General features: G+C 43.4%; 1 protein-coding gene across 1 annotated transcript; it reads right to left on the bottom strand.

The window, feature by feature from the left end:
* Window positions 1-34,633: 34,633 nt before the first annotated feature.
* Window positions 34,634-57,874, bottom strand: LOC140208966 (uncharacterized). The gene is made up of 4 exons (XM_072277613.1): window positions 57,825-57,874; window positions 53,207-53,301; window positions 36,562-36,683; window positions 34,634-34,854 (listed from the first exon to the last, which is right to left on the bottom strand). Exons 1-4 carry the CDS (start codon window positions 57,841-57,843, stop codon window positions 34,821-34,823), a joined length of 270 nt encoding a protein of 89 aa, XP_072133714.1. The 5' UTR covers window positions 57,844-57,874; the 3' UTR covers window positions 34,634-34,820.
* Between the last annotated feature and the right edge of the window lie 14,215 nt (window positions 57,875-72,089).

Genomic DNA, 72,089 nt, shown 5'->3' with positions numbered 1-72,089 from the left:
ATAACACAAAGGTTGGGGGTGTTGTGGATAGTGTGGAGGGCTGTCAGAGGTCACAGTAGGACATTGATAGGATGCAAAACTGGGCTGAGAAGTGGCAGATGGAGTTCAACCCAAATAAGTGTGAGGTGGTTCATTTTGGTAGGTCAAATATGATGACAGAATACAGTATTAATGGTAAAATTCTTGGCAGTGTGGAGGACCAGAGGGATCTTGGGGTTTGAGTTCATAGGACACTCAAAGCTGTTGCGCAGGTAGACTCTGTGGTTAAGAAGGCGTATGGTGTATTGGCCTTCATCAAACATGAGATTGAGTTTAGGAGCTGAGAGGTAATGTTGCAGTTATATAGGACCCTGGTCAGACCCCGCTGCTCAGTTCTGGTCGCCTCACTGCAGGAAGGATGTGGACACCATAGAAAGGGTGCAGAGGAGATTTACAAGGATGTTGCCTGGATTGGGGAGCATGCCTTATGCGAATAGGTTGTGTGAACTCGGCCTTTTCTCCTTGGAGCAGTGGTGGATGAAAGGTGACCTGATAGAGGTGTATAAGATGATCGATCGTATGGATAGTCAGAGGTTTTTTCCCAGGGCTGAAATGACTAGCGTGAAATGACACAGTTTTAAGGTGCTTGGAAGCAGGTACAGAGGAGATATGAGGGGTAAGTTTTTTTACGCAGGGAGTGGTGAGTGCGTGGAATGGGCTGCCAGAGATGGCGGTGGAGGTGGATATGATAGGGTTTTTTAAGAGTCTCCTGAACAGGTACATGGAGCTCAGAAAAATAGAGGGCTATGAGTAACCCCAGGTAATTTCTAAGTTAAGGACATGTTCGGCACAGCTTTGTGGGCCAAAGGGCCTGTATTGTGCTGTAGGTTTTCTATGTTTCTATGTGGAACTGATAAGCAAGGCTTTGGGCCTACTCCAGGCTGCTCCGGAGTTTGGATCTGAGGACTCAATTTTTGGTTTCGAATGCTGTTATCCACTTCAATTGTTTGCATGATTTTTATTCTTTTCCTCTTGTGCAGAGGGTTGGTCTTTTATTTTTATACTTATTCTTTTTCTTTAATTGGGTTCTTTCAGGTTTCTGGCTCTGTGGCTACCTGTGAGCAAACAAATCTCAAGGTTGTATAATTTACACATTGTCTGATAATAAATGAACCTTGAATATACATTTCTTAAACATTTTAAAAAAAGATACATCTTATGGTGTTCATATAGTTTCAGTTGATAAATAGCTGCCCTCCTTCATACAATCCAACCCTGGAAATAGACCTCGGCCACCTGCTGATTGCCTCTCAGCGGTGGGTGCAGCCAACCATTCCCAAATCTCCATAGTCTGCCTACCACACCCAACATTTTCCTGCTATCTCATATGGTTGCTGACTCCTGACTCGGGCATCCACATGCCAGTCCCTCTGCACATTGCTCAGTGATGTAGCTGCAGTCTGTGTAACCTCTCCCACCCCTTTTCAGACCAGAAACAGACAGAGTCCGCGGGAGAGAAAGTCGAAGTGTGAATGAGGCACTGACAACACAATGTGGTGCAAATTTATTATTGCAGGTTCATTCAAATCATTTGGTCTTTTTCCTGCTCGTCTGACTTTACTTCAATTTATGTGGTTGGATTTTTCAAAGTGAAATGATGAAACAATGGCTAGCTCCCAAAAGAATGTCCTGGTATAATGGTCTAATGTTGTAATGATAACAACATCTAACTATGTGGTTAAAATTGACTCCCAAAGGCCTTCAGTAACTTACAAAATGCCTCCCACTGCTATTTTTTTCCAAGGGAGTTTCAGTTGTCAACAACGTATTTTGCAAGAATTAATGGAGTTCCTTGTGACTTCAGCATTTCAGCCATAATCGCATTAAGCACCACGGCAGACCCGTGCCAATTTCTTCAAACGGATACCACAGACACTAACAACCAAGTACTTACGTAATTGCCTAGAAATGGTATTGCATATTAGTATTTAGTTTTAGCGTAACGTACTGCTGCAGGTACTCAGTGGTTGAAGTGTCTTCCGCAGGAGGAAGGAAATTGTGAATGTTTTCTGCTGAAACATTGCATCAGGGCTAAGAGTTGGAGAGGTGAAGTGGCAGTCCAGGGAAGGGGAGTGGCAAGACAAGAGTCTAAGGTGATTGGTAGACTGAGGAGGGGTGTAAAATGACAGGCAGGTGATACTAGATAGGAGGGGAGCAGGGTGGAGTTGGGATGAAATGGCAGGTGAATAACAGATGGAGGGGGAGGACAAAATATTGACAGGCAGGTGCTGCAAAGAACAAGCTGAGGGAGGGGAGGGATTTGAAAAGACTGGAGGCAGCTGCTGGAGGGGAGATAATCAAGAACACAAAGGGCTGCCAATGCCAGATTCTGATAAAAAGATGAGATTGGGAATTAGGGGAGAGGGAAATGGCAGTTGGAAGCAGAACTGTGGAAGAGAGTGTAGAGAACCTGTACATGAATTTTGTGTATAGTGGATGGATGGATGGATCCAGGAGGGAGAGGGCAGAAAAAGGGGACAAAAACGGGAAAAATCTGGAGGTTTGGAAGTGGGGAACAACCCATCAGAGGGGTGGGTTATGTAAAATTGGAAGAATCAAGGTTCACACAAGCTGCTTTTTACAGAGCATGTACGTTCAGTCCACAATTGCCATCCCAAGTTCCCAGCTGCATGCCATTCCCATTCTGCTTTGCAATCCCATACTGACCTAAACATCCTAGGCCACCTTCTACTGCCAGGGTGAGGCCCAACTCAACCCAAGCCTGGGGGTCCTTGGACCACTTGCTTAATGGTAGGAACCCATAGCATCAAAAAGCTTGGGAACGCCTGATCTAGAAAATTCAAATTCCATTGCAATTCCTTGAGTCTTTTGTTTTAGAGTATTATGAAATATTCTAGTAAATCTACTGTGAAAGTAACAATAATCGTTACTGGATTAGGAACAGAGAACAGAAGGTACGGCACAGGAAGAGGCTCTTTGGACTGTGTGCCAAACTAATTAAGCTAATGACAACTAATCACTTGTGCCTGTATATGGTCCTATCCCTTCATCCTCTGCATATTCAACTGCCTATGTAAGAGCCTTTCTAATACCTCTATTGTATTTGCTTCCATCTCCTGGCAGTGCATTACCACCTCTCTCTGTCCCCAGACATCACATCTGAACTTCATCCGTCTTTTAATGGCGGTTGGCAGTCCAGCTTAAAGGTGCATTACTGCCACCAACTGGACTGTGCTTTCCTAATGTCATCCTGCAAACACAAGTCATTAAATGCTCCAAGAACTTATTGCACTGCACCAGGAGGATGTCCTGTAATTCCTTGCCAGCCCAAGAACAGCAGCAATGACAGGAGTGCTCTCTCTTCCTCTCCAGCCTATGGAACTCCCAGACTGCGTTCCAATGTGCAAACTGCAACTACTTCCGGAATCACAGTGCACACCCCAATGTGGCTCTCCAAAGCTAGCAACGGGACTCCAAATCCTTTAAGTGGTTAAGAAAATGGTGGGGGGGGGGGGGGGAGAGGTTGGGAAATCGTAGGGACAATATTCCAGCATTGATTGATAAGGGCAAAATGATTGTCACTGAAATAGGGAAATTCATACTGAAGATAATCCAAGTGAAGAGGGAAAAGGCTCTAAGTGAATACCCTTTTGCTTTGGAAGCCAGCATTAGCCAAAAACCCATGTCATTCACTCCTTCTCCGCTGCTCACTTTAAACAACACGTCACACCATCCTTGATGCCCATTTTAAACCAACTGAGAGTGTTGCTTTCAGTTACTGCATCTCTCCCTTCATCTCGACCTTCTGGATCCAAAACTGGTCTCCTCTTCCACCTCTGAACTTCCCCCACCACCCCCACTTTCATCTTAAATGCATGCCCTCTAGTAATAGCTGTTTCAACCTTAGGTAAAAGGTACCAGTTGTCTGTTTATGTCTCCCATAATCTTACAACTTTCTTTCCTGTCTCCCCTCAGCTCTGCCATACCAGAGAAAACAACTCAAGTTTTTCTAAACTCTCCTGAAAACACATGTTCTCTGAACAAGGCAGCATCCTGGTAAACCTTTTCTGAATCCTCTTCATTACATCTTTCCTAGAATGGGGTGGCCAGAATTGAAAGCAAAACTCCAGATGTGCCCTAACCAGAGTTTCATAACTTTTGAATAGATTGCATTCCTCCAGATATTTGAGTTTTGATCACACTCGTGATTTTGACCCGACTGCATGGAATGCCATTATGCCACAACCAAGGCTTCACGTGGAGCACTGCTCAGGACTTGGGCATGTTAGCCCAGACTTGCCAGTTACTGGACTCCTCAGGTTCCTTGTGTGGGTCAGCACATGCCTGAAAATTAGACATTTAATGCATTTTCATATATTATATATGTGTGTGTATAATATATATATATATTCATTTATACTTTATGATTATAATGATGCTGTAGATTATTCAGCGTATTGAACCTACGCTGGCTCCCACAGGAGCAAATATAGAGCCATTGAAAAGTACAGCACAGAAACAGGCCCTATGGCCCATCTAGTGCATGCTAAACCATTTAAACTGCCTCCTCCCATCAACCTGCACCAGAACCAAAGCCCTCCATTCCCCTACAATCCATGTACCTATCCAAACTTCTCTTAACCATTGAAATTGAGCTCACATGTAACACATAATTTAAATGGTTATGTCCTTTAACTATAGAAATAACACTCATCACAAAAGTGGCCCAAACCCTTCTGTTTCATTTCACCTCAGTGCAGAAGTGAAGAATTTATGGCATTATTCACATAATTATCCATGTGATAAAAATATACGATGTCTACCTCTAGCTATAATAGACCTTTTGATTACATCTACCAGCACTGTTGTTCACTGATAGTTCAGTGAGAAGAATGGAGTGCAGGTGGAAGAAGGGAAATTGGTTCGCTCTTTAAGGAGGAAGTGTGTGGCGCATGGTCAAGTGGTTAGGGCATTGGACTAGCGATCTGAAGGTTGTGGGTTTGAGCCTCGGCCGAGGCAGCATGTGTGTCCTTCAGCGAGGCACCTAACCACACACTGCTCCAGTCACACCTAGCTCAGAATGAGTACTGGCAAAATGCTGGGGGTTAACCTCACGATAGACTGGCATCCTATCCGTGGGGGGGGGGGGTCTCGTACCCTCAGTTGATTCACACCACGGAAACTGGCATAAGCACCGGTCTAATGAGTCACAAGGTTCGTGACAGACTTTAACTTAAGGAGGAAGTGGAACTCAAAGCTATAGAATGCAGAGTTGTAAACTGTTCTGAAGTTTGAACAAAGATATGCCGTTTTTATACAGAAATTGACTAGCTGGATATAGCTATTGATCCAAAAGTAACTGTGCACTTCTAAATCCCATCATTTGCATATTTAAGTACCAATCATCATACATAATCAGGCGTTAAATGTATTTATTTTTATTTGGCAATACAGTGTGGAGTAGGTCCTTCTGGCCCTTCGAGCTATTTAACCCTAGCCTAAAGACGGGACAATTTACAACGACCAATTTATCTACCGAGTATGTCTTTGGACTGTGGGAGGAAACCTGAGCCGAGAAAAACCCAGGCAGTCCACTAGGAGGTCATACAGAATGTCCAAAATGCTCTGAGCTGTAATAGTGTTGTGCTAACTGCTACGTTAAATTGAAGTGTTAAGGGCCAATAATACTTGAGAATTACTAATAAAACTGTCCAAAAGTCAGTGTAGTCCTGGAATCCTTCTTTTGCATCTTTATCTAGGAATGCTTGGTGACCTCGATTCCCAGGTTTGAACAGAAAGCCTGTACTGACTTTTAAGGGTTGTGCTCAGCCTTGACATACGCACGAGGTCTGAACACTGTCTCTGTTAGATTACTATTTTGACTCCTGCCTTACTGAACTTCCACACCCAGCTCTCAAAGGTTTTGTTCAGCTTATGTAGTGAAGAGAGTGGAAAAATCAAGACAGTCAACATCATGTCAACATTTAGCTATGAATAGATCTTAAAATGTAAAAAACATGATAGAGTCAGTGAAAGACCACATCCAATAGGATGGACAACAACCAATGTGCAAATATAAACACAGCAAACTGTGCAAATACAAAAAGTAAGAGGGGGGAAAAAGAAATAATAACTTGACAGAGGTGTACAAGATGATAAGAGGCACATATCAAGTAGATAGACAGTGACTGCATCATCACCATCTGGTTTGGGATGGGGCTACTGCATAGGATTGAAATAAGCTGCAGAGAGTTGTAAACTTAGTCAGCTCCATCATGGGCACTGGCCTCTGTAGTATCCAGGACATCTTCAAGCAGCAATGCCTCAAAAAGGCAGCATCCATCATTAAGGACCCCCATCGCCTAGGTCAGCTCTCGTTCTTATTGCTACCACCAGGTACAGAACCCTAAGACACACTCAATGATTCAAGAATAGTTCCTTCCCCTCTGCCATCCAATTTCTGAATGGACATTGAACCCATGAACACTACCTCACAACTTTTTTATTTCTATTTTTGCACTACTTAGTTAATTTAACTATTATATGTATGTGTGTGTATGTGTATGTATATATATATATACACACACACACATAAATATACACTTCCTATAATTCATAGTTTTTAATCTATCATGTATTGCTTTGTACTGCTGCTGCAAAGACAACAAATTTCACGACATTTGCCTGTGATATTAAACCTGATTTTGATTCAGAATCTGACTTTTTCCTAGGGTGGAAATGTCTAATATCAGGGGGCATAATTTTATATGATGATTATGGTGATTAGAGGAAAGTATAAGGGGTATGTCAGATGTAAGTTCTTTACATATAGTTAGTGCATGGAATGCCCTACCAGAGGTGGTGGGAGAGGAAAATATATTGGGGGCACTTAAGAATCTCTCAGATAGGATGATAGAAAAATGGAAGTCTATGTAGGAGGGAAGGGTTATTTTGAACTTAGAGGAGGATAAACTTTGCGGGTGAAGGGCCTGTACTATGTGGTAGTGTTCTATGTTCTTAATACAATGGGGCAGAAGCTGTTGGAGCCTGGAGATACATGCTTTCAGGCATTTACATTTTGGTCCATCTAACTTCCTCAGATAACATAATGATATCAATTCTGTATGCTTGCTTCTTTTTCCACCTCTGTCCTGGCTATTGTCTTAGGTTACTAGCAACATTAGTAGCTTGCAATTGAGCTTCCAATTTTGTACTATGCTTACTAAACTAGAAGGCTTTTGATAAGCTGTGGTATTAAAGATTATTGTGGAAAATAGAAGCACATAGTGGTAGGAAATAATAAATTCCTGAGATAGAGGATTGGCTGGCTAAACAAAACTTGATATAATTGGGTGTCTTTCTGATTGGCAAGATTTAATGAGTAGTATGCCCTGAGAAATGGCTTCAGTCTTTTGTAATTTATATAAATGATTTGGAAAAAGGCAGTAAAAACAAGGTTGTTAAATTTGCTACTGACATAAAGATAGGCAGAAAACAAAGTCATGAAGAGGACACTAGGAGATTATAAAGACTTGCTATTCCTTTGCCTACTCGCGGGTTAGGTGATGTATATAACAAATGGATATTAACGTGGGGATAAAGCGAAATTGTCCACATTGACAGAAAAACACCAGATTAATTTTGGCTCACTTACAATAAAAGTACTGAGGGATACCATAGTGCGACTATCTACTCAAAGATTAAGGTTACTACTTTCTAACCTTATAATAAAAAAGACAATGAAAAATGAATAACCAATTAAATTCAACAAGCTAATTAGCTTGATTAAGGCTGAAAAAATTTCTAAATGGTGAGTGATTGCTGAGTTCTGAGATCGGGGTCTTCATGCAGGATTTGAAGAAGTTGCTATGTACGTACAGCAAGTGTTTTGGCAAGTTTACTAAGCACTTGTTTATTAGCAGGGGAATTGATCTCAAAGGAAATAAGGTTATGCTTCAATTATATAGTGAACTGCTGAGACTATAACTGGAGCTCTGTGTATAGTACTGTTCTTATTTAAGAAACAATGTTAATGTGCTGGAAGTAGTTTAGAAATATTTTAAAAGGTCAACACCTGGAATAGGCAAGTTGTCTTATGAGGAAATGTGGGCAAGGTTAGGCTTGTGCCTGCTGGAGCTTAGAAGGGTGAGAGAAGACTTACTTGAAACATATAGATCTTGATTGGCCTCAGCAGTGGATTTGGTGAGGATGTTTCCTTGTGGGAATATCCAGAATTAGGCGATTGTTGTTTAAAAATGAGAGTCACCTGCTGCATATTAAACACATCAAATACTGCAGGTTTTACCCTGTTGTTGAGTTGCTGGATAGCAATGGAGCTGGGGCTTGTTGTGTACCGTGTTGTCACCTGGACCTGATGCACACTGTTATATGGAGGCGGTGCATGGTTCAATAAACAGTGCAAATGATTGTTTTGTGATTGCAAGACTCTGTTGGACATTGGTAATGTAGAATACTGCAAGTCCAGTTCATTTTCTTATTGAACTAATGTTCGAGGAACCTCCTACATAGAAATTGCATTGTATATTACAAATCACTATACTTCAAAAATATTTCATTGATTAAAGCATTTTGGGATACTCCAAGGTCATTAAATGAATGTTATAGAAATAAGTCTATTATCTATAAATTAATTCCTGATCAATAGCTCTAAATGTTAGTACTTTGTAATTTGTCTCTGAAATTCAGTTCCATTGATGCAATTGACTCAATGGATCCGAACTTCAGAGACAATATACCACATATTCTGTGCTTGATGCTGCCAACTGGGGATGAATTTCTTCTTTTGGTTCAAATGTGTATGATTCCCAAGAGCAGCCCTGTGTAAAGATCAGCACTGCTTTGATAAAGTTACTGAGAAGCAGGGAAAAGCACTTTAAAAAAAATTAAGCAGCCTCCATGACAGCCAGAGAAAATGCTATCACGGAGATCAGGGAAATGTGGGGGCCGTAGGCAGTGGGGACACTTTTACAGATTAAACTCAATGTGTGCATAGCCACATTCCCTTCCCTCTGATGCAACTGGTCATGTGCCATCAGTAGCCTCCAAGGCACAAGTTCATAAACCTGCATAGTTTGCATATATATCAGTCTGTGATTAGCTGCAGCCAGTACTGACAGACAAACATTTCTCCCTAACATAATCACAGCAATGAAAGGTCAGGCAGTTATATGCTGACAGCAAAACATCAATATCCTCTAGGAGGTCCTTTAATTTGTATCCTCCAGTCAATTTTGTGGCTGGGTTTGCTCCTCCTTTCACTAGGAATGAGCAATTACACACTAGTATCCAATTACAATCAATAAGGCAGAGGAGCTCATCCAGTGTAAATGACATCAGGACAACTTTCTCATGTTAAGGTGAAAATTGCCTGGAGTGGCAGGTCCAGTGTTTTGATGAACAGGACTTCCGAAGGGTACCGACATATCAGCCAGCCCCAAATGGCTTTTAAGTGCATTTTGCAATTATAAGAGCATTATGCTCTGCAATTTTGAGGGTCCACACTTCAACAGGCTGGAAAATGTTTTAGTACTCCAAATGCAGTTTACCATGGTTAATTTGGTATTAAATAAATAGAAATGGATAACCATGATCATCCACTGGCAAAGCCAAATCCACTGCATCCAAGATAGTGCTACTCATTTCCTTTAGTTAAGCACAGCTTTAGAGAAATTTCTCCAGAGGATTAGGTCAGCAGTCAGGTATCATCTGCTTATCTGCAATAATATGCAAAAGCGTACCTGCACAAGTAACAGTCCGGCAATTGTTTCCTTTCCAGCTTTGGCAAAAGTCAATACAAATTGACACTTTTTTATAGAAAATATAAAGAATTCATAACATTTGGGTTCAGTTTATGCTCCATTCTGTCCTACTTTATTCTACCTTTTATTTCTTTCTTCTGAAGTAATGTCTACTGTTACTTCCCCTGATGAAAAGCTACAAACCTCTCCTTCCCTCATAAGGCAACTTCACAGTTGTAGGTACTATTTCGTAAACCACCTCCAAACTGTTTTCAATGCATTAATGTACTTCCATATACATAGAGATGAATTCTGTACTCTGTACTTCAGGTGTGATTACCCCAGTCTGTATATACCCTCTCTATTGTTACATTCAATTCGCTTTGCAGTAAATATTCTGCTAACTCTCCGAATTAATTGCTATATCCATGTACTTAACTTTTGGTGAATCATGAACAAGGATTCCCAGATCTGTCTGTATTGAAGGGCACTCACAATTTATATAATTTTTCAATTTACGATAATCAGTTGTTGAATTTAAATTTTAATTCTAAGATTCCATTACATCCTAAAAATAATAATCAATCTTTGAACAGGTAGTAATAGGAATGTCACAATATACCTCAGTACCTATTTATTTGCAAGGGAAAAATTAGGTAAGGTTTCTGCATGTAATGATGACCCAATAACTAATTAAAACAAAGAGAATAATACTCTAAATGCTGAGAATCTGAAATCTAAAAAAAAAATTCATTGTTCATTTGACATGCAACTATCTGGGTGGGCGGGAAAGGCACAGTTTATCATTACAAGTGTCTTCATTAAATTATTCTAGTCCACCAAGTACATGCTGTCTGTAGAGAAATCCAGTCTCATTCTCCCATTCTAACAGTTACTGCAAGTTTATTTCATTTAAGGGCTCGTCAAATTTTCCTTTGAAATTGCTGATCACCTCTGCTTCCATTTTCATAGTTAGCAAGCTCTAGGCAATTTCCATTTGTGGGTTAAGATACATTCTTCCTCTCCTCTCGACTGCCTCTCCTGGAATCCTTAAATCTTCATCCTTAACTCTAGAAACATCAGCTAAAAGGAACTACTTCTCTCGTCTACCTTACTTAAACCTGTCATATCTCTATCAAATGAAAGCATAAAATAGTACAGATGCTGGAAATGTAATAGAAAAACAAAATGCTGGACACACTCAGGCCAGGTTCTGATGAAGGGTCTCACCAATAACTGCTTCATTTTCCACAGATGCTGCCTGGTGTGCTAAATGTGTTTCCAGCACTTTAGTTTTCTTTCAGTCCTGTCAAATCCTATCAAATTTCCATTCAACCTTTCTTGCATCAAGAAGAACAAGTCTGATTCTCCAACCTGATCTTTTATCTATGTAAGTATCTCTATTTGTGAAGCCTTAAGTCCCACATGATTTGTTAACTATTTTCTCAAAATATCTTGCCACTTTCAAAGTTTCTTGAACCTCTAAAGTTTCTTCATTTCTGAACATATTTTAGGCCTATGTCATTATCTATATTGCCACTCTATGTCGCTTCTGAAAAAAATAAAATTATCACCATCTCATCCTACCAGACTATCTACAACTTGTTGAAGTCTATGACTATCATTCTTAAACATTCACATTTCCAAGTCTGATGATCAGCAATTTTTAAAATTTTATCCTGCTTTCAAATATCTAAGTCATATGAAGTAGTGGTCTAATCCTAGGGAAACAAATCTTCTAGTCAGAAAAAACATAACCATTTAGCACATCTCATTATTTTCTATCCTTAAGGCATGATTTTATGCAAGCTGACAGTGAGCATCAGTTCTGTCAAGTAGTCTTTTAAATACCCTCTGTAAAAAATAAACTTCTTCAAATCACCTCTAAGCCTCTTACTCCTCATCTTAAACAACTGGCTACTGGTCCTAGAGTTTCTTTCTATCTGCCTGTACACACCCCTCTTAAATTTGTATTTCCCTCAGCCTTCACTGCACCAAGGAAAACAAACTCAACCTATCCAGCAACACACATCAAATTTGCTGGTGAATGCAGCAGGCCAGGCAGCATCTCTAGGAAGAGATACAGTCGACGTTTCAGGCCGAGACCCTTCGTCAGGACTAACTGAAGGAAGAGCTAGTAAGAGATTTGAAAGTGGGAGGAGGAGGGTAGACTATCCAGTCTCTCCATATAACTGAAATGCTCCAGACCAGGCAATATCCTGGTGAATCTCATCTCTGCCTTCTCCAGTGTTACTATATACTTCCTATAGTTTGGCCACCAAAAAAATTAATTTTAGTTGTGGCTTAAATCGGTATTTTATAAAAAATGTACGAAGATTTCCCTGCTTTTATACTCTATCCTGGATAACAAAGACAAGCACTGGCTTCTTCATCATCCTACCTACCCGTGCTGCTATCTTCAGGGATCTGTAGACTTGTACACTGAAGTGCTTTTGCTCCTCAATACTCCCTATGGTATATGTTCAATCCCCAAAGTGCATCACCTGACACTTATGAGGATTAAGTTCCATCTGCCATTGTCCTGCCCATTTCACCAGCTGACTAATATCACTCTGTACTTTTAAACCACATTCCTCACTTTTAACACCACCAGATTTTGTATGATATACGAATGTACTGATTCGTACATTCATATCTAAGTTGGTATTGCATGAAACAAACAGCAAGGGTTCATCGCTGATCCCTGTGGTACACTTCTGTCACAGGCTTCTGATGACAAAAACAACTCTCCACTATCACCCTCTATCTATTATTAACAAGCCAATTTTGAATCAGAATCAGAATTAGGTTTATTATCACCGGCATGTGTCGTGAAATTTGTTGGTCAATTTGTTTTAGATTCCATAGGCTTTACCCTTTTAGTCCAGTTTCCTTATCAAAGGCTACATTGAAGTCCACATAATGCACACAGACTTCCCTCATCAATATATTTAGTTAACTCTTCAAAAAAAAGAGGTAGAAGGCTTTTGCGTCTACCATGACTAAATCCGTGCTGACACTCCCTGATCAATCCCTGCCCTTCTAACTGTAGATTAATCCTATTCTCCAGAACTTTTTCCCCAATAATTTCTCTGTTCCTGGCAATGGTCTAATTGACCTGTGATAATCTGGTACATCTCTGATGTCCTTCTTGAATAAAGGTACCACATTTGCTGTCCCAGTGATCTTACACCTCAGCTATGGTCAGTAAAGCTTCAAATGTCTCCACCAGGGCCACAGTAATCTCTCTTGCCTAATAACTCCTTTATAACATTAACATGCTCTAGAATTTCACTTTCCCAAATAGATCCCAGCTACAACGCCTTTACCTTTGTGAAAACAGATGGAAAGTATTAATTTAAGGTTTCATTCAATTTCTCTGGCTTCATGCACAGGTTTCCCCTTTGGTTGAAAATAGGCCCCACTCTTTCAGTGACTACCTGCTTGCTCTTAATGTACGTATAAGATGCCTTCTGATTTTCTATAATCTGAATTACCAGTGATATTTTGAACTCCCTTTTCCCCTTTCTTAATTTTTTTTTTACGTAGATGCCACCCATGCCAGACATTTTCTCTTCTGCTCCCTCCCATCTTGCAAAAGATACAAAAACCAGAAAGCACGTACGATCCAGGACAGTCTCTATCATGCTGTTAGAAGACTATTGAATGATCCCCCAGTATAAGATGGACCCTTGAACCCAGAATCTACGTGTTATTGTCTTGCAACTTATTGTCTGAAAGTTATTGTTCTTCTTCTCAACGCACAGACATGATGAAATGATCTGTCTGCAAAACCAAGTTTTTCTCTGTACCTCAGTACATGTGAATAATACGAAATTCCCCCTCCTTCTCTCCCCAATACTTTCTATACTGCCGAAAAGCTTCCCGCTTTTCAGTACTCCATAGCTACTATAACCCTCAACGTCCCTTGGCATCCAGGGTTCCCTGGACTTGCAATCCTTACCAATTATCCTTGTGAAAATGCACTGGCCCTGAACTCTTATTATTTCACTCCCACAACTTCCCCACTTCCTAAATGTAGATTTACCTGCAAGTAGCCAAATCCACTCTATCTTCGCCTGGTCCCGTCTAAAGATATTGAAATTGGCTTTGCCCTAGTTCAGAACTAAATTTCTGAACTATCCTTTAACTCTTTCCATAACTACTTTGAAACTTACTAAGTTACGGTCATTATCCTCAAAGTGATTGTCCACTGACATTTCATCTGCTTGCCCATTTTCGTTCCCTAGAACTAGGTCCAGTACTATCCCATCTTAGCAGGACTACATACATAATTGGCAGAAAAATTTCTCCTGCATGTACTTTAAAAATTCCATCCCATCTAATCCTTTCACACTAAGGCAATCCCACTTAACATTGTGGAGGTTGATATAACCTAATACAACACCCTATTCCTCTTACACCTTTGTGATTTGCCTACGAGGGGTGATTGATAAGTTCGTGGCCTAAGGTAGAAGGAGATGAGTTATTAACTTCAAACTTTCTGCATTTTCACTCAAAGAGTTGAACTGAATGTGCATGTAACAAGAGCGTCTTGGACCTCCAAGTGGTCCACAGTAGGGGTGATTGATAAGTTTGTGGCCTTAGGTAGAAGGAAATGAGTTATACAGCTCTCGTTAAATGCACGTGCAGTTCAACTCTTTGAGTGAAAATGCAGAAAGTTTGAAGTTTCTTCTCATCTCCTTCTACCTTAGGCCACAAACTTATCAATCACCCCTGCTGTGGACCACTTTCTGGAGGTCCAAGACGCCGACTTCTACAAAGAAGGGATCCGTATGCTCCACGACCACTGGACTAAGTGTGTACTAACTTTTCCTTCAGTTAGTCCTGATGAAGGGTCTCGGCCTGAAACCTCGACTGTACCTCTTCCTAGAGATGCTGCCTGGCCTGCTGCGTTCACCAGCAACTTTGATGTGTGTTGCCTGAATTTCCAGCATCTGCAGAATTCCTGTTGTTTGCGAAAAATAAATGTGCTAGGTTTTCTAAAATTGACTCCTTCTATCTTAGGCCATGAACTTATCAATCACCCCTCGTACGGATCGGCCCCACTATCTCCCAATGAGTGTTGAGATTAATTACAGCCAAGTGATTACACTTCATTTATTTCTAAGCTTAATCTATTTGGGTTCATTTGGATGAGCCCTCTCAGTCATCCACTCTCTTTACTGCAGTGATAGCTACCTTGAGCGTTGATCAACAACACAATGTCCCTCCTCTTTAACATTCTTCCAACTACCCCCTCCCCTCCCACCACAACGGCTCTTATGCTTAAAACTATTTGAAACTATCATGCCCTGGAATGTTGAGCCGCTAGTCCTGCCATTCTTTCAAGTCATGTTTAATGTCTCAACCTTGTGACTTTATCAAAATAATGTATTATTTATTTATTGTGTTGACTTACAGCATGGAATAGCCCCTTTCAGCTGCGCCACCCAGCAATCGCCCAGTTTAATCCTTGCCTAATCATAGGACAATTTACAATTAACCTGGAATTTGGGAGGAAACCGGAGCACCCAGAGGAAACCCATGTGGAGAATTTACAAACTCCTTACAGGCAGTGGTAGGAATCAATTAGATTAGTGAAATGCGATCTCCCGTTTACGATGCCATGTTGTTTTTCTCCCTAGTTAGATTGAGTTCATCAATTGCTGTTTCTAAAACCTTACCCACCATTGTACAAATCTCTGTACGTTCTTTTTTTTGAAGAATTATGTCATTTTTGCTACCTTCCAATGCCCTAGCAACCACTCTTCTCCCAGCACAACCCCAGGCAAGTCCTTCCATTATCTTCATCCTGATGATCCTTAACAATCCAGTAGTGGGGGAGTCTAAAACCAGAGGGGACCGCTTCAGAGGGATGTCCCTTTAGAACAGAGATGAGGAGGGGAACTCTTTTAGCCAGGGAGTGGTGAAGCTGTAGGATTCGTTCTCACAGGGGGCAGTGGAAGCCAAGTTATTGAGTATATTTAAAGCAGAGGTTATTAGGTTATTGAATGTCAAAGGTCCGAAGGAGAAGGCAGGAGAATGGGATTGAGAGGGATAATGAATCAGCCATGATAGAAAGGTGGAGCAGACTCGATGGGCTGAATGGCCTAATTCTGTTCCTATGTATTATGGTCCTATGGCATGAATGTATGTGGCTCAAGTTCAACATAACCATCAACATTCAACTCATACACTTGAATAACAGTATCTAAATCAGGGGCTTGCAGAAGGATAGTGAAAATTAGTGAGAACGCTTCTCAAAAAGGAACAGTCAGTAGTGACCTAGAAAATCCCTGTATATTTACAGATAATAATTACCACAGGATCAAAACCTAAATCCATTTAGCTTATGGTCATCTCACGAGTACCCTGACTACCACACTTCTGTGGAAACAATCAGAAGCCTTTATATGAAGTGTTCTCTCCAGCCTGGGACATAAGGTCTTTGATATATCCTTGAATTCTTTGCACACCCACAGATTCCCAGAAATCCAACACAGTGTGAAGAGCCAGGGGAGGTGTGTAGTCTTTCAAGCCTGAAATGACATTCAAGAAATTTAATACAGCCATGTATTGATGACAAAATTATTGTTAAATAACACTGAGAATATTTGAACAAGTTCACAAATTGGAATTCAAAAGAAAATGTATTTGACAAAAATTAACTTTGTCCATTGTAGTCAGGCAACTGAGGGGCACAATTCATCAATTATGAACTAAATAGAACTCAGAACAGTCCACAACATTGTGCCAAACTAATTAAATGTCCAACTAAACTAACCCCTTCTACCAATATAATGTCCACATCTCTCCATTCTCTGCACATTTGCAGAATGTGCTCCAGAATTTCTTAAACACCTCTGTCATGTTCCTCCACACGCAAAGTGCATTCCTGTTACCCACAACTTAGTATGAAAGAAAATCGCCCACACATCTCTTTGAATTTGCTCACCTCAAATAGTTACCCATTAGATAATACTGCATAAAATACAAACAAACTCTATAAAACACTATGTATCTCTGTACTTGTTTCAGCAAAATCCTCAAAACAACACTTAGTGTGCACACAGATTATGAGGACAGCCAAAATGGAAATGTCAAATGGTATATAATGAAAGCAGAAACCATGTCCAGAATATGGGTTGTGGAACTTGCCACCCTCATATCCTTACCTATGAGTTCTACATTGGGTTAATTAGAGTCCTAAATGCCTAATGTAATATTTCAGCATTTGGTAAAATCTGCTGCCAAGCTAGAGCCAAATGAAATTAATAGACATGCAAAATCTGACTCCTTGTAACAACCACAGGTTTTATGCCTCAGCAATACCCCTGGTATCATACAAATGGTGTCAAAATGACCACAATCAATCAAGGACTAATTGAACAATGGCCAAGCCCAAAGGTTTCCAGGTCCTACACAAGTTAACCAGGTACAGACAGGATGGATAAATATTAAAAAGATAATGCTTAGACAATCAATGAACGTAATTAAATAACCAATAAGACAAAAATGAACTGAGAACCAATTGGATGATACAGATTTGAATTTTCAATAATTCCATTTTTCTGCATTTGGCCCATATCCCTTTGTTTCTTACCTGTCCATGTGCTTGCCCAAATTTACTCTGACAATAAGTAAATAATGTACTGCTTCTACAACTATGCAATGTAAAATACAGTATGTTACTAATCTGTTGCTAAGGTCTAACTATTTTCACCTATTTCAATGATTTTAAAGACAGACAGTAAGTACACGCTCGGCACAGCATTGTGGGCAGAAGGGCCTGTATTGTGCTGTAGGTTTTCTATGTTTCTAATTGCTATTATACACATCCTAAGGTCAATGGAAGGCTAAGAAAAGGTGATTTTGTATTTTCATCTTCTGTTAGAAGAAACGAATGCAAAATAACTCCTTTGCTTTCTTCTCAGTGTTATACCTTTGACACTTTTAATACCTGTCCTATTTTAAAGCATTTTATTCATTGAAGGGTAGCTGATAATCATTGTTAGCTTTCCGATGGCTCATTGTACATGAGCCTGAGAAATATTAGAGAGGAAGCGTCTACTCTTCCAAAAGTTTATATGCACATGAAAATCTGCTTAATTTGGGTACACAGAGGCCAATCCCATCAGCCTCCCAGTCAGAGAACCTTAACTCAGTATCATTACGTAATTCAATTGTTTGTTATAATGTTCATATTTACAAGTACTGTAGATGCAAAATTTGATTCTGTCGTGTCTTTTGTGCAAAACAGATTTTACGTTCCATTAAGAAATCTGAAGCACATTCATGTATTTGTGATGCATTTTGCAGAAACCATACTAAATGTGCATGGCTCATGTATGTTGGAAATGTGTGAAGTATGCAGAATATTAGATGGTTAGATAGCACAGAAACTGACCCTTCAGCCCGACTCATGTAGGCCAACCAAGAATGCCAATCCCACCTTCCTGCATTTGGCCCATATCCCTCTATTCCCCTTCTATTTGTCTAAATGCCTTTTAAAAGCAGTGATTGTCCTACCAATTTTGGCAGATTGTTCTGAATACTCACCATCCTCTGTGCGAAAACCCTGCCCCCCTGATCACTTCTAAATATTTCCCCTCTTAACTTAAGCCAGTGTCCTCTAGTTTTAGACTTCCCTTCCTCGGAAAAAGACAGACTATCTACCTTATCGATGCTCTCATAATTTTACAAAACTTTTAAAGCTATCTCTGGCCTCCTGCTCTCCAGTAAGGACAATTCCAACCCAACCTATCCAATCTCTCCTTGTAACTAAAATCCTGCATTCCAGATAACATCCTGCTGAATCTCAACTGCACTTTCTAAAGTGTGGAGAACAGAACTTCACATAATAGTCCAAGTGTAGCCTAACTTGGTTCCTTAAGATTGTTATAGCCGGGGATAGTAACGGGGAGAAGCTCCCACTACCCTATTAGTGAAACATGGTTGCAAGAGGGGTGTGATTGGCAACTAAATATTCCAGGATTTCGTTGCTTCAGGTGTGATAGAATAGGAGGGGCAAGAGGGAGATGTGTTGCATTGCTTGTCAGAGATTATATAACAGCAGTGGTCTGGCAGGATAGATTAGTGGACTCGTCTAGGGAGGCTATTTGGGTGGAACTGAGGAATAGGAAAGGTCTTGTGACGCTTATAGGGGTGTATTATAGACCACCTAATGGGGACCGAGAACTGGAGGAGCAAATTTGTAAGGAGATAGCAGATATTTGTAGTAAGCACAAGGTTGTGTTTGTGGGAGATTTTAATTTTCCACACATAGACTGGGAAGCCCATTCTGTGAAAGGGCTGGATGGTTTGGAGTTTGTAAAATGTGTGCAGGATAGTTTTTTGAAGCAATACGTAGAGATACCAACTAGAGAAGGGGCAGTGTTGGATCTCCTGTCAGGGAATGAGACAGAGCAGGTGACGGAGGTATGTGTTGGGGAGCACTTCGGGTCCAGTGATCACAATACAATTAGCTTCAGTGTAATTATGGAGAAGGATAGGACTGGACCTAGGATTTTTGATTGGAGAAAGGCTAACTTTGAGGAGATGCGAAAGAATTTAGAAGGAGTGGATTGGGAAAATTTGTTTTATGGGATGGATGTAACAGAGAAATGGAGGTCATTTAAAGGTGAAATTTTGAGGGTTCAGAATCTTTATGTTCCTGTTAGGTTAAAAGGAAAGGTTAAAAGTTTGAGAGAGCCATGGTTTTCAAGGGATATTGGAAACTTGGTTTGGAAAAAGAGAGGGATCTTCAATAAGTATAGGCAGCTTGGAGTTAATGAGGTACTCGAGGAATATAAAGAATGTAAAAAGAATCTTTAGAAAGAAATTAGAAAAGCTAAGAGAAGATACAAGGCTGCTTTGGCAAGTAAGGTGAAAATAAATCCAAAGGGTTTCTACAGTTATGTTAGTGGCAAAAGGATAGTGAGGGATAAAATTGGTCCCTTGGAGAATCAGAGTGGACGGCTATGTGCGGAGTCAAAAGAGATGGGGGAGATGTTGAACAATTTCTTTTCTTCGGTATTCACTAAGGAGAAGGATATTGAATTGTGTAAGGTAAAGGAAACAAGTAGGGTAGTTATGGAGAGTATGACAATTATAGAAGAGGACATACTGGCACCTTTAAGGAATATAGAAGTGGATAAGTCTCCGGGTCCGGACAAGATATTCCCTAGGACCTTGAGAGAAGTTAGTGGAGAAATAGCAGGGGCTCTGACAGAAATATTTCAAATGTCATTAGAAACGGGAATGGTGCCAGAGGATTGGCGCCAGAGGATTGGCATATTACTGATGTGGTTCCATTGTTTAAGAAGGGTTCTAATAGTAAACCTGCCAATTATCGGCCTGTGAGTTTGATGTCAGTGGTGGGTAAATTGATGGAAAGTATTCTTAGAGATGGTATATATAATTATCTGGATAGACAGGGTCTGATTAGGAACAGTCAACATGGATTTGTGCGTGAAAGGTCATGTTTGACAAATCTTATTGAATCTTTTGATGAAGTTACTAGGAAAGTTGATGAGGGTAAAGCAGTGGATGTTGTCTATATGGACTTCAGTAAGGCCTTTGACAAGGTTCCACATGGAAGGTTAGTTAGGAAGGTTCAATCGTTAGGCATTAATATGGAAGTAGTAAAATGGATTCAGCAGTGGCTAGATGGGAGATGCCAGAGAGTGATGGTGGATAACTGTGGGTCAGATTGGAGGACGGTGTGTAGCGTTGTGCCTCAGGGATTTGTACTGGGTTCAATGCTGTTTGTAATATATATTAATGATCTGGATGATGGGGTGGTAAATTGGATTAGTAAGTATGCAGATGATACTAAGATAGGTGGAGTTGTGGATAATGAAGTAGGTTTTCAAAGCTTGCAGAGAGATTTAGGCCAGTTAGAAGAGTGGGCTGAAAGATGGCAGATGGAGTTTAATGCTGGTAAATGTGAGGTGCTACATTTTGGTAGAACTAATCAAAATAGGACATACATGGTAAATGGTAGGACATTAAAGAATGCTGTAGAGCAGAGGAATCTAGGAATAATGGTGCATAGTTCCCTGAAGATTGAATCTCATGTGGATAGGGTGGTGAAGAAAGCTTTTGGTTTGCTGGCCTTTATTAATCAGAGCATTGAGTATAGGAGTTGGGATGTAAAGTTGAATTTGTATAAGGCATTGGTAAGACCAAATCTGGAGTATTGTGTACAGTTCTGGTCACCGAATTATAGGAAAGATGTCAATAAAATTGAGAGAGTACAGAGGAGGTTTACTAAAATGTTGCCTGGGTTTCATCTCCTAAGTTACAGAGAAAGGTTGAACAAGTTAGGTCTTTATTCTTTGGAGCGTAGAAGGTTGAGGGGGGACTTGATAGAGGTGTTTAAAATTATGAGGGGGAATTGATAGAGTTGGCGTGGTTAGATTTTTTCCATTGAGAGTGAGGAAGATTCAAACAAGAGGACATGGGTTGAGAGTTAGCGGACAAAAGTTTCGGGGTAACATGAAGGGGAACTTCTTTACTCAGAGAGTGGTAGCTGTGTGGAATGAGCTTCCAGCAGAAGTGGTTGAGGCAGGTTCCATGTTGTCGTTTAAAGTTAAATTGGATAGATATATGGACAGGAAAGGAATGGAGGGTTATGGGCTGAGTGCAGGTTGGTGGGAGTACGATAGGGTAAGAGTTTGGCACAGACTAGAAGGGCCGAGATGGCCTGTTTCCATGCTGTAATTGTTATATAGTTATATGGCCAAACATGAGGGTACTTAACAAGATAGGAGCCCATGGAATTACGGGAAAGTTACATACGTGGATTGAGCGTTGACTGATTGGCAGGAAACAGAGAGTAGGAATAAAGGGATCCTATTCTGGTTGGCTGCCGGTTACCAGTGGTGTTCCACAGGGATCAGTGTTGGGACTGCTTCTTTTTACATTGTACATCAACGATTTGGATTATGGAATAGATGGCTTTGTGGCTAAGTTTGCTGATGATATGAAGATAGGTGGAGGGGCCGGTAGTGCTGCGGAAATGGAGAGTCTGCAGAGAGACTTGGATAGATTGGAAGAATGGGCAGAGAAGTGGCAAATGAAGTACAATGTTGGGAAGTGTATGGTTATGCACTTTGGCAGGAAAAATAAACGGGCAGACTATTATTTAAATGGAGAAAGAATTCAAAGTTCTGAGATGCATCGGGACTTGGGAGTGCTCGTACAGGATACCCTTAAAGGTAACCTCCAGGTTGAGTCAGTAGTGAAGAAGGCGAATGCAATGTTGGCATTCATTTCTAGAGGAATAGAGTATAGGAGCAGGGATGTGATGTTGAGGCTCTATAAGGCGCTGGTGAGACCTCACTTGGAGTATTGTGGGCAGTTTTGGTCTCCTTATTTAAGAAAGGATGTGCTGACGTTGGAGAGGGTACAGAGAAGATTCACTAGAATGATTCTGGGAATGAGAGGGTTAACATATGAGGAACGTTTGTCCACTCTTGGACAGTATTCCTTGGAGTTTAGAAGAATGAGGGGAGACCTCATAGAAACATTTCGAATGTTAAAAGACATGGACAGAGTGGATGTGGCAAAGTTGTTTCCCATGATGGGGGAGTCTAGTATGAGAGCGCATTACTTAAGGATTGAATGGTGCCCATTCAGAACAGAAATGTGAAGAAATTTTTTTAGTCAGAGGGTGGTGAATCTATGGAATTTGTTGCCACGGGCAGCAGTGGAGGCCAAGTCATTGGGTGTATTTAAGGCAGAGATTGATAGGTATCTGAGTAGCCAGGGCATCAAAGGTTATGGTGAGAAGGCGGGGGAGTGGGACTAGATAGGAGAAAATGGATCAGCTCATGATAAAATGCTGGAGCAGACTCGATGGGCCGAATGGCCTACTTCTGCTCCTTTGTCTTATGGCCCTATGGTTACCCGTTATAAATGCTCCCAATAGCATGCACCTCATATATCCTATGACAACCAAGTCCCGCTCCAGGCCTTCATGTGTGGCTTAGCTACTAAGGCTGGCGGAACCGCTTCGACTGACAGGAGAAGGGGCAAAGGTGGGTTACTGATGCCCTAAAACCAGTTCCTTTGGGCAGATGGGCTCGTCAGCGATGGTTGGCAGCTTAACTAGAAGGAAAACTCTGATCTCAAACCTTTGCTGCGTTGTGGCTATACCCACTCATGTGGAAGGCCTAGGGAGCAAACACCCAGGGAAAAATCTGGAGTTGGAGTCCCTAAGGCAATGCTGACTGGCAACTCCTGTGATGCTTTTGGTACCAAACCATATTGGTCTCTGCTGTTCCTTTGGGTTCATCAGATGTGCGGAGAGGGGGAGCTTGCAACATGGGAAACAGCTTGATATCAATATTGTACTGCCCAGGCTTGCGTACCTAGTCATACTTTATTGATCCCGGGGGAAATTGGTTTTTGTTACAGTTGCACCATAAATAATATAGTAATAGAATCATAAATAGTTAAATAGTAATATGTAAATTATGCCAGTAAATTATGAAATAAGTCCAGGACCAGCCTATCGGCACAGGGTGACTGACCTTCCAAGGGAGGAGTTGTAAAGTTTGATGGCCGCAGGCAGGAATGACTTCCTATGACGCTCTGTGCTGCATCTTGGAGGAATGAATCTCTGGCTGAATGTACTCCTGTGCCCACCCAGTACATTATGTAGTGGATGGGAGACATTGACCAAGATGGCATGCAACTTAGACAGCATCCTCTTTTCAGACACCACCGTGAGAGAGTCCAGTTCCATCCCCACAACATCACTAGCCTTACAAATAAGTTTGTTGATTCTGTTGGTGTCTGCTACCCTCAGCCTGCTGCCCCAGCACACAACAGCAAACATGATAGCACTGGCCACCACAGACTCGTAGAACATCCTCAGCATCGTCCGGCAGATGTTAAAGGACTTCAGTCTCCTCAGGAAATAGAGACGGCTCTGACCCTTCTTGTAGACAGCCTCAGTGTTCTTTGACCAGTCCAGTTTATTGTCAATTCGTATCCCCAGGTATTTGTAATCCTCCACCATGTCCACATTGACCCCCTGGATGGAAACAGGGGTCACCGGTACCTTAGCTCTCCTCAGGTCTACCTCCAGCTCCTTAGTCTTCAGCTAGGAGGCAATATACATGATCAACTCTGACTGATGGAGGCCAAGAAGCCAAACCAACGCCCAATAAGTTGCTACAGGATATTTCAACTCTTATATTTGATACTGCTGCAAATGAAAACGAACAAGCTAGACACTGTCTCGACATCCTATCCATCCACATCACCATTTTCAGGGAGCTAAGCGCTTGCATCCCAAGGTACTTCCGAAAATTAATCATTAAGCTCTCTGCTACTTACAGTTCAGCCAGTAACGTATGTCCTAAAATACATTATCTCACTCCTGCTTGGATAATTTCCATCTGCCACTGCTCTGCCCGACATCCAGCTGACCCACATCCTTCTGTATCCCTTGACATCAATTAATATCCCATTTGGACTCAGTGTTCCAGCTATTGCCCTCTCAATTCAGAATTGAATTGGCAGTTAGCAGCAGAAAGATCCTGCCCAACCCAACAGCGATATAAGGGATCTAATTTACTTAAATATGTAGATAATGTCTGATTTCTTCTAACCTTTATTATGGTTGTATACATGTTTGACATTTTACATTGGTTTATACAGACTGGTGTGACAGGTGCTGAAAAAGATTGTGAACTCAAAGCTTCTTACCAAACCAATTATTGCAAGACATGGTTATAATTTCCTTGGAATAAAATATGAATCAGGACAAGCAGAGAATATGCAGAGCAGGACAAACTGTTCGGGGAAATCATAGTACAGCTCTACAGGGAACATAAAATGAAACATTTATGCTTCAGTAAGGGTCTCACTTAAAGATATTGCACTCAGCAGCCAATTTTAGCCTCTAAGGAGAGTGGGAAATGTATTTATAGTCAAGCTGCCCTTGGTCTTGAACCTTAATGCATTGAACCTCTTTCAGGTTGCAACTCTTGAGGTCACATCCCCTTTCTATTCAAAGGCAGCAGGATATGTTTCACTCACTCATGCCAAAGAAAAGCAGGAGTAAATATTGCAGTTTCATAAGGACTGCAGACTTTTCCAACTGTGTAGGTGCAAGCAGATACCTCAGTTTATCTGCAAGCCGTTTCTTAGCTGTACAGCAACAAAAAGGGATCCTGATTCCTAAATGCACATCTGATGTGCAGCACACCATGCACATTAGCTTGAAGCTTGACACCATCCAGTACAAGGCAGCCCATTTTTGATTGATACCCCTTCCACAAGCATCCAATCCCTCCACCATCGACGAACAATTGAGCAGTGTGTACTATCTACAAGATGCACTGCAACAATGCACCGAAGTTCCTAAGGCTGCACCTTCCTTACACACGACCACTACCATCTAGAAGGACGAGAACAGCAGAGACCTGGGAACACCACCACTTGGAAAACCCCTGTCCAAGTCATTCACCATCCTGACTTGGAAACATATCGCTGTTCCTTCATTGTCGCTGGGTCAAAATCATGGAATTCACCCCACTTCCCCTAACAGCACAGTGGGTGTACCTACACCTTAGGGACTGCAGCGGTTCAAGAAGGCAACTCATCACCTTCTCAAGAGAACTAGGGATGGGCAATTCCCAGACCTCCTGTCCCATGATCCTCTCGTATCCCTTTTGCCTATCACCTGTCCAGCTCTTGGCTCCATCCCTCCCCCTCCTGTCTTCTCCTATCATTTTGGATCTCTCCCTCCCCCTCCAACTTTCAAATCCCTTACTCACTCTTCCTTCAGTTAGTCCTGACGAAGGGTCTCGGCCTGAAATGTCGACTGCACCTCTTCCTAGAGATGCTGCCTGGCCTGCTGCGTTCACCAGCAACTTTGATGTGTGTTGCTTGAATTTCCAGCATCTGCAGAATTCCTGTTGTATGGGCAATAAATGCTGGCTGAGCTGGCAATGCCCACTTCCCGTAAATGAATAAATAAAAAAAATTAGTGCCAGACATCCTAAAGTGGTTATGATTATCTACATTCTGTGGTTGTCTTCAGTGCTATCTGAAATGTCGTGGTATTTCAAATACAAAGACTGAAATAAAAGCTAATTGTTGTCAAGATGGTTCATGAATCTGGTGCATAACACATGAACTATAGAAACCATAATAACATCTGAATGATAATGAAGTCCAATGACTAGCTGAAACAATAGAACTAGGTCTGAACCTATTTCTTTATGCTGTTCATCCATTCACATGTGCTGTGTCACATGACATGGGCAATCATGGTCTTTCCATGACCATGATTGGTCTTGGCAATGTTTTCTACAGAAGTGGTTTGCCATTACCTTCTCCTGGGCAGTGTCTTTAGAAGATGGGTGACCCCAGCCATGATCAATACAGCACATAGAATAGTACAGCACAGTACAGGCCCTTCGGCCCACAATGTTGTGCCGACCCTCAAACCCTGCCTCTCATATATTCTTCAGAGATTGTCTACCTGGCGTCAGTGGTTGCATAACCAGGCTAGTGGAGCGAAGGAGCGCCTTTCACCTCCCTTGGTAGAGACGTACTTCTACTCCACCACATGCCATACAAGCCTTATTACCAGCTACATGGGAAGTAGCTAAGAAGTAGAAACAGGACAAAAAAAAAGCGAGGAACAGGAGAGGAGAGAACCCAGACAAGCCCTGCTTGGCTTTGTATGTCACAAATAGTTAATCTGATTGCAATACCAGTAAATAAACCACAATTTCATATTTTCCAACAGTTACAAACATAACATGCTGAAGGTCAGTGGGGAGACTGCAGTTGCCTTGAAGGATCAGCTTCAGCAGCTCTGGGTCTTCACAGTCTAGCATGGATTTGGGCTGGCTAGTAGGCACCCTAAAGAGAGGATAGAACTGATGGGAGGATGAATACTGCAATATTAAAGAGGCAAAAGGTTTGTGCTTCACAAACACCAGGACTCTGCAGGGTGGTAATCTGCAATTCCAGTAATGTGTTGGGGGACGAACTGATTGCTCTGACACCTTTTGACTGCAAGTACCAGAATCATTATGGGTTTACATAACAACTGACCGAACCTGCATGAAGTATAACTCTGACTTTGCAAGGTAGAAAATGGAACTCCTACCCTGAGTGTCCAGACATTGGGAGGTTTCTCTTGCGCTACATTGAATATCAGATGCTGTGTTGTGGCAAGATTCAGAAATGTGCTAATGAAATTCCCCATGTGAAATAAGGTAGTCTCCAACCTGTGATACAATTGTGTGTAAAGTTGTTAATGGACCCTAAGCTCCTTCACCTAGATGTTATTTTATTTTATTTAGAGATAAAGTACAAAACAGACCCTTCCGCCCCTTTGAGCCACATCACCCAGCAGCCCCTGATTTAATCCTTGCTTAATCACGGGACAATTTACAATAACCTTTGAATTATGTGAGGAAATTGGAAGACCTGGAGAAAACATGCTTTCCATGGGGAGGATGTACAAACTCCTTACAGAGGACGCTGGAATTAAACTCCTAACTCCGACGCCCCAAACTGTAATAACATCGTGCTAACCGCTACACGACTACGGCCTCCATTTTCTGGCAGATTTCCCATTGCATTCCCATTCCCAAGGTGGATGCTTCCCTGGTGTCATGGATTCTTGATTACCTGACTGGCAGACCACAGTACGTGTGCTTGCAACACTGTGTGTCTGACAGAGTGACCAGCAGCACTGGGGCTCCACAGGGGACTGTCTTGTCTCCCTTTCTCTTCACCACTTACACCTCGGACTTCAACTACTGCACGGAGTCTTGTCATCTTCAGAAGTTTTCGGATGACTCTGCCATAGTTGGATGCATCAGCAAGGGGGATGAGGCTGAGTACAGAGCTACGGTAGGAAACTTTGTCACATGGTGTGAGCAGAATTATCTGCAGCTTAATGTGAACAAGACTAAGGAGTTGGTGGTAGACCTAAGGAGAGCTAAGATACCGGTGGCCCCTGTTTCCATCCAGGGGGTCAGCGTGGACATGGTGGAGGATTACAAATACCTGGGGATACGAATTGACAATAAACTGGACTGGTCAAAGAACACAGAGGCTGTCTACAAGAAGGGTCAGAGCCGTCTCTATTTCCTGAGGAGACTGAGGTCCTTTAACATCTGCCGAAGGATGCTGAGGATGTTCTACAAGTCTGTGGTGGCCAGTGCTATCACGTTTGCTGTTGTGTGCTGGGGCAGCAGGCTGAGGGTAGCAGACACCAACAGAATCAACAAACTCATTCGTAAGGCCAGTGATGTTGTGGGGATGGAACTGGACTCTCTCACGGTGGTGTCTGAAAAGAGGATGCTGTCTAAGTTGCATGCCATCTTGGTCAATGTCTCCCATCCACTACATAATGTACTGGGTGGGCACAGGAGAACATTCAGCCAGAGACTCATTCCACCGAGATGCAGCACTGAGCGTCATAGGAAGTCATTCCTGCCTGTGGCCATCAAACTTTACAACTCCTCCCTTGGAGGGTCAGACATCCTGAGCCAATAGGCTGGTCCTGGACTTATTTCATAATTTATTGGCATAATTTACATATTACTATTTAACTATTTATGGTTCTATTACTATTTATTATTTATGGAGCAACTGTAACGAAAACCAGTTTCCCCCAGGATCAGTAAAGTATGACTATGACACCAAACACCTCATCATCTTTCTTCTGTTACATATTCTATAAAAGTGAACTTTTCAGTGCTCAGCAGTATCTAAGCTCTATTCTGAAATCATTTCTCTCCAAATAGTAGTATCATATTTAATACCATCCACTATGCGGAGATTATTTTAGAACCTAGAAAATGAGAAGATCAATACAGCCATTCCCAATTTTTGGAGCTTTGTGATGGAGCTCTCTCTCCATTTCTATATGCCATCCACCAGAATTACTGGTAAGTCACGCCTCATTTTCCTGTACTGTACCTGTAGATCCTCCCTCTAAGTATTCTCTAAATCAGTGTCCAAACTGGTATAGCGAGTATCAAATCACGTGATGGAATTTGTTCACTCTCTCTGCCTCCCTTTGTTACTTAGCCAAAATACTATATTTGGTTACACAAGAGGAAGTACTATACTGTACAATAGTCTTAGGACATACAGTATATATAGCTAGGGTGCCTAAGAATTTGCACAGTACTATAGTTTTATGTATTGCACTGTACAACTGCCACAAGAAGTAACAAATTTCATGATATACATGAGTGATGATAAACCTGATTCTGATATTCAAAGATTCAAAGTACATTTATTATCAAAGAATGTATAAATTACCCAACCTTGAGAAACTTAATAAAAAAGAACCCAAATAAAATGAAGACCAACCCCCGATTTGCAGGGAAAGAGGAAAAGAAACAGAAATCATGCAAACAATACAAGTGAGCAGCAACAATAGCATTCTTAACCAAATTGAGTCCTTGGATCCAAATCCCCAGAGCAGCCCTGAGCAGGCCCAAAGCCTCGGCATCAGTTAATCATATTTGCGGGGCAAGTTGTCGCAAAGTTTGCAGAAATGAAGCAGTCTCACAGGCTCAGTGGTGCGGAGAGAGAAGCCTCCAGTCTATCTGAGCCGATGTTTAAATTGTCCGATACGGCTCTCTATTGTTGACTGAGAGTGGGAAGCGGATAGGGAGAGGGGTATCATGGTTGGGAAAAAATGAAGAGAGAGGGGAGGGAGCAGGAAGCACCAGAGAGGTATTCTCTAATGATCAATAAACCAGTTGTTTGGAATCAAATGACCTTGCCAGCTGTCTCAGGCCGGGTGTGTCTGTACGCATACCACCCCCAGCCCTGGCACTCTGTCTCTGCCACCTGTCCCACACCGCTCCTGCGGAACTCCACCCTCACCATTCCCAACATCCTTTGCTCTTGCCAGATCTACAAACTCACTCTCCACTTCATGTTGACAAATACAGTACTGTGCACAGTCTTAGGCATCCTAGCTATATTTATAGCTCAAAACCTTTGCACCGTACTGTATAATATAGTAAGGGGAGCAGTTTCAAGTACGGAATGCTTATGCTACTTGCAGCTTGTAACTTACAATGCGTTACGGAAAGAGGAGAATGTAGAATGGTTCGGAGAGAATTAGGTGAGGATATTATCTGCATTGTCATTTTTCCCATGACAGTAGAAACACACACAGCTGTTCCAATAAATGACAAGCACCAGCTGCACCATGAGCATAACACCATGCAAACACATCCTCCCCCCTCCCCTCGTTCACTGTTAGTTAGATGCTGCTCCCTGTGTTTTTGCACCACCTTATCTTGCAAAATAAATAGAGATGGACTGTAGATGGAAACAGACAGAAAAGAAGACAAACAGACGGAAAGATACGGAGAAAGAGGGTCTGTGTCAATGAGCAATGCACAATTTAGTTACACGCCTATTATAGTTGATTGGCTGTGAGTACAAGTTGAGGGGATTTACAGTAGAGCTCAGTGGATGAGGGGAAGGTTGCAGTGTTCCAATTGATATAGAATTTAGGTCAATGAATGATGGGCGTTTTGGAAACTGAGGTCTGAATACAGCAGCACAACCAAAAGAATGAGGCATTCTTTGGCCATGACTGCACAGGTGAAGCATCAAATTTCTTGCAACACTTATTATGCTGGCATCCTTAGTCAGTTAATTCTATTGCAATGAGTTTGTCAGTAGGACCTCCTGAGCCTCTATGAATAGAATACATCTTTCCACCTCTTCAAATGCTCAATGCACTCGGAATAACTGCTTAGCATTTTAATATCTGAAAGATGGCACCACTGACAGTATCGTCACCCCTGTAGTTCTTCACTGATACAACAGCATTTATATTTTAGGTTCAAATTTCGGGAGTGGCTTTTGACAAAGCAGGAAAGCATGCTAACATATGAAAATATTGTCGAAGATGCCTACTGTTGTTAGATGCCTTGAAATTCTGATAAAGACAATCTTTATATTGTGCTAAGGAATGAAATTTCACGGGCAGATTCAAAGACATCTTGGGAAATATAGGCAAGGAATTCGATGTTCTATGTAGCACGTCCTGAATTTATAACCTTCTGATTTAGAGATTGGATTATTCTGGCCCAGTCTTCAAAGATTTCCTGAGCTAATTAATTGAGAGGCTGTTTATGTTTATTAGTAAATAACATTTGTAGGAATATCTTACTGGATACATCTGTTCACAGTAAAGCCATTTTAAAAGCTTACATTACCTGTCCAGATGTAATCAGAACTGAAGCCAAAGCCAAATCCATGTGAAATCACAAGTGGTCGTAAGGAATTTTGCAGCTCTGGCTTAACGTACAAGAAAGCACAACCCTTTGGACTACAGAACCATTTGTGGCAGTTGGATGTATAATAATCAACATCTAGAGAACTAAGATGCAAAATTATTATTGATTAAATCAAACTGACTGCAATGCAATTATGACAAAGATGTAGTAGTGTAGCAGTTCTGGTGTTGTATAGATTGTTAGTTTAAGTGGCTACCTTATTAGTCTTGTTAAAGAGGTGAGGGGACTGACATGAGCAATATTTATACACAAGTGCATTTAAACACAAGAGGCTTCTAATTAGTATATTTAAGTTATCAGTATGGATTTACTTGCCTGAATTTCAAATCCATTACACCAAGTGAATGTGCTCCATCAATTAGTAATCTTGTACCCCTAATAAATATAATAGATTTTATGTCAAATAATTGATAATAATTCAATCTGAATTACTTTTTATATTTAATAAGGAGACTGGCAGAATGATGGAGTGAAATTACATATTGAGAAGGGAATTGTGTTGGGATTATACAGAGAGTTTTCCCATAATACCGAAAATAAAAGTTACAAAATTGAAAATGTACAACCTGAAGACATGCAAAATGACACCCAGTTGTGGGCCTTTCAGCGGCCTTTAGAAATTCGGACTGAACTCCATCTGTCAATTCTCAGCTCAGCTCTGCATTCTATCAATACCCCATTATAACCGATAACAACCTTCTGCACTATCCAAAACTCCACCAACCATCCACAAACTTGCTAACCCACCCTTCTACTTCTTCATCCAAGTCATTTATAAACATCACAAAAAGCAGGGGTTCCCAGAACAGATCCCCGTGGAACACCACTAGTAACCCAGCTCCAAGCAGAATATATTCCATCTATAACCACCCTCTGCCTCCCAACACAACTCTGAATCCACGCAGCCATGTTTCCCTGGATCTCATGCCTCCTGACTTTCTGAATGAGCTACCATAGGGAACCTTTATCAAGTGCCAAACTAAAATCCATACACACTACAGCCACTGCTCTACCTTCATCAATTTGTTCTGACATTCCTTGAAGAATTCAGTCCGGCTTGTGAGGGATGATCTGCCCTTCACAAAACCATACTGACCATCCCTAATCAGCCTATGCTTCTCCAAACTCTTGTAAATCCTGTTTCTAAGAATCCTCTCTCATAATTTAACCACTACAGATGTAAGACTCACTGGTCTTTAAAACCCAGGATTATCCCTGTAACCTTTCTTGAACAAAGGAATAACATTTGCCACCCTGGTACTACTCCTATGTCCATTGAGGACACACAAGTCATCGCCAAAGGTACGGTAATCCCTTCCCTCGCTTCCCATAGTAATCTGGGCTTGTCTGGCTCCTCTTGCCAACCTGTCCAGAACAACTGCTTTTTAACTATAGATGGTCTGTGGCTTATGCAAGGGTTCCTTTCCTGAAAACTACCCTTAAGCCAATTTCTCTGCAAGTCGTAAACATCTGTTTTTTATACCTGCACATATTGTAACTCTGCATGTACACTTGCTATAATTCTTTCATTTCATTGAATAGTTGCCCATTAACAAAAAAGTTAAAGTCTGTCCTGAGCCTTGTGGCCCATCAGGCCAGTGCTGATGCCGGTTTCTGTGGCGTGAAGCGACTAAGAGTATGAGACTCCCCCCCACCCCTGGATGGGACGCCAGTCTATTGTGAGGTTAACCCCCAGCATTTGCTGGTACCCATTTTCAGCTGGGTGGACTGGAGCAGTGTGTGGTTAAGTGCCTTGCTCAAACACACAACATGCTGCCTTGGCCGAGACTCAAATCCACGACCGTCAGATCATGAGCCCAATGCCCTAACCACTTGGCCACGTGCCACACACGTCCATACCTACTCATAATTAAACTCATTGAATTTATACTGCATTGAGCCATTAATGAATCCTAGAAAACAATTTAATACTGTAACACCCTGGGAAAGGGTTCACTGTTAATGTAATGGTTTTTCTGTAGCAGCAGTGTTTGGGTTATGGCTAGAGATAACGGGGGCTTTGGAATGTGCGCAGTCCAATGAAGGGAGTGTTTTTTTCTTCTTGTGTGCCCGTGACCAAGGTGATCTGGGTCTTTTATTTGGCAGAAGATGAAGAGAGAAGATGCCAGAAAGGAGAGGTCGTAGACACCAGAAGGGAGTGGACTTGGAGTGGGGCCAGGAGTCGACGAAGCCTGGGGAAATCGATGGAGGATCGGAGAAAGGCAAACCGTGAGCTCCAACTTGTGCACATTAGACTGTTTCATTAAAATGGGCCCTTTTCTTTTTGTTTTACTTTACAAACCCTTTAGTCAAATGAAGAATTGTAAAGCTAAATCGTTTAATTGCATATGGTGCACTGTCAGTTATTTCGTGGTACTGATTTGTAACAGGGGAACGGATCGCACAGCATCCACACAAACAGGAGGTTTTGCACCTCAATCTCACACGTTTGGTGGGGCCAGAGATTGCCTTCCCTAGACTTACACTGCCAACAGAACTGGAGGGTTACAATACTACTACTTGTAAAACGCCTTAACATGTACGAGAGAACTTGTCTGTTGCTGTAACCTGGTGAGTCCATGTATGCTATAGCCCTGAACCCATTGTATGAAGAGTTGGTTCATTCATTATATGCCATGTCGTATGATGTAGGTGATCATAGTCTTTTCATGACTATGATTATTCTTGGCAAACTTTTCTATAGAAGCAGTTTACCATTGCCTTCTTCTGGACAGTGTCTTTACAAGATGGGTGACCCCAGGCATTATCAATACCCTTCAGAGATTGCCCGCCTGGCATCAGTGATCGCATAACCAGGAGCTGTGATATCCACCACCTGCTCCCATGGCTTCATATGGCACTGATCGTGGGGCTAAGTAGGTGCTGCACCTTGTCCAAGGGAGATCTGCAGGGTGACAGAGGGAAGAAGCACCTTACACCTCCCTTGGTAGAGATGTATCTCCACCCCACTTGCCCATCAAGTGTAGTTTGGTGTGGAAGACAACCAGAAGTTTGTTTAGAATAGTGATATTATACATTCTACGTGGTTTATTAAAACTTTGTAATATATGTAATTCACCATTGATGTGGTAATGGTTAATGCGTTAAACAGCTTAGGTTGTTTTTTTATATAATGACAGGAAGTGGTATGATCATGAGTATCAATGGAGATATTCCAATGACAATGACAACCTTTGGACTGTGACTGAGAGCAGTAGCAATGGCTATAAACTGAAAAGATACTCCCACATCTCTTCTTGCCACGAATGCAGACCAGCAAAAGGGATGTGAAAACAATGATTTCCTTTGAGATTTGTTTGCTTCTTGAATCAAGTGAGTAGAATCAGGTTTAATATCACAGGCATATATTGTGAAATTTGTTAACTTTGCGGTAGCATTACAATGCAATACATGATAATATAGTAAAAAGAAAGTCTATGAATTACTATATATTCAATAGTTAAATTAAATAAGTAGTGCAAAAAAATAGAAATAAAGTGTAGTGAGGTAGTGTTCATGGGTTTAATGTCCACTCAGACATCGGACAGCAGAGGGGAAGAAGCTGTTCCTGAATCGTTGAGTACGTCTCTCCAGGCTTCTGCACCTCCTTACCGATGGTGACAAGGAGAAGAGAACATTTCCAGAGTGGTGGGGGTCCTTGATGATGGATGCCGCCTTTCTGAGGCACCGCTCCTTGAACATATCTTGGATACTACAGCAGTATCCATGATGGAACTTACTAACTTTGCAACTCTCTGCAGCTTACTTCAATCCTGTGCAAGGGGGGAAGGGGGGGAAAGGGGGGGTGAAAGGGGTGTGAAAGGGGGGGGAGAGGGGGGGAGAGGGGGAGGGGGGGAGGGGGGAGGGGGGAGAGGGAGAGAGGGAGAGAGGGAGAGAGAGAGAGAATGAAAACAAATGAATATAGGCAAAAAACATAAGTAAAATAATTGATTGGCAAAATACAGACCACCAAGATATGCCCAATAGACAAAGCTGGGCATTCCTTCCACTTCCAGAGAAAAGAAAGAAAAGTGGCAAAGGGTAAGGAGGAAAAAAAAAGTCGAGCCATTATCACTGATGGTCATCAGGGCGGAAATCAAACCTGCAGACTGAACACAGGTGTTAAGCAAAACAGTTTCTTCAATGTAGAGGAGACCAAATTGTGAACTCTGACTGCTATGCACCAGATTGGAAGAAATGCAAATGAATCACTACTTCACTTGGAAAGACTGTTTGGATATGAAGGCTGTGAGAAAAGAAGACTACATAGGACAAGTGCTGAAGCGAAAGTGCCACGATGGGATGGCTGGTGAGAATGGAAGGTTGGACCAGAGGGTCATGAAGCGAACAGTCTTTGAGAAATGATGAAAGGGGAAGATCTGCCTGGTGATGAAATCTCTTGGAAGGTGGCAAAATACACTGTGGAATGGGTGTTAGGAGTGGAGGACATGCCTAGACTGAGTTGCTGGGCATGTCTTCCTGCTCTTGGAGTTGGAGTCCCTAAGGCAGTCCGACGTTGCCTTCAACCTCGTTCTGGCAACTCCTGCGACGACACTGGTGCCAAGCTGTATCGACCCTTGCCCTTCCCTTGGACAACATCGGTGTCGTGGAGAGGGGAGACTTGCTGCATGGGTAACTGCCGGTCTTCCATACAACTTTGCCCAGGCCTGCACCCTGGAAAACCTTTCAAGGCGCAGATCCGTGGTCTCGCGAGACTAACAGATGCCACCACCTTCCTGCTCTGCATTTTGCAACTCCCGTATTTCTTCTAGCTGCTCCCATTTACACATTGACCAGACAATTTTGTTTGTGGTTTATCCCATTATCATCCCAGTTTTACCTGTCAGAAACCTGCCACTGTCCTCACCTCCTTGCAGTTTAACAAGCTTCTTTTATCTTCTTCCCAGACTTCAGGAAGGATCTTCAATCTGAAATGTTATATCTATCACATCTTCCCACAGATGTGGCCTTACCAGCTGAGTAATTTGCAGCATTTTCTGTTTTTATTTTAGATTTTAATTATCTGCAACTTTGACTTTTATATAACGTTTTTTTGAAATTCACTTTAGACTTAGTTTTACCTTAAAAGAATACAATGTCTTTTTGTAAAAATTGTCCTTTCTTCGTCTTGGGCTTGTTATCTCTCCAGAATCACTTAAGAATCTAAGAATTAAAATATAATTCCGAAAAGAACCAGAGACATTCAAAAGTGATTCTGTCCTCTGCTACAACAACCCCTCCACCCAACCAACTTCCTTTGAACACTTGAGTTTACTAGTTGTAAGATTTTGCTGACAGCTAATGGAATCTGTTGGCTCTCTAACTGTCGACATCACTTGGTGAACTCACCAGTGATGGGAGGGTTTGAGCTAAGGGGTAACACAACTAATCTTACACCTAAGTGTTGGCAGCTCAATTTCTCCCTTGAAGAAATGTACATAACTGAATGCATTACGCTATTTGACTTTTTTGTAATTTACCTTTGTCGGCAGATACTGATGATTGCCTCCAATGGATTGATGAACGCAGCATTGCTAGGAATGTGATCAAACACTGCCAATTTTGTCCCTGGCTGCAAAGACTCCTCCACTTTGTTAATGATCTGAAGATGAAAACACAGTTATTGAACCCTCTTACTCCAATTTTCACAATGTGAATATTGTCTATAAATCTAATGACCAGGCAAGTTCAATTTATAGGAAAACTTACCAAAACTTATAGATGGAAAAAAGTGGTATTGAACTATTTAAATTTTGTACTTATTCACAGCTAGGCCTACAATACAGCGAGTGATGTGCACATGTAAATCAAAAGAGGCCATCTTGCTTTGCCTTTTCTAATGTCTCAAACATACTCATTTATTTGCCCATACAAAAGCGATCTTGTGATTAGTACCTCCAAAACTGGTTTGTATTGAAGTGATCAGCTCCAATGTTGCCTGTATACAAGAAAACAACGCAAGACACTGCAGCAACAAACTCATCCAAGTGCAGAGGCAAAAGGTGCTTTTCCAATTCCAACAATTACTGTCCCCCCCATGCATGTTTCTTCTACCTCTCAATCCCAAATTCCACTTCTCCCAACCATATCCTCCAAACATATTGTGCTGATGAAAGGCTTGATTGCAGCAATCCCCAGTTTAATTCTAAACTCCATCTCTATATTTCACATCCTGTGGATTCTTAGAATCCACACCTTGGAAGCTTCACTGCAGCAGGCCCTGGAAGGTTTGTGAAGGTAGAGGGTAAAATGGAGGAAAACCTCTTGCAGTCGGCAAGAGAACTGCAACTTGGGAGAAGCTTTGTTTTTCAACAAGACAATGACCCCAAGCATAAAGCCAAAGCTATACAGGAAAGGTTAAAAAACAACAAAATTAATGTCTTGGAGTGGCCAACTCAGAGTCCAGACCTTATCCAATTGAGAGTTTGTAGCTGGACTTGAAAAGGGCTGTTCACTAACGATCCCCATGCAATCTGACAGAGCTTGAGCAGTTTTGGAAAGAAGAATGGGGAAAAATTGCAGTGTCCAGATGTGCAAAGCTGATAGAGACTTATCCACACAGACTCAAGGCTGTAATTGCTGCTCAAGGTGCATCTACTAAATACTGACTTGAAGGGGGTGAGTAATTATGCAATCAATTATTTTGTGTTTTATATTTGTAATTAATTTAGATCACTTTGCAGAGACCTGATTTCACTTTGACAAGGAAGAGTCCTTTTCTGTTGATCAGTGTCAAAAAAAGCCAAATTAAATCCACTGTGATTCAATGTTGTAAAACAATAAAACATGAAAGCTTTCAAGAGGGATGAATATTTTGATAGGGACTGTAAATAGATAAAATAAATAATTTGAGAGCTACCTGGCCCATGCCATTCCTGCCATAACTATTCTAGAGTCTAGACCCAATCTAAACACAACTGCTTGCTTTCATTCCATTTCATATTCCATGAGTATTGTAGCTCTCTGCATGTGATCTTCTGATCTGATCTGGATTGGTGGGGCATAGCTAAGCTGAAGAAAAAAAATGTCACAGCATACAACTGATAGGGCTCAAGTTCAATGCCTAGGCAAGCAACACACATCAAAGTTGCTGGTGAATGCAGCAGGCCAGGCAGCATCTCTAGGAAGAGTTACAGTCAACGTTTCAGGCCAAGACCCTTCGTCAGGACTAACTGAAAGAAGAGCTAGTAAGGATTTGAAAGTGGGAGGGGGAGGGGGAGATCCAAAATGATAGGAGAAGACAGGAGGGGGAGGGACAGAGCCAAGAGCTGGACAGTTGATTGGTAAAAGGGATATGAAAGGATCATGGGACAGGAGGCCCAGGGAGAAAGAAAAGGGGAAGGGGGGGGGGGCGGAAAACCCAGAGGATGGGCAAGGGGTATAGTGAGAGGGACAGAGGGAGAAAAAGGAGAGAAAGAAAAAGAATGTGTGTATATAAATAAATAATGGATGGGGTACGAGGGGGAGGTGGGGCATTAGCAGAAGTTTGAGAAGTCAATGTTCATGCCATCAGGTTGGAGGCTACCCAGACGGATGCCATCAGGTTAGAGGCTACCCAAACCCGCTAATGCCCCACCTCCCCCTCGTACACCATCCGTTATTTATTTATATACACACATTCTTTTTCTGTCTCTCCTTTTTCTCCCTCTGTCCCTCTCACTATACCCCTTGCCCATCCTCTGGGTTTTCCTCCCCTCCCCCTTTTCTTTCTCCCTGGGCCTCCTGTCCAATGATCCTCTCATATCCCTTTTGCCAATCAACTGTCCAGATCTTGGCTCCATCCCTCCCCCTCCTCCTGTCTTCTATCATTTCGGATCTCCCACTCCCCCTCCCACTTTCAAATCTCTTACTAGCTCTTCTTTTAGTTAGTCCTGACAAAGGGTCTCGGCCCGAAACATCGACTGTACCTCTTCCTAGAGATGCTGCCTGGCCTGTTGCGTTCACCAGCAACTTTGATGTGTGTTGTTTGAATTTCCAGCATCTGCAGAATTCTTCGTCGATGCCTAGGCAAGTCTTGTTGGGCTCAGATTCAAAGCCATATTCTTCTATGGAACAGAAATACAACCTTGGTTGCATATGCTAAATTAACATCATTGTGGCTTTTGTTACTTTCAAAATTCTCCTTGATTGGGGCAAGTCAAGATAAACACACGCTGCTATGTTGTGTCGTGTGACGGAGGACGGATTTCTACTTCTGCAAAATACTTGCGTTTCAACAGAATCTTCACACTAGTGGTCCATTGCCAATTTTTATTGAAGGGGAAAATAACAGCCAATCTTTATGTTTAAATCTCAGAATCCAAAAGAAGCAGGCTACTCCATCCATACTTTCTCTTGTGCTAGAGGGAGAATTATGTAACCTTCAAAGCCCAAACTGGGTCTCAAAGCAATCCCACCAACGCCTCTTCGCCACTTGTTTCCAAATGATCTGTTCTCTCTCACGTACTTATCAATTATACTGTAATTCTCCTACCACCAAGAGTTAGCTTATAGCTGAACATTTTTGTACAGGAAGTACAAGGTACAGGTTCGATAATCCATTCTCTACCATTCTTAAACCTCTACTGGTTCTTTGAACGGGAGATGCTATTCAGGCCCAAATCCAAGTCCTTCCCCATTAGTCCTTTTCAAGAAAATCCAGTTGTTTCTTGGAAGTTCCAAAGGAAATTGATTCCATCACTAGTTTAAATAGTGCTGTCCAGATTTCAACAGTCAGGAGTAAAATCAATTCTACTAATTATTTTGCCAATTATTTACACCCCTAACTTTTAGCCCACTTTGGTTTCCTTTATTGCTCTAATAAAATTGTTCAATTTTGAATACCTCTAACAGAAGCCCCTTTAACCATCCTGTTAACTGCCTCAAAACTCAACCAACCAGTTCTGATGAAAGATCAACCTGTGACATTAACCCAGACTTTTTTCTTTCCACATGATCTGAGTACTTACAGCATTCTCAACATATCAAATGCAGTTTTTAATATCTCGTAGTTCCAGGATTGTTCATTTGCATCCACTCTGGTAGGTCATCTGCACAACCTCCATTTATGTGATTCAATATCTATCTCTTCGTTCACCTTACCCCTTCACCACAACTGAAAATATGTTTGCTTTCTAACTTATCCTAGTTCTAATGAAGGATCATTGACGTGAAACATTGGACAGACTAGTTGGCCCAGGATGTTGTGCTGATCTTGATTCGAGTTTAAACTAAATATCTTCCTGTGTAACATCCATATCCCTCCATTCCCTTCAACTTCATGTGTCTATCTAACAGCCTCAAACTCTACCAGACTGCCTGATTCCACTACTACTCCTGGTAACCATCGCTACATGTAGCATTTACCAGTCGCTACATAAATAAAACCTGCCTCTAATGTCACCTTTTAAATTTCATCCCTCTAACTTTAAAAGCACATCCTCTAGTGTTTGACGTTTCTACCTTGGGGTGGGGGCGGGGCGGAGATTTTGACTCGCGACCCTAACGGTTTCTCTCATAATTTTCGAAACCTCTGTCAGATCTCCCCTCCGTCTCCGAGGCTCTATGAAGAACAGCTTACGTTTGTCCAACCTTTCCTCGTAGCTCATACCTTCTAAACCAGGCAGTGTCCTAGTAAACCTCTCCAGCACTCTCTCCACAGTCTCCTCATCCTTCCTTTAATGGAGCAACCAGAAGTGCATAAAATACTCCAGGTGTGATCTGACTAAAATCTTATGTAGCTGCAGCTTGACTTCCTCACTCTTGTACTCAGCACCTTTATCAACAAAGACAACCATGTCATATGCCTTCTTTATCACCTTATCCACTTGCATGGCCATGTTTCCTGAACTATGGACCTGGACCCCAGGATCCCTCTGTACCTCAGTGCTGTTAAGGGGATAACTATTAACTGCACACTTTCTCTTTCCATTTGACTTCCTAAAGTGCAACACCTCACACTTGCCCCAATTAAACTCCATCTGCCGAAATCTGTAACCAATCTATATACCGCTGTATTTTCTGATAGTCCTTTACACTGTCTACAACTCCGACAATCTTGGTGTCATCCACAAACTTGCTAATCCACCTATCGACATTTTCATCCAAACCATTGATATACTATATCACAACAGAGGTCCCAGCATGAACTCTTGCAGAACACTACTGGTCACAGACCTCCTGCCACAATAACAACCTTAACATAGAACATAGAACAGTACAGCACAGTACAGGCCCTTTGGCCCACAATGTTGTGCCAACCCTCAAATCCTGCCTCCCATATAAGCCCCCACCTTAGATTCCTCCATATACCTGTCTAGTAGTCTCTTAAACTTCACTAGTGTATCTGCCTCCACCACTGACTCAGGCAGTGCATTCCACGCACCAACCACTCTCTGAGTGAAAAACCTTCCTCTAATATCCCCCTTGAACTTCCTACCCCTTACCTTAAAGCCATGTCCTCTTGTATTGAGCAGTGGTGCCCTGGGGAAGAGGCGTTGACTATCCACTCTATCTATTCCTCTTATTAACTTGTACACCTCTATCATGTCTCCTCTCATCCTCCTTCTCTCCAAAGAGTAAAGCTCTAGCTCCCTTAATCTCTGATCATAATGCATACTTTCTAAACCAGGCAGCATCCTGGTAAATATCCTCCGTACCCTTTCCAATGCTTCCACATCCTTCCTATAGTGAAGTGACCAGAACTGGACACAGTACTCCAAGTGTGGCCTAACCAGTGTTTTATAGAGCTGCATCATTACATCGCGACTCTTAAACTCTATCCCTCGACTTATGAAAGCTAACACCCTATAAGCTTTCTTAACTACCCTATCCACCTGTGAGGCAACTTTCAGGGATCTGTGGACATGTACCCCGAGATCCCTCTGCTCCTCCACACTACCAAGTATCCTGCCCTATTCTATCTTGTGGGAGAGCCAATTCTGAATCCAAACTTGCAATTAACCTGGATCCCCTGCATCTTTATCTTCTGAATCAACATACCATAAGGGATGTTATCACTTGCATTACTAAAGTCCAGGTAATGTCCACTGTCCTACCCTCATAAAGGACCTTTTCTGTCTCAAAAAGCTCTATTAAGTTTGTAACGCATGATCTGCTCCATACAAAGCCATGCTGATTATACCCAAGCAAGCCAGGTCTTTCCAAATGTACATAAATCCTATGCCTCGGTATCCTCTTGTATTGCTTCCTTGCCACTGATGTGAGGCTCACTTGTCTATAATTACCTGGATTATCCCCATTTCCTTTCTTGAGAAAAGGCACAAGAGTCTCTGAGGACCACACCTGCTGCTAGTGAGGATGCAAAGATCCTTGTCAAAGCCCCAGCAATCTCTCTGCTTACTTCTTTCAATATTCTGAGATATATGCCATCAAGGTCTGGGGACTTATCCTAGCTACGTCTCTTCCTGTTGTTTCTGTACTTTTCCATAATCCACCTACAAATCTGTTCCTCCACCTGTCAGTGGTTATTGGAGGGGGTGGGGGAGTCCTATCATATAATCCCATCAGTATAATTGCAGCTTATCCTATTTCTGAGGGGCACCCAAATTGCTTGTGGATGAACACTCCAGTGTGCCTTCTAAGCACTGGAGAATAGTCCACTTCCTTTAACTCCTCTCCATCACATCTAAAACATCAAATTGGTAACTCAACAAACAAGTCCTGTCTTTCATGCAACCAGGTCTCCTATTTGGAAACAACATCTTAATTCCTTGTATTGACTCAGGCTCTAAATTGATCATCCTTGCTCATAATACTCCCAGCATTGAAATGAACACATTTCAGACTCTCAGTCCCACCATGTTTATCAGCCTGACACTTGTCCTTCCTTTTGGTCGATACGTGGATACCATCTTTCTTGCCCTCAACCCTGCCACTTGTTGCCTTACTGCTGTGGTTCCCATCCACCTGCCACTCTAGTTTATATCCTCCCGAGTAGCACTAGCAAAACTCCCACCAAGGATATTGATTTGCCTCCAGTTCAGATTCAAACAGACTTCTTTGCACAGATCCCACCCGCCCTGGAAAAGTGCCCAATGATCCATAATCTGAAGCCCGCTTTCCCGCACCAGTTTTCAGTCACATATTGAACTGCACTATCTATTTACTTCCTACATTCCTGCTCTGTGGCATGGGTAGTAACCTGAGAGTACAACACTGGAATTTCTGCTTTAAAAACCTTCTACCTAGCTTCCCAAAATCACTTTTCAGGACATCATCCTTGCTCCTGCCTCCATCATTTGTAAGTGTATGGACACAAGCCCTGGCCGTTTACCTTTCTCTCTCAGAATATCCCGTTCCTGCTGCGTGACATCCTTGAACCTGGCACCAGGGAGGCAACAAATTATCCTGGCTGTGGCCACAGAATGCCTGTCAGCGCCCCCAACTATTGGCTTCCTTGTCACTGCCTGATTTCACCCTTCCCTTCTTTGCTTCAGAGCCGGGCATTGTGTCACCAACCCAGCTACTGAAGATGGCTTCAGAAAGGTCATCTCCCCCCCACCCCACACACCTGCCCAACAGTCGTGAGGGTAAATGTGTTGTGAGGGAGCCCTTCTCTGTCTGCCTATTCTCCTTACTTTTCCTACCATTCTATCGGTAGCCTGCACCTCACTAAAACTCTAATCTTTCTTTTTCAATCTTTTTATTGGTTTCATAATGGTAAACATAACATAATATTGATACAAAGTTATTGGGATTACGATGTTATAATTAACATATTTAATTATAAACCTAGTTAACACACAGGTATTAAACCTCCCAATCGTGCAGGATACAAACATAATATACATAAAGAAAATAGAGAAAAAAATCATGAAAACAGAAAAAAAAAATACACCCCAAAAGAAAAACTAACCTAAACAATGTTAACCAACTAAACTAAAAAAAAACACATGGGCTGTTATGTAACATTAAAAAAAAGAACCATTAGTGTCATCGACTCCGTTCCTCTCAACATATATTAAAAACTCGAGTCTTTTTAAAACTCTAATCTATGATATTCTGAGAATCCCAGATGATCCCAAGTATGCCTAACTCCATCTCCAGTTCTTTGAGTTGGAGCTGGGTGTGCTTCCCACAGATATGTAGTCATCACGGGGACTGTGATGTTCTTTGACTTCCCACATTTTGCTGGAGCTCTCCACCGTCCTGACTGTCATTTTATCTACACTAAGTCACAGAATAACAGGAAAATTAAAACCATTCTGCTCATCACCTGTGCCTTTTGAGCCAGAGCCTCAGTTCCCTGTTCTTACACGGTCCACTCTCCCAGTGGCTACTCACCTTCCTTTTATCAGCTAAAGTGCCCTCCAATTAGCCAATCAATCAGACTTGCCCTTTTACAAATTGCCACTCTTACTCTTAGCTCCCTGGAAAAGTAAAACTAACACGAAACAAGACTTGCCTGTTTATAAGTTCAGCTTCTTTCTCCACAGTTGATGTCTGTTATTACAACTATTATCAGCAATTTGTATTTTAAACTAGCCAGATATCTATAGTGAGGAACCACTTAAACTTAGATCTGGTCATGCAGGGCAAAAAAGAGACACAGAGAAAGAACCATATAAAATTGGCTGGGAGGCAGAGAGAGGCAAACATCATGTACTTGTGAGGGGTAAGAATGCAGTATAGATGAGGGTAAGTGGATTTGTGATGGAGGTCAGGTACAATATAAAGGTAACAATGGTTAGGATGGGAAAAAAATGTCAATACTTGGGTTTGGGTAGGCGGGAGGAGGTGATAGCAGCGTGCCATGCACGCGCATCTCTCCGGTGAAAATGCTATCGTATCCGTTAAATTGGAGCTGTGGACAATTCTGATTTGATGGAGACAGACGTGAAAGCACAGAGGAACATCTGGAGAAATTTCTGGAACGCTGGTTTGCTGCCGCTGTTACTGCGCGATCGAGAATCTTCCAGAGGGAAGGCCTCAAAATCGCCTGCTGCTGGCGACCGAGACTGAGGTTGAATTGTTCGGATAGAGACGGTGCTCGGTACTCAGTGTCGGAGGGCTGATCGGAGGCTCGAAGTTTTCGGACAACTCAGAGTCGGACTGTGGTCGGGTATGGCAGGGAGAGTTTTCTTCCTTCTCCCATCTGTGTGAGATGTGGGACTTTCGAGAAACTTTGAACTCTTTTACTGTGCCATGGACTGTTCTTCATCAAGTTATGGTATTGTTGCACTGTTGTAACAATATATTATAATTATGTGGTTTTGTTAGTTTTTTCAGTCTTGGTCTGTCCTGTGTTTTTTGATATCACACCGGAGGAATATTGTATCATTTCTTAATGCATGCATTACTAAATGACAATAAAAGAGGACTGTGTGTCCTCATAATCTAATCTAATCTGATCTAAATTCAGGATTCCTACTTTTGTTGTATATAGCATGGTAGTATAGTGGTCAGTGCTAGCGATCACCAAGTGGCGTTCAATTCCCACCGCTGTCAGTAAGGAATTTGTACATTCTTGCCACCACCATATGGATTTCCTCTGGCTGGTCTGGTTTCCTCTCAGGTTCTAAAGACATCCAGGTTAAGGTTAGTAAATTGTGGGCAAGCTATGTTGGCGCCGGAAGCATGTACACATGACAAGTAAAGCTCATCTTTAATTATTTTGTGCAAAAGCTGTCAGTTGCAAGCAGAACAGACTTTAAATGCTTTAGATTATTAAATATTAAAACCTAAACTAAAATGGAGGTGGTAAAAATTGATAATATAAGCAGTTGGACTAAAATTCAAAGAGGAGTTAGACAGGGATGTGTTGCCTCACCGGAATTATTTAATGTCAGAAGTGAAGTGATTCTCAGAGAAATAGAAAACCTAGATGGGATAAAAATTGGAGGTGTTAACATCAACAATATAAGATATGCAGACGATACCACCCTAACAGCAAGTGCTGCAGAAGACCTACAAATCCTCCTAGACAAAGTAGTACAAACAAGTGCAGATTTTGGTCTAACCATCAACTGTAAAAAAAACAAATGTATGGTAATATCAAAACAGCAGGGTACTCCCAACTGCCAAATGTACATCGGTAACCAAGAGAATTGAACAAAAGACCAACTTTAATTACCTTGGTAGCTTTATATCACAAGATGCTAGAAGTAAAGTAGAAATAAAAAGAAGAATTGCCATTGCCAAAACCAACTTCCAAAAAATAAACCCATTTTTACCAACAGACACATTTCTATGGCAACAAGGCTTAGGCTACTAAAATGTTACATCTGTTCAATCTTGCTGCATGCTTCCGAAACATGGGCTATAACACCAGAACTCCAAAGAAACTTAGAAGCAACAGAAATGTGGTTTCTTAGAAGAATGCTGAAAATATCATATAGAGATAGGGTAACTAATGAGACAGTACTCCAATTTGCCCATACAAAAAGATCTTTAATGAGAACATTAAATGAGAGGAAACTTAAATTCCTGGGCTATGTCATCAGAAAGGGAGAAATAGAATGCCTTACATTACAAGGCCGTATGCCTGGGAAATGTGGAAGAGGAAGGCAAAGAAGAAAATATATGGACACTGTGAAAGAACTAACAGATCTAAGTGTGTGAGCTATCATTGACACTGCCAGGGATCGTTCGATGTGGAAAGCCATGATCGCCCAAGCATGTAACGCGCAAGGCACATGAAGAAGAAGAAACTAATATCAATAAATCTTGAAGGCAAATGAACAGAAAGTTTAATGTTTCTTCTGCAACACTCACAAAATGCTGGAGGAACTCAGCAGGTCGGGCAGCATCCGTGGAAAAGATCGGTCGACGTTTCGGGCCGGAACCCTTCGTCAGGACTGCAGAGGGAAGGGGCAGAGGCCCTATAAAGAAGGTGGGGGGAGGGTGGGAAGGAGAAGGCTGGTAGGTTTCAGGTGAAAAACCAGTAAGGGGAAAGATAAAAGGGTAGGGGAGGGGAAGCAGGGAGGCGATAGGCAGGAAAGGTGAAGAAAGAATAGGGGAAAACACAATGGGTAGCAGAAGGAGGCGGAACCATGAGGGAGGTGGTAGGCAGCTGGGGAAGGGGGCAGAGTGACATAGGGATAGGGGAAGGGAGGGGGAGGGAATTACCGGAAGTTGGAGAATTCTATGTTCATACCAAGGGGCTGGAGACTACCTAGACGGTATATGAGGTGTTGCTCCTCCATCCTGAGTTTAGCCTCATCATGGCAGTAGAGGAGGCCATGTATGGACATATCCGAATTGGAATGTGAAGCAGAGTTGAAGTGGGTGGCTACTGGGAGATCCTGTCTGTTGTGGCAGACGGAGCGGAGGTGCTTGACGAAGCGGTCCCCCAATCTGCGTCAGGTTTCACCGATGTAGAGGAGGCCGCACCGGGAACACCGGATGCAATAGATGACCCCAACAGACTCACAAGTGAAGTGTTGTCTCACTTGGCAGTACTGTTTGGGGCCCTGAATGGTGGCAAGAGGGGAGGTGTAGGGACAGGTGTAGCACTTGCGCTTACAGGGGTAAGTGCCAGGTGGGAGATCCGTGGGGAGGGACGTGTGGACCAGGGAGTTGCGGAGGGACCGATCCCTGCGGGGGGCGGAGAGGGATAGATGTGCTTACTGGTGGGGTCCTGTTGAAGGTGGCGGAAGTTGCGGAGGATAATGTGTTGGATCCGGAGGCTAGTGGGGTGGTAGGTGAGGACAAGGGGAACTCTGTCCCTGTTGTGGTGGTGGGAGGATGGGGTGAGAGCCAAAGTGTGGGAAATAGAGGAGATGCGGATGAGGGCATCATTGATGACAGCAGAAGGGAAACCACGATCCTTAATGAAAGAGGACATTTGAGATGTCCTGGAACGGAAAACCTCATCCTCAGAGCAGATGCGGCGGAGGCGGAGGAACTGGGAATAGGGAATGGCAATGTTTCTTCTGTTATGTCTCCATGACCTTATCCAACTTTATACCTACACTTACAGAACATAAGAAATGGGAGCAGGAATAGGCCAACTGGCCCGTCGAGCCAGCTCTGCCATTCAATAAGATCATGGCCAATCTGGCCATGGACTCATCTCCACCTGCTTGCCTTTCCCCATAACCCTTAATTCCCCTAATCTGCAAAAATCTACCCAACCTTGTCTTAAATATATTTACTGAGGTAGCCTCCACTGCTTCATTGAGCAGAGAATTCCACAGATTCACCACCCTCTGGGAAAAGCAGTTTCTCCTCATCTCTGTGCTAAATCTACTCCCCTGAATCTTGAAACTATGTCCCCTAGTTTTAGTCTCACCTACCAGTGGAAATAATTTTCCTGCCTCTATCTTATCTGTCCCTTACCTAATTTGATATATTTCTATAAGATCTCCTCTCATTCTTCTGAATTCTAGTGAGTACAGCCCAGGCAACTCATAGACTAATCCCATCATCTCTGGAATCAACCTGGTGAACCTCCTCTGCACTGCCTCCAAAGCCAGTATATCCTTGCTCAAGTAAGGAGACCAGAAATACACGCAGTACTCCAGGTGCGACCTCACCAGTACCCTGTACAGTTGCAGCATAACCTCCCTGCTCTTAAATTCAATCCCTCTAACAATGAAGGTCAACATTCCATTTGCCTTCTTGGTTGCCTGCTGCACTTGTAAACCAACCTTTTGTGATTCATACACAAGCACTCCCAAGTCCATTTGCACAGTAGCATGCTGCAATTTTTTTACCATTTAAATAACAATCTCTTTCATTTTTCCTTTACCAACATTGTACTCCATCTGCCAGACTCTCACCCACTCACTTAACCTATCTCTATCTCTCTGCAGGCTCTCCATATCTTCTGTACATTTTGCTTTTCCAATCAATTTAGTATCATCAGCAAACTTAGATACACTAAACACCCCTCTTCCAGATCATTAATGTATATCGTGAACAGTTGTGGGCCCTGTTCTGACCCCTGCGGTACATCACTCACCACTGATTGCCCACCAGAGTAACACCTATGTATCCCAACTCTCTGCTGTCTATTAGTTAACCAATCCTCTATCCATGCTAATACATCATCTTACGGATAAGTCTTTTATGCGGCACCTTAACAAACGGCTTCTGGAAATCCAAGTAAGTAACATCCATCTGCTCCCCTCTATCGACTACACTCGTTATGTCCTCAAGGAACTCCAGTAGGTTTGTCAAACAGGACCTGCTTTTGCTGAATCCATGCTGCATCTGTCTGATGGATACATTTCTTTCCAGATGCCTTGCTGTTTTTTCTTTAATGATAGCTTCAAGCATTTTCCCAACCACAGATGCACAGAACTGGCTTATAGTTACCTATCTTTTGCTTACATCCTTTTTTTGAACAGTGACATGACATTCGCCTTCTTCCAATTTGCCAGGACCTGCCCACAGTCTGGAGAATTTTGGTAACTTATCACCAAAGCCTCTGCTGTAGCTCTGCCATTTCTTTCAGTACCCTGGCATGCATTCCATCAGGACCAGGGGACTTATCTATCTTCAGGCCCACAAGTTTGCTCAGCGCTACCTCTTTAGTGATAGCTATTACAGGTTTCCCCCGCCATCCGAAGGTAGAGCATTCCTATGAAATGGTTCGTAAGCCGGAATGTCGTCAAGCGAAGAAGCAATTACCATTAATTTATATGGGAAAATTTTGTGAGCGTTCGCAGACCCAAAAATAACCTACCAAATTATGCCAAATAACACATAAAACCTAAAATAACAGTAACATATAGTAAAAGCAGGAATGATATGATAAATACACAGCCTATATAAAGTAGAAATACCTTTCCACAATCATTGCCGGCACTGTTCTCCGTAGTGAAAATCTCACGCAAGCTCTCTTGGCAAAACCACGGCGCAAGCGCTCTCCAGTAACCTTTAAGCTATGAAGCTGCCAAATCATACCAAATAACACCTAAAAATACACAGCCTGTATAAAGTAGAAATAATGTATTACAGTGTAGTATCATTTAAGGGAATCAGGAAGACAGCTTGCCGAGCACACTGACGATGGTGTGTTGGGCTGAATTGTTGGAGATTGGGTGGCGCAGTGACCCCCACCCTCCGGGCCACCGACCGATACTGATCCACGAAGCATGCAGGGGTACAGCTGTAGCCGGGAGGCACACAGCACATCTTTAAGAAAAAAGCCGAAATAAATATGCTAATTATTAGGTGCTGCCTGACACGTAATTGTCGGCCCACATCAGAGGCGACGCAATTGGCAATCACCTCTGATCTGGGCCGATATTTACATGCCGGGCGGCACCTAATTAATTAGCTTGTTTATTTCGGCTTTTTTCTTAAAGATGTGCTGCGTGCCTCCCGGCTACTGCTGCATTCTCTGCGAATCGGTATCTGTCCGCGGCCTGGGTGTTGGGGTGGTGGGACACGGGGGTGTCATCTCATCGTCGGTCAGGGCAGGCAGCTCATCTTCTCCTATGTCTGCCTGCCTCGATGTCGAAGGTCGAGGTTCGTCGTCTGCTGTGACTGATGTGGAAGGCTTGCTTGACTGCTGAGCCTCGCGCATTTTTAGATCATACAGTTCTTTGTAAGGACTCAAACCATCCTGCAAATACTGTATGCCCTAAACCGACATACCCTTTCAAAATTAAAGTCGTACTTTATCATTGCAGCGAAAATCTCACGCAGTCACCTCACGTTCAGTTCCTGGACGACTTCACTTTCGCTACTGAATTCGGTTTCGATTGTTATCCTTTCCTCTTCCAATTGCACTAGCTCTTCATCTATCAGTTCTTGGTCATGGGATGCCAAAACCTCTTCATCATCATCTTCGTCAGCTTCCACAAGCCAAACTCACTTTGTCCTTACTTCCAAGTTGCTGGTGAATGCAGCAGGCCAGGCAACATCTCTAGGAAGAGGTACAGTCGACGTTTCAGGCCGAGACCCTTCGTCAGGACTAACTGAAGGAAGAGTTAGTAAGAGATTTGAAAGTGGGAGGGGGAGGGGGAGATCCAAAATGATAGGAGAAGACAGGAGGGGGAGGGATGGAGCGAAGAGCTGGACAGGTGATTGGCAAAGGGGATATGAGAGGATCATAGGACAGGAGGCCCAGGGAGAAAGACAAAGGGGGGGGAGGAACCCAGAGGATGGGCAAGGGGTATAGTCAGTGGGACAGAGGGAGAAAAAGGAGAGTGAGAGAAAGAATGTGTGTATAAAAATAAATAACGGATGGGGTACAAGGGGGAGGTGGGGCATTAGCGGAAGTTAGAGAAGTCGATGTTTATGCCATCAGGTTGGAGGCTACCCAGACGGAATATAAGGTGTTGTTCCTCCAACCTGAGTGTGGCTTCATCTTTACAGTAGAGGAGGCAGTGGATAGACATGTCAGAATGGGAATGGGATGTGGAATTAAAATGTGTGGCCACTGGGAGATCCTGCTTTCTCTGGCGGACAGAGCGTAGATGTTCAGCAAAGCGGTCTCCCAGTCTGCGTCAGGTCTCGCCAATATATAAAAGGCCACATCGGGAGCACCGGACGCAGTATATCACCCCAGTCGACTCACAGGTGAAGTGTTGCCTCACCTGGAAGGACTGTTTGGGGCCCTGAATGGTGGTAAGGGAGGAAGTGTAAGGGCATGTGTAGCACTTGTTCCGCTTACACGGATAAGTGCCAGGAGGGAGATCAGTGGGGAGGAATGGGGGGGACGAATGGACAAGGGAGTCGCGTAGGGAGTGATCCCTGTGGAAAGCAGGAGGGGGGGGGGAGGGAAAGATGTGCTTAGTGGTGGGATCCCATTGGAGGTGGCGGGAGTTACGGAGAATAATATGTTGGACCTGGAGGCTGATGGGGTGGTAGGTGAGGACCAGGGGAACCCTATTCCTAGTGGGGTGGCGGGAGGATGGAGTGAGAGCAAATGTACGTGAAATGGGGGAGATGCGTTTGAGAGCTAAGTTGATAGTGGAGGAAGGGAAGCCCCTTTCTTTAAAAAAAGGAGGACATCGCCCTCGTCCTGGAATGAAAAGCCTCATCCTGAGAGCGATAGTGGAGGAAGGGTTCCCCCCACCTTTGTCTTTCTCCCTGGGCCTCCTGTCCCATGATCCTTTCATATCCCCTTTGCAATCACCTGTCCAGCTCTTGGCTCCATCCCTCCCCCTCCTGTCTTCTCCTATCATTTTGGATCTCCCCCTCCCCCTCTCCTTTCAAATCTCTTACTAACTCTTCCTTCAGTTAGTCCTGACGAAGGGTCTCGGCCTGAAACGTCGACTGTACCTCTTCCTAGAGATGCTGCCTGGCCTGCTGCGTTCACCAGCAACTTTGATGTGTGTTGCTTGAATTTCCAGCATCTGCAGAATTCCTGTTGTTTGTCCTTACTTTGTTCACCACGATCAAAACGCTTAATTATGTATAGTTTTATGTTAAGTGTAACACCCTTACGAACTTTTTCAGGCTTTTCCGATACCTTAGAACTCACCTTGCAAATAGCTGCTCATAGGCACGTGTTTAAGCAATGCCGGCGAGAATGCCCTTCCGAATCTGGGGGAGAGTGGCTGCTCAGGGCGCGCGCTGAGTTTTTTGCGCACTGCCTTTCTTCGTAACATTGAAAACACCTTCTGTTAGCGAAAACAGGTACTTGTGTAGGTCTTTCGTAACGGTGAGGTTTCGTAAAGCAAACGTTCGAAAAGCGGGGGACACCTGTACATTGAGTTCCTCATCTCCCATCACATCCATTACATCTCTCTTTGGCATGTTCTAATCCTTTGATTCCAGCTCCTTGGCATTTAGTTATTAGCCCAACACTGGCAACCATTCCTTCAACTATTTGACTGTATATAATTTGTTTAGTCATTTATGGTACATGTGCATTATTGACAAGGGCAGTATTTATTGCTCACCTTGATTACTGTGATAAATGGCTGTTCTGACTGTCAACAGGCCACCCATTGAAGATAATGTCATGAAATATTGGTTGACCACGCCTTTAGTCACCAAATGTCTATAACATTTTCTTTCTCCCAATGCAAAGCATCTTTGCTATGTTCAAGATTATTTACATGTACAGCAGATACAGTTGAACCAGAATGATTCCCACTTGTTTTTTTGTTACATTTTGGAAGTGATGAAAGCATACAAAAGCCACAATGAAATAGTGCTGTATCAAAGATTATAAGAGAGCAAACAGATATTGCTTCTATAAAACTGTTCTGACAGCCATACCTGACCAGGCCCTGATAGTGGAAACTCCAGACTTTCCTCCTGCAGTGTGGCCCCTTGCTCTTCACAAACATGTCTGAGGAGTTTCTTCACAGCACCTATGGAGTCCAAAAAAGTTAAGTACTCAGCAAAACATAAACAAACCATAATTTGCTTTCCAGACCAATGATCACACTGTGTTACTTTAATTAATCAAATTAAACATTGTGAAGTATTTAAATATAGAAAAGAAAATTGCAGATGAAAGAACAAAAAAAAATGAAAATACATAACATTTAACTTTAGCATTCTAACAACTTAGACCTGAAGGAATGATAACTTACATCTATAAATGTTAAACTTTCATATCCAGTTTATTTTAGAGTGGCTAATACATTGTTAAAAGGGGGAAGTAAAAGCAGACAAAACTGGAAATATTCAACAGGTCAGGCAGCAGAAATGGAAAGAGAAAATGTCACACTTTAAGTCAATAATCTTCTATCAGAATTTCTTAAGGCTTAATTAGATTGAAATAATACATTTGGCCGAATACATTTAGTGGTTTAATCACAGCTATTGTACAAATACAGTCATATGAAACAATTCCATGGAAAAGCAGTGAATTGGTGTCATTAATAACAATATTTTTTTAAAAAGCCTTTTTCTTTTTAGGCAGTCTTTTGGGATTGAAATCAACGTAATTCTATTCCAGTTTAGTGGGTTTTGAAATGACTAATGAGTCCTGTGGAGGCGTCACAGATGGAGCAGATTGTTTTGTGTGTGCTCCTTCTACCATTTACATTGGGCAACAGCGTAGGTCTCATGTATTGTTTCAAGGATCTTAATATCATCTCGAATATTCCTTGTCCATCTAAGCAGTCATGGGCAAGACATTCTTAGTAGCCTGCGGAGATATTGCATTTTTTCAAAGAGGCTTTGAGCATCTCCTTGAATCATTTCTTCTGTCCATCCAGTAACCTTTTCCCAGGTCAGCTTTTGGAAAAGAGCTCCATATTCATTGGAAGATAAGCAAGCCAACGTCAGTGTCCTTTTCCAGTCGAACATCACCAGTATTAAGGCCATAGTTATCCCAGTCAACTGCATTGGATAGGCATGTAAACTGCTTGCCTGATGCCAGACTCTTGTGATTAAAAATATAGTACATCACTGACAGTAACACTTGTACATATTTTTCATATTTTCTCATGAAACAGAAAAGGGCTATACAGTCTATTTTGGCTCAGGATTTCTATTAATCCCATTCTTCTATTTATTCCCTATGACCTGTTCTTTCTCACAATCCCACCATCTACCCATCCTCCACCCAAATTCTTTTGCTACCCATCTACATAAGGAACAATTTAACAGCAACCAATTATCCTTAGTTTGGGACAGGGAAGAAATCAGAGCACTGGGAAGAAACCCACATGGTCATTGGGAGAACATGCACATTAGACAGCACCCAGGATTGCACACAGGTCACTGCAGCTGCACAGTGGCAACTCTCATAACTGCACTACTATCACCCCAGTACATGTGCATTTGCCCTTGGCTGAAACTGCTATGGTGTTTCTGCATAATGATGAATTCATTCATCTCCATATTGATAGCAACTTATAGTTTACTTGGAAGACAAATACAAATCGGCTTTTTAGATGAAGCATCTAATTTCCCTTCAAGGTTTGTTTTGCAGGTATACTTTGACTGATAATCCAGAGAGATAGGAATATCAACTTGAGAAGGACACAAGGAAGTTACAAAGGGATACAGGTAGGGAGCAATATGAAAAACTGCCTGACCTGAGGTGAAAAATAAATGAAACACATGATTTGACTGATGAGATATTGTAAAGTTCTGAGATGTAGATAGGCCTGGATGTCCTGGTGTATGATTCACTAAAGGCTTGCATGCAAGTGTAGCAAATAATTAGAATATCTAATAGAACTTCATCATTTAGTGCCAGGGAAAGTCACAAGATTATGCGTCAATCAGGTGAGTCTGACATATTGTGTGGAGTTTTTGTCTCCTAAATTAAAGGAATGATGATAATAAGTTGGATGTTGTTCAGAGATTTACTGCTTAGAATTTAATACTTGGAATGGACTTGTAATCTTGTACAGAAAGCCTGAAAAACCTTATCTTGTATTTTCCCAAATTTTGAAGAAAGGGAAGGAACATGGTTGAAACTGTCATAAGGGCGGTGGCTGGGAACGGACCCAAGTGCAAGACACAGACGCTGAAGTACTAGGGACAGGACTAGGATACAGGGCGATGGCAAGGACATGGACAGGAAAACCAGGAACCTGGAACAGGACTGAACAAGAGAGCTAGAGGCTAGAGGCTTGGCTTGGCTTGGCAAGAGGCTAGAGGCTAGAGTCTACAGTCTACAGGCTCGAGGCTAGGCAAAAGACGAGGCGAGGCTTGGCAGGAGGCTGGAGACTAGAGGCGAGGCTGGAGGCAGGAGACGAGAGGCGAGGCTTGGCAGGCTCCTTCTAGGCAGGGCACAGATCACCTGGGCAGGGCGCAGATCACCACCCAACAGAGGCAAGGGACAGGAAGGGACAGAACCAACCCCAGGTAATGGCAAGACAGCCTGGCTTACCTGGGTGGAGGCAAGGAACAGGAAGGGAGCTAGGTACAAGGTGGTTCCAGGACCAGACAGCAAGACGAGGCAAGGCTACAGGCAAGGCAAAGCAAAGCAAGGCAAGGCAAGACAAGAACTTCAGGCGAGGCGAGAATTACCGGCAAGACAAGGCAAGGCTTGAGGAAACAGAAGGCAGGGGAAGGGATACAAGCAGTAAGGACAAGAACAATCCAGCAGCCACACCCTGGTCTCTGAAGGTATTTATGCAGCCAGCCCCAACGAGCATCAGCTGTCTCAATTAGCTCAACAAAGACAGAAACAGGGTAGATAGGAAAACCTGGAGCAAGGATCGATGGACTGGACCGTGAACCGGAATACGGACTTCATGGGCCAGACTATGACAGAAACACACAAGATTGAAACAGAATTTGACAAGGTGGATATGAAGAGGATGCTTTCTCCTTGTAGGACAATCTATAACTAGGGTGTCATTGCTAATTAAAAATGGGGTCACTCAGTTAAGGCAGAGATGAGATTTTTTTCCCCTTGTTAAGGAATCATGAGTCTGTTGAATTGTCTTCCTCAAAGTGTGGTTGAAACAGGGGCTACAAACGTTTTTCAGACAGAGGTAGGCTGTTAAGAAGCAAGGGGATGAAAGGTTATGATAGATGAACAGGCATGCAGATACAATCAGATCATCATGATCTTATTAAATGATGGACAAGCCTGAGTTGCCTTCTCCTGTTCCTAATTCACAAGTGTGCATGTTACATAGCGACCATATGACTACAAAGTGATATTAATATTTCTCACAAACATAATATATTTGCCATACGACATTGATTTGAGAAAACAAGATGGTCTCTTTGGCGTTAAGTCTATGCCCTACCCCTTTGGATGTGTTGACTTAATTTTCAGCTACTGGTATCACTATCAAGAGAGAGCATGTCAGTAGACTGTTCTGTGTTGAATGTTGATGAGTTTGTGGTTTGCTGCAGTTAAACACATCAGGCATTTGGAAGTATTAAACCATATTTCTTGAGATTTGTATGTAATGGAGAGATATTTATGATTATGATTGAGGACACGCAGTCCCCTTTTATTGTCATTTAGTAATGCATGCATTAAGAAATGATAAAATGTTTTTCCAGAATGATACCACGAAAACACATGACAAACCGACTTAAAAACTAACAAAAACCACATAATTATAACATATAGTTACGACAGTGCAAAGCAATACCGTAATTTGATAAGAACAGACCATGGCACAGTAAAAGTCTCAAAGTCTCTCGAAAGTCCCATCATCTCACATAGACGGTAAACCTCCAGCGCCGATGCAGCATCCTGGAAGCATCCGACCACAGTCCGACTCTGAGTTCGTCCGAAAACTCCGAGCCTCCGACCACCTCTTCGACACCGAGCGCTGAGCACCATCTCTGCCGAGTGTTTCGACCCCGGCCCCGGAAACAGGCGATAGGCAAAGCCGAGGATTTGGGGCCTTCGTCTCCGGAGATTCTCTATCGCACAGCAGCAGCAGCGAAGCAGGCATTTCAGAAGTTACTCCAGATGTTCCTCTGTGCTTCTCATGGCTGTCTCCATCAAATCCGGATTGTGCATGGCCCCCTAGTTACACATACCGATATTCATTCTGAACGGCTGTGCGCGCTGCATCGCGCCGCCATCGTCTCCTCCCTCCCTATTTTGGGTCATTGGTTCACCACACTTTCAAGGGCAGTTAGAGATGAGCAATAAATGGCGGCCTTGACATTCTCACTCAAACACTATGCCTGAATCAATAAAGAAACATTTGATCTATTCTAATGACAATGACAATTGTGGGTTTGATTTCTCCTTCTTTCTTTGGGAAGGTGGACTGTGCTCTTACACCACTTTTCACCAGACTAGCATGGGTTCCTTTCATTTCCAGGGCACTTCTAATGGTCTCCCACTAAAGATGGTGCAGGAGCTTGAAACTACTAAGGAATTTTGGATTGAATAAACTGTGAAAGATACTTTGTTTGTGAAAAGTAGGATTGTGAAACTTGATGTACATACCATAGGTCACATTCAACATGTAAACTATATCCCCCTCCTTCAGATCCTGATTCCTTACGATAATATTCATGGCCATTGTAACATTTGGTACCAGCACTAAATCCATTGGAGAACATCCTGAAATATAGCAAATACTTCTTAGAAAATGCATACATTTATAGTAAATTGTCAAAATGGTCATGACGCAGAAAAAAGGAAGGTATGTAATGGAAGGAAGAATGCAAAATAAAACATTTCATACCTACAAACGCAGCTAATCGTTTCAAAATAAAGACCAAATGGGGAAACAATTCTCTATCATAAAATCGCAGAGGTTGCCTTTCAATATATAGCTGCCATTTCTGTAACAGAATTTGAAATAATTAAATTCTTCAATCTTCTGAGTTCTCCAACAATTTAAAATGAAGAATTAAAAACTATTACTTAGTGAATTGGATGGTAAGTGTACCAATAGTGTATGCGGCTTCACAAATAACATTAGAGCAATAAGTCTTTCATTCGATAGTTACTGATAAATAAAATTCGTAATAATAAATGTGTTATCTACCTTAAAACTGAAACTATGCTTCCAAGATCTCTACTGTGTAACTGGGAATTAGTTCTGTTAAATCATAACGAGGGATTTGGTGAGTTAAAACACTTCTACTGTTCTGAGTGTATAACTGTGTGTGAAATATGTTCAGTAGTGTTGTAACTGAGAAATATTTGGAAATGACAATGTGATATTGAGCTATTTTGAAGTAGAAAATAGGATGCATATAAGAACTTATGGATTGTAATCCTGTTGTATACAGGTCAGATTTCTTTGTGTAAGTAGTGAATCGACTTTCCATGGATGACCCATCATTTCATCCAACAAACCAAGAAACAAGATGGCCAGCAAGATGAACAAGATTCGTAAGGCCAGTGATGTTGTGGGGGTGGAACTGGACTCTCTCACGGTGGTGTCTGAAAAGAGGATGCATTCCAAGTTGCATGCCATCTTGGACAATGTCTCCCATCCACTACATAATGTATTGGGTGGGCACGGGAGTACATTCAGCCAGAGACTCATTCCACTGAGATGCAACATAGAGCGTCATAGGAAGTCATTCCTGCCTGTGGCCATCAAACTTTACAACTCCTCCCTTGGAGGGTCAGACACCCTGAGCCAATAGGCTGGTCCTGGACTTATTTCCTGGCATAATTTACATACTACTATTTAATTATTTATGGTTTTATTACTATTTAATTAGTTATGGTGCAACTGTAACAAAAACCAATTTCCCCCGGGATCAATAAAGTATGACGATGATTATGACTATGAGCCACCCAAGATCAAAAAACCAGTGTGGGAATGGAATGCTTCAAGACATAGAGGATTTAACCCAGTTGGATGTATAATTTTATTTCTCATTCGAAGGATCTGAATTTGATTTTTTGGAAGAACTGATTATTTTTGCAAGGACTTTGATAAGTGACTGAATGAGATTTACTTTGTTTAAAAGTTGTGATGTTGGAGAATTTGTCTTGAAAGGAGTTCATAAACATGTGACAGAACACGGGTGAAAAACTGTCTGCCTACCTACAGCGGCTACAAGTAGCATTGTCACTCACAACATGCTGGAGGAACTCAGCAGGTCGGGCAGCATCCGTGGAAACGATGAATCGACGTTTCGGGCCAGAACCCTTCGTCAGGACTGTAGAGGGAAGGGGCAGCAGGTCGGGCAGCATCCGTGGAAACGATGAGTCGACGTTTCGGGCCAGAACCCTTCATCAGGACTGGAGAGGGAAGGGGCATAGGGCCTCTGCCCCTTCCCTCTACAGTCCTGATGAAGGGTTCCGGCCCGAAACGTCGTCTCATCGTTTCCACAGATGCTGCCCGACCTGCTGAGTTCCTCCAGCGTGTTGTGAGTGTTGCTTTGACCCCAGCATCTGCAGGGTATTTTGTGTTTAGCATTGACACTGATTGTAAAGTAAGGCAGAGTTGCAGAAACTGAGGCTAACAAGCATCTATCTCTTAAAGCAGTTTTGTAGGGAATGTTGGGACTGCTCTCTGATCTTAGAGTGGAAGCTAACAAGAAAAAAATAGTTCATTCACTGAGCAATTGACATTTCTATACACCGAGGAAGACAAGTATGCTTCCAGAACCACACACATGAAAAAGCATTTAGGAATCATTAAACAATGTGCTATTATACATTCTCAGACTGCAGATGCATGTAAAGAAGATGATGTAGCACAGCTAAATTCAGTTCTCTCTCAACTGATGAAACAAATTGCTGAGGTTCAAAGTCAACTAGCTACTTTAACTACAATAATAGTAGAAGGTAAAAATTGAACTCTAAGACAGCAGGTGATAAGCCAATAAAAGGAAAGGCTGACACAAAAGATAAACAAGAGTCCACAACCATTGATAAATAGCCAAGTGTCAAGTCAAAACCCTTGTACTGTTTTAGATGTGGCAAAGATGCTTTAGCTGCTATGAACCCAATCCTGCATTAGTAGCAGAAAAGAGGAGACAGCTCGAAGTCAGCGGAAGTCACATTATGGTACTCCTAAAGCCTGATTATACTTCTGCATCAGCTCGACGCCATAACCTACGCAAGTGACCGACGCGCGTTGTGAGCATTTATACTTGTGTGTCGGTGTGTCTGCATCGCTCTGCAATTCGGGCACGTCGTGCATGCGCACACAACTGCCTGCGCAAGGCTTCATGGTCATGGTAGTCTTTCTTGGGTAAACAAGTTTAAAGCGAGTGTCGTTTTTCATGAAAGCGAAATGTGTCCTCCATAATTTCGGAGGTCTGTAAAGCTTTATGGAAAGCATTGCAGCCAGAGTTCCTTCCCTGCCCTTCGGTTGGCCAATGGGAAACTATTGCAGTGTAGGAGGAAATATGATGCTCCCAGGTGGACCAATCACTATTGTTGCGTTCTGCATTGCTGCAACGCGCAGTTACATTTTGGGAGAGGTGCGCGTCAGGCTCTGGCGTAGGGATCCGCGTCGGCTCTGCATAGGGTTTGCGGCGACGCAGTACTTACGGCGTCGAGTTGACGCAGAAGTATTAGTCAGGCTTAAGACTCACTTAAACTAGAAACTGTTCCTGTTGCAGGACAATTGGGGATCGATGTTGGCAAAGCATGTCCCAAAAGCTCCAAGATCTTGTTCAGTGAAGCAAAGTCCAGAAGACAGACTGTTAACCTACCTAAAGGATTGGTTGGTACAAAGTGCACTGCTCAAATAAGCCTAGCCAGTAGAAAATGCAATTGTTTATTAGATACAGTATGGAAGGGCACTACCACCTCTAAATCCTACTATGATCACACTTACCAGACCTAGCAGTTCATTCTCTCATCAACTTGTTGGAAGTTGAGTGTGCTAATGGACAAGCTGTCCCATATCTGTGATATGCAGAAATCAGTGTTACATTCCCAAAAGACTTTACAGGAGTGGATGTGGAAGCACCCATCCTGGCACAGATTGTTCCAGATGTCTCTTTACGTTCACAGACTGTGAAGTTAGTTAGTCTGAATACCCTTGATGAACTGTATAAATGCAACCCCAAACTGAAAAGTAGCCAGAAATTCTCTCCCAAGTTTGGCAACAAGCAAGTGCTGCAAGTTTCACAAATGCGACAAAGACAGACTACAGAGGGAAATGTTGGGCTGCTGAGAGTACCCGACAAGGACCCTAGAAAAATTCCATCTGGGCAGTCTCTGGTCTTGTGTGGATCAGTCACAGTCAGAATGCCACATCCTGACAAATGTGATGTTTGGAGCATCCATTTTCTTCTCCCTTGTCTGCAGGACCTGTAGTAAAGATTTGCCTTGTTACTTTGGAAAACAAGCAACGTTGTCATTTACCTCACACATAAAAGTTGCTGGTGAACGCAGCAGGCCAGGCAGCATCTCTAGGAAGAGGTGCAGTCGACATTTCGGGCCGAGACCCTTTGTTTGAAATTCCAGTATTTGCAGATTTGAAATTCCAGTATCTGCAGATTTCCAGTTTGAAATTCCAGTATCTGCAGATTTCCTCGTGTTTGTTGTCATTTACCTGTAGTGATTGCCAATATAACAGTGCGTGATGTCACGATTCCTCCCAGGTGTGTTAAAGCTGAACTAAATTCAGTACAAGCCATACTTCCTGAAGATCTCCAAATAAAACTTCTAGTGAGTCTGAATCCACTCAAGCATCAAGCCCAGAGTTCAACTTAAGTGATTCTCTTATCCCTACTGCGTGGAAGACGAGGTTTACCCAGAAATTATGAAGCACCCCTGATGTTTTCTCACCTCATTCCTTGGATTCACCTCATTACTTAAATTCAAAGGGGGAGGGAAGCTGCCTGTGTAGTGTAACACCTGTTAGTGCTGGTGTGCTCTTGTGAGACTGGTCGCCACACTCTTTATGAGAAAAATCTGATTACATAGTACAGGTACTATACTTGGTTTTGAAAGGAGGCAGTGAATAGAAAACACACACTTCTGGAGTTAAGTTTTGTTTACAAAAAAAAGCAATATATACAAAATATTTAAATGAGTAAGAACAATTCAAAATTCTAGCATTCTGTTTTAGGTTCCAAATCTCAGATAGCAAATGAAAATCAAATTCCTTTTTAGTTAGAATCTGTGAAATTCATTAGAATTACTCTAATTTCTCTAACTAACTAGATCTAGTGTTATCCCTATTTAAAAGTTTATAGACTAACATTTTCCTTTTTATTTATCCCTAGTTAGATAGGAAACATCCAACCATGTTAAATCCTCTATGCCTTGAAGCATTTTGTTCCCGCACTGGTTCTTCGATCTTGGGTGGCTCGTCATCTTGTTCCTTGGTTCATTGAATGAAATGATGGGTTATCCACGGACCATCGATTCACAATACCTACACAGAAAAAAAACCTGACCTGTATACAACAGGATTACAATCCATAAGTTTTTATACACATTCTATTTTCTATTTCAAAATAACTCAATACCACACTGTCAGTTCCAAACATTTCTCAGTTACAACACTACTGAAAATATTTCACACACACATTATACACTCAGAACAGTAAAAGTGTTTTAACTCACCAAATCCCTTGGTATGATTTAACAGAACTAATTCCAGTTACACGGTGGAGACCTTGGACCCCAGTCTCTCTTTGGTTGGTGCTCGTTATAGCCATAACTTCAATGTCTTTTGTCGATATCATCTCTCCTCAAGGGGTTTCACACTGAGAATTTCCGGTAAGTAGAGAAGAGATACTAACTGCTAATTCCACTTTCAACAGTTCATATCTTTTGTTAGTTTCTATAGTTTGCTGTGTTTCTGTGGCTTGTCCACGCTGCATGAGCCATGCCTCCTTCTTGCATACCTATTTGTTTCAAGTTCTCTTTGCAATTCTGTAAGTCTCATTTTCATCCCTCACGGGTGAGCTTTCTAACATGACATCTTTGGGTTTAATTAACCTGGGTTACACTATCACTTGAATAAACTTTGGAAGGTTCATTCAGCGTCCTCAGGTTTTGGTGGTAACATTACCTTAGGGTTGCTAACAATCATGTATTTGATTAGCACTTCACAAATTTGAAAGGAAAGACACTCATCCTGTATGATACACAACGCTAAATTTTCCCATAAATCCAAAAAGACCATTGGTGACCGGAGCAGGAATTTAAAGGTTAGCCAGAACTCATTAAAAGAGTGACCAGCAAAATTATGACAGATTACGCTAATCACTAGGAAGAGAGTTAAGCAATCTGTGGCTGATGACTCTACTCCCTCTGCTATCTAGGTGGTCTCAAAAGTACAACTGGTGAGTCCACCATACCACCCCACACCGACCCCCTGCCCACATCTTGGTAAATAAAACAATCAGGCTGTGCTCAGGCAGGGATATTTGCAGAACTTATTGACCCCTCCCCGCTTCAATCTCAAGTTCCCACCTGCTTTAAGAAGACTATTATCATGGATATCTAGGAAAACCAGTAATGTACCTTAATGACTACTGCCTGGTGGTTCTGACATCCACCATCATGAAGTGTTTCAAGGGCTGATCATGGAATGCATTTAACTCCAGCCTCTCAGGCAACTTCCATCCACTCCAATTCTCCTAGCTCCAAAATATATCCACAGCAAACACCATCTCCCTGGCAATACACTCACCTCTGGAACATCTGGATAGTAAAGACACCAACTTTAGATATTCTTTATTGATTGCAGTTCGACCTTCAATGCTTTAAATTCCAAGCAAACTCATCTCCAAACTCCTAGATCAAGGACTCAACATTTATTCTTACAACAGAATCCTTGGCTCTCTGATCAACAGACCACAGCCAATAATGCAGGTAGCAACACCTCTGTCACAATTATCCCTAACACTGTGCCCCATAAAGCTGTGTCCTAGGCCCTTTGCTCTACTCCCAATAAACTCAAGACTGCATGGCCAGATTCTGCTCTAACTCCATCTACAAGTTTGCAGATGGTTTCACCATAGTGAGCTGTGTCTCAAATAACAATGAGCCAGAATAGAGGAAAGAGGCGAAGAGGGAGAGGGAGAGAGAGAAAAAGGGAAGGGGGAAGAGGGGCGGAAGAGTGGGGAAGGGGGAACAATGAAATTCCTTGCTCACAGAAAGTCAGAGTAACACTACAGATGGCAATAATAATAACAAAATAAATGTAACAATAATTGCAACTAGTGAATGGTATAAAGATTCTAGTGCAATGAGAAATAGTGCAAAAACAAACGCTAAAATGGCAACACGCACAACACGCTGGAGGAACTCAGCAGGTCGGGAAGCATCCGTGGAAACGAACAGTCAACGTTTCGGGGCGAGACTCTTCGTCAGGACTGAAGAGGGAAGGGGCAGAGGCCCTATAAAGAAGGTGGGGGGAGGGAGGGAAGGAGAAGGCTGGTAGGTTCCAGGTGAAAAACCAGTAAGGGGAAAGATAAAGGAGTGGAGGAGGGGAAGCAGGGAGGTGATAGACAGGAAAGGTGAAGAAAGAATAGGGGAGATCACAATGGGTAGTAAAAGGAGGTGGAACCATGAGGGAGGTGGTAGGCAGCTGGGGGAGGGGGCAGAGTGAAATAGGGATAGGGGAAGGGAGGGGGAGGGAATTACCGGAAGTTGGAGAATTCTATGTTCATGCCAAAGGGGCTGGAGACTACCCAGACGGTATATGAGGTGTTGCTCCTCCAACCTGAGTTTAGCCTCATCCTGGCAGTAGAGGAGGCCATGTATGGATGTATCCGAATGGGAATGTGAAGCAGAGTGGGTGGCAACTGGGAGATCCTGTCTGTTGTGGCGGACGGAGCGGAGGTGCCTGATGAAGCGGTCCCCCAATCTGCGTCAGGTTTCACCGATGTAGAGGAGGCCGCACTGGGAGCACCGGATGCAATAGATGACCCCAACAGACTCACAAGTGAAGTGTTGCCTCACCTGGAAGGACTGTTTAGGCCCTGAATAGTGGTGAGAGAGGAGGTGTAGGGACAGGTGTAGCACTTACGCTTGCAGGGATAAGTGCCAGGTGGAAGATCCATGGGGAGGGACATGTGGACCAGGGAGTCATGGAGGAACGATCCCTGTGGAAAGCGGAGAGGGGTAGAGAGGGAAAGATGTCCTTAGTGGTGGGGTCCTGTTGAAGGTGGCTAAAATGCTAAAATGGCAATAACGGAAGAACAAAGATAGGCAGAAATAAGGATACAGGAACTTGGCAACACCAACAAAAAGGGGGTGTGAGAGAGGCGATTGGTTCAGAAGTCTGATAGCATTGGGGAACAAACTGCTCTCAAGTCTGGACTTGTGAATTTATAATACTTACAGGCATGAGAGGGTAAATGCTGCGAGAATGAGTACCCAGGATGAAAAGTCCAGGGCCAAGGTTTATGCTTTCTTAATTGGAAGATGACTTAACACTGAAATGAGGAAAAACATTCTTCACGAAGAGGTCAGAAATATTTTTGGGAGTCTTTGCTCAAGGCAGCTATATTGGCTCAGTCATTAGCTTCATACTGAACAGAGATGATAGATTTCTGGATATTAAGGGAGTCAAAGGACATGGGGATAGCACAGGTGAAAAGAGATAAACCATCATTTAATGAATGACAGAGCACCTACACTCCTGTTTCTAAACTTTATGTCCTTATGCACAATATCCAAGCCAACATTGCTCTTGCATTGAATGAGGTACTGTAGCGGTGTGCTACACACAGTGCTAGAATAACGACACGTAGTCGGTGAGTTGTAGTTGTGAAAAAAGAGGTTTATTCAAACTTTGCGGCCTCCTTTAAAGCCTTCCCATTTCCGCCCTCCCTGGGCAGGACTGCTGTGGGGAATGCATATTCCTAGACCCTTTCCGTGCATGGGATTCTCCCCCTGCTGGTGAAGATGGCCTGGCGCCCTTTTTGGGGCCGGCCTCTGTGCCGGCACGCGCCGTTTTGTGAGCCGGTTCATGTGTGCTAGAAAGTGGGTCACCACATAACCCCCCCCCCCAAGAACCGGCAATACATCCCCCAATGTCCACAGCCTGGATCAACCTCTGTTTGGGAGGTCTGCCCCTGCGCCGCGGTGCCTGAGCCTGGACCGGCTGCGCCAAGTCCACATGGGCCGGTTTGAGTCGGTCCACCGTGAAAACCTCCTCCCTCCCCCCAATGTCCAGCACAAACATGGACCCGTTGTTCCTGATCACCTTAAATGGCCCCTCGTAGGGCCACTGTAGCGGTGCCCGGTGTCCGCCCCGTCGTACAAAAAGAAACTTACAGTTCTGCAGGTCTTTGGGTACACAGGTCGGGCCCTGTCCGTGCTGTGAAGTGAGTGTGGGGGCCAGGTTACCGAGCCTCTCCCGTAGTCTGTCCAGGACTGCTGCAGGTTCTTCCTCTTGCCCCCTTGGGGCTGGTATGAACTCTCCTGGGACGACCAGGGGTGCGCCGTACACCAACTCGGCCGACGAGGTGTGCAGATCCTCTTTGGGCGCTGTGCGGATTCTGAGCAGGACCCAGGGAAGTTTGTCCACCCAGTTAGTCCCTTCCAGGCGGGCCATAACAGCCGACTTCAGGTGACGGTGGAAACGCTCCGCTAGTCCGTTCGACTGTGGGTGGTAGGCAGTTGTGTGGTGTAGCTGCGATCCTAAAAGGTTGGCCATAGCTGACCACAGGCTGGAGGTGAACTGGGCGCCCCTGTCGGAGGTAATGTGGGCCGGTACCCCGAAGCGTGCTACGCAGGTTGCGATCAGTGCTCGGGCGCAGGATTCGGAGGTGGTGTCGGTGAGCGGGACTGCCTCTGGCCATCTGGTGAACCGGTCTACGATAGTTAGGAGAACCGCGCTCCTCGTGGCACTGGCAGGGGCCCCACGATATCCACATGAATGTGGTCGAACCTCCGGCGGGTGGGTTCGAACTGCTGCGGTGGAGCCTTGGTGTGCCGCTGCACCTTGGCCGTTTGGCACTGCATGCACGTTTTGGCCCATTCACTGACCTGTTTACGAAGCCCATGCCAAACGAACCTGTTGGAGACCAGCTAGACGGTTGTCCTGATGGATGGGTGCGCTAAGTTGTGGATGGAGTTGAAAACTCGCCGCCACTAGGCTGCTGGGACAATGGGGCGGGGTTGGCCGGTAGCTACGTCACACAGTAGGGTCCTCTCACCTGGGCCTACGGGGAGGTCTTGGAGCTGCAAACCGGAGACCGCAGTTCTGTAACTAGGGATCTCATCGTTTACCTGCTGTGCCTCCGCCAGCGCTGCATAGTCCACCCCCGGGACAGGGCCTGTATGGTAGGTCTGGATAGTGCGTCCGCCATGACGTTGTCCTTTCCCGAGACATGCCAGATGTCCATCGTGTATTTGGAGATGTAGGACAGATGTTGTTGGTGGTAGGACAACCAGGGATCAGACACCTTAATGCAGAGGTCCCCAACCTTCTTTGCACTGCGGACCGGGTTATTATTGACAATATTCTTGCGGACCGGCGACCTGGGGGGTGGGGGGGGGGTAGGGTTGCCAACGGACAAGAGTAGCAGACAAATACGTTGTGATTACCCTGAGAAAGACTACAATGACCATGAAGCCTTGCGTGGGCACCAGTGCGCATGCGTGACTTGTGCATGTGTGTATGTGCTGATTTTTTTCTACAAATCGTTTTTAGCGATTCTGTTCGGGCGGGGATGGGGTTGTTAATCATGACTGGAATATAGGTGATAAATGGCTAATACACTCATTTTGTTTCTAAAAGGACTTATCTAACGAATTTAATATTAAACACACAGCGCATATTTTCCTCACATGAATATAGTGATAAGTCAATTATCAGGGGAGGACAGGGGAGCTTGAAGTGAGTGCTGAACAAACTTCCAGTAGAAGTGGTAGAGGTAGGTTCGATATTATCATTTAAAGAAAAGAAAAATTGGATAGCTATATGGACAGGAAAGTAATGGAGGGTTGTGGTCTGAGTGCAGGTCGGTGGGACTAGGTGATAGTAGCGTTCGGCACGGACTGGAAGGGCCGAGATGGCCTGTTTCCGTGCTGTAATTGTTATATGGTTATATAAGTCACTGGCATCATAACATTTTAAGTAACGTTTGGATATTAAACACACAGCACATATTTTCCCCGTATGAACATATAAAATCATTGCAACACACCAATATCACTGAATCAGTGGGAGCCCTGGGCTTGTTTCCCTGCAACAAGATGGTCCTATCGAGGGGTGATGGGAGACAGCGATACTCGAAGGGGGTTCCTTATGTCCAGTCTATTCCGCAATTTAGTTTTCGTTGCACTCATTGCAGAGATATGTTGGAAATGGAAGCAATGTTTTCAGTGCTTTCGTGGCTATCTCAGGATATTGAGCCTTGACTTTGATCCAGAATGCCGGCAGAGATGTTAGGTCAAGCATACTTTTCAGCCCGCTGTCATTTGCAAGCTCATGGAGTTGATCTCCTTCCCGCGCTGACATGGATGACGCGTGGGTACTGACCTCGTGTGTGTTCAAGCTCAACAGTAGGCGTGACAGGGAATGAGGAAGGGTGCTGCTGACTCCTATCGCCAAATCATATCGTTTCCTGGCAGCCCGGTAGCACATACTTTGCGGCCCGGTGCTTGGGGACCGCTGCCTTAGTGAACACAAAGGTAAGCGGTTTGTGGCCCGTGAACGCGGTGAAGGGCCTACCTTCTAAGAAGTACCTGAAATGCTGGATTGCCAGGTATAGTGCCAATAACTCCCGGTCGAAAGCACTGTATTTGAGTTCGGGTGGTCGTAGGTGTTTGCTAAAGGATGCCAGGGGTTGCCAGTGATCCCCGATGAGTTGTTCCAGCACTCCACCGACTGCTGTGTTGGATGCGCCCACAGTGAGGGGAGTAAGAACGTCCGTTCTGGGGTGGACTAGCATCGCGGCGTTTGCCAAGGTTTCTTTGGTTTTAACGAAAGCGGCTGCGGCCTCTTCGTCCCAGGTAATGTCCTTGCCCTTACCCGACATCAGGGTGAACAGGGGGTGCATGATTCGGGCTGCTGAGGGGAGGAAACGGTGGTAGAAATTCACCATACCCACGGAATTCCTGCAGGCCTTTATGTTGGGTCGAGGGAAGTGGCGGACCACGCCTACCTTCGCGGGCAGAGGCGTTGCCCCGTCTTTAGTAATCCTGTGGCCCAGGAAGTCGATGGTGTCGAGTCCGAACTGGCATTTGGCCAGGTTGATTGTAAGGCCGAATTCGCTCAGTCAGGCGTAGAGTTGACGGAGGTGGGACAGATGCTCCTGACGACTACTGCTGGCTATGAGGATGTCGTCCAAATAGATGAATGCAAAGTCCAGCTGCTGGAACGTCTGTGCGGCATTCTTTAGGCCGAATGGCATTCAAAGGAATTCGAAAAGGCCGAACGGGGTGATGAGTGCTGTTTTGGGGATGTCGTCTGGATGTACCAGGATTTGATGGTATCCCCGGACGAGGTCTACCTCGGAAAAGATCCTTGCGCCATGTAGGTTTGCTGCAAAGTCTTGAATGTGCGGCACAGGGTGGCAGTCTGGCGTTGTAGCCTTGTTCAGTCTGCAGTAGTCGCCGCATGGTCTCCAGCCCCCCGTTGCCTTGGGCACCATGTGCAGGGGGGAGGCCCATGGGCTGTCAGACTGTCGTATGATCCCCAATTCCTCCATCCTCTTGAACTCCTCCTTCGCCAGGCAGAGCTTGTACGGGGGCACGGGCGTGGAGGGGTGGTCCCTGGGTCGGGATGTGGTGCTGTACTCCATGTCTGGGCATGGCTGCCATGAACTGCGGTGTCAGAACTGATGGGAAATCCACCAGGACCCTGGTGAATTCGTCGTCCAACAGCGTGATGGAGTCCAGGAGTGGGGCTGGCAACTTGGCTTCACTTCACCCAGGGAGAATGTTTGAAAAGCCTTGGCATGGACTAATCGCTTCCCTTGCAAGTCGACCAGCAGACTGTGAGCTTGTAGAAAATCTGCCCCCAGGAGCAGTTGGGCCACGGCGGCCAGTGTGAAATCCCACGTGAACCGGCTGGAGCTGAACTGTAGCCGCACCGTGCGGGTGCTGTAGGTCCGAATTGTGCTGCCATTTGCGGCCCTCAGCGTGGGTCCTGGTTCTCTGTTGCGGGTATCATAACTCGTTGGAGGTAAAACGCTGATCTCCGCTCCGGTGTCGACCAAAAAGCAGCATCCCAACTGCTTGTCCCAGACATACAGGAGGCTGTCTTGATGGCCAGCCGCCGTAGCCATCAGCGGCGGCTGGCCCTGGCATTTCCCGGGAATTTGCAGGGTGGTCTGCAGTGGCGGGCCTCTGTGCCCCACCGCTGGTGGTAGAAGCACCATTGTTCATTGGGCTCCTCACTCCCGTCGCCCGGTTTTGTAGGCTCTGCTGCCGGGCCTGGTCTGGTCTGCCGTTGGGCATGCGGCTTAGTGTTCTGTGTGACGGATGCCCCTCTCTCCTTCCTGGCATTCCACAGCACATCTGCCCAGGCTGCCACCTCCCGGGGGTTGCTGAAATCTGCGTCGGACAGCAGCAGGCATATGTCCTCGGGCAGTTGCTCTAGGAACGCCTGCTTAAACATGAGGCAGGGTTTGCGTCCTTCAGCCAGGGCCAGCATTTCGTTCATTAATGCTGACGGCGGCCTGTCTCCCAAACCATCCAGGTGCAGTAAGCGGGCAGCTCGCTCGCACCGAGAGAGTCCAAAAGTCCTTATGAGCAGGGCTTTGAATGCTGTGTATTTGCCGTCCTCCAGGGGCGACTGTGTAAACTCCTCAACTTGTGCAGCTGTCTCCTGGTCGAGGGAGCTCACCACGTAGTAGTAACGAGTGGAATCCGAGGTTATCTGCCGAATGTGGAATTGGGCTTCTGCTTGTTCGAACCATAGGCAAGGTCGCAGCGTCCAGAAGCTTAGCAGTTTTAACGAAACTGCATGAACAGATGCTGCGTCGGTCATCTCTGGTCCAAATATTGTTTGGGCCGTCCAAGTCACCAAATGTAGCGGTGTGCTACACACAGCGCTAGAATAATGACAAGTAGTTGGTGAGTTGTAGTTGCGAAAAAAGAGGTTTATTCAAACTTCGCGGCCTCCTTTAAAGCCTTCCCATTCCCGCCCTCCCCGGGCGGGACTGCTGAGGGGAATGCATATTCCCAGACCCTTCCTGCGCGCAGGATTTTCCCCCTGCTGGTGAAGATGGCCTGGTGCCCTTTTTGGGGCCGGCCTCTCTGCCGGCGCGCGCCATTTTGTGAGCCGGTCCGAGTGCGCTGGAAAGTGGGTCACCACAGTACCACCATTTGGGTGAGGTATTAAAACTTCATCAACCTTCTTGGACATCATGCTGGAGGAACTCAGCAGGCCTGGCAGCTTGTATGAAAAAGAGAAAACAGTTGGTGTTTTGGGCTGAGACCCTTCCTCAGAACTTGGATTTCCAGCATCTACAGATTTTCTCATCTTAACCTTCTTGGACATATGTTCTCAAAGCATTATTTCAAAGAAAAGCAGGGCACATCATTCTAGTGTTTAACACTCAACTATTATCTCAAACAGATTAGTAGACTACATTCATACTACTAGACGTGGGAGTTTACTGTACACAACATTATAATTGTGTAAGTTATTCAGAAGTATTTCAGTGGAACATGCTGTGGTCATTACGCAGAAAACAAGGTGTTCTTTTCAGTACACTTTATAGTAATTATTGACAATTGGGTGTTTTGTTGTGTCACTTCAGACAGTATTAAGCTGGAAGACTGACAGTATAAATTCCATCAAGTGATCAAATCTGTGCTAGCTGTGTGTGAGAAAGGAAAATCATATGAAGTGCTGTCACCACA

Source organism: Mobula birostris, chromosome 2 (assembly GCF_030028105.1).
Source record: "Mobula birostris isolate sMobBir1 chromosome 2, sMobBir1.hap1, whole genome shotgun sequence".
In the NCBI taxonomy this organism is placed as follows: Eukaryota; Metazoa; Chordata; class Chondrichthyes; order Myliobatiformes; family Myliobatidae; genus Mobula; species Mobula birostris.
Note: the sequence above shows the minus strand (reverse complement) of the source record. Positions and strands in the feature narration are given on the sequence as shown.

Coding starts and splice junctions, on each gene's coding strand:
- LOC140208966 (XM_072277613.1), bottom strand. Junction 36,684..53,206: donor CACTATCAGGGCCTGGTCAG/GTATGGCTGTCA, acceptor TTTCATCTTCAG/ATCATTAACAAAGTGGAGGA. Junction 34,855..36,561: donor ATCAGTATCTGCCGACAAAG/GTAAATTACAAA, acceptor CCCCTTGCACAG/GATTGAAGTAAGCTGCAGAG.